This window comes from Meriones unguiculatus, chromosome 10 (genome assembly GCF_030254825.1).
Source record: "Meriones unguiculatus strain TT.TT164.6M chromosome 10, Bangor_MerUng_6.1, whole genome shotgun sequence".
NCBI classification, from domain to species: Eukaryota; Metazoa; Chordata; class Mammalia; order Rodentia; family Muridae; genus Meriones; species Meriones unguiculatus.
In genome coordinates, this window is record NC_083358.1 from 115,836,354 (window position 1) to 115,908,442 (window position 72,089).

The following is a 72,089-nucleotide window of genomic DNA, read 5'->3' on the forward strand; positions in this document are numbered from 1 at the left end:
AAATGTCACGTTAATAAGTGCTGTTTACTTAGGAGATTTTGCTCAAGATAATCATAAGGATAAATAAAACAAAACTTTTCATAGAAGTTATATTCTTTCTAAAAGGGACAGTATCAACATTTATTTTTAATTCTTCTATTCATTGGGATTTAATCCAGAAAGTGTATCAATTCTGACTGAGGTGAAAGTGTGAATTTATTGCAAGGATTAGATCACAAAAAGTTTGATTTTGGCAAAGAAACCTATGGAAAACTGTGAGGGAACTGCTGCACTGAACTTGCAGCAGGTCATCCAGACAGGAAGGAAGAAAAGCTGGGTGTAAAACAGGAAGTGGCAGGGATCAACTAGAACCTCACAGAGGAATTGGAGCTCACTTAGCTGTCTCCAATGATTTCATGATTTTATGTGACCTATAAATAAAAATGAGGCCCTTTCTCAATGACCTACACACACTTAGTTTAGGACTTGTAGCATCTGGAAATCTACAAGATGAACTTCTGGTCTACCTTTGCATGGTACTGTCCTCTAGGTTAGATGCCTGAAGCTCTACATGGTCTCTCAATGTGTTATGACCATTGCTTTCTTGAACTTTGCAAATCTTATCAAAATTGTCTGGCATTCATTTCTAATCAGGAACTGCATAAGGAAGGAGATTTTCAAAAATCCATTTTCAGCTCACATGACAATGATCAAAAGATGACAGCCTACTCATTATCATCTTAGTACCCTTTTTACACATTTTCAGTATATTTAATTTCTGGGCAAATATGTTAGAAAATGATACAGTTCTTACTGACAGAACTGAAAGGACACTAACTCTCTTAAGGAGTCACTGATTTAAAGATGGACCTTGAAATTAATCAATATCAACATCCTTTATACTGAATAGCAAAAACTGGAAAGGGGACAGAACTTTACACACACACACACATAAATACACATTTTTAAGGAAGGAATACAGCTTATATTAATGGTTTTGTTCATCTACTGTCCTTTCAATTTTTTTTTCTCCTTGCTGTCAGCAAGCACTTAAGTTTACCATTGATGCCATGCTTGCTGAAGTACCTTAGGCTTTATTTCAGAAGTGTCCTGGACATAAGAAGTCCTGACTTTACTAGTTATTATAATTTTCTCTTAGCTTTACTACAGGATAAAGGAATACTAAATAGTATGACTCTAGGTGACTTATATTTCAGAAATACCCATTCTTATACCCAACATATGGTAAAAACTCATTCTCTCCCTTTATTTTTAGCACCTTGGCCAGTGCAGGAGCTCAAATGTGCCTATTAGCTTTCAGACTTCATGATGTCTGAGGAGTAACATCAATTTCTAATTTAATTGAACCACTGCTGTGTCCCCCAATGGAAGCATTATTCTCTTAGAAAACAAGGTCCTTCTTAAGTCAATAGAAACCACAACCATTTCTTGATCATGCTATGTGAGAAATACTGCTATAACATGACAATTACTGATTTACAGTATGAAAAAAATGTTCAGAGAATGTGATCTTAGCTCTTTCTAAAAGACATCGCCACTCAGCTGAAGATGTAGCTATATCCTCTAAGGGCTTCTTATCCACCCTTTGTTAACTGTGAAATCAGTTCCTGGGTCAGAAATGAAGCTATGTAGAATGATTGTCATGAATAGACATGCACAAACGGTGGTATTAAAATACGTGCAGGGGAGACAAAACTGTGTGTCAAATTAGTCATTGTTCCAGCACGTACAATGTGATGTTCCCTTCATAATGAAAAAGATTTTTACTGAAATCAGCCTTCCAGGTGATAGATGGCTGATCTTTCTGGGAAATGATGTTGTCATAAAACTCTTATACATCTCCTGGTAAACTAGATACAAATATTGTCCATCACAAACATGAGTATATGAGAATTTTCCAAGGGTCATGCATACAGTTAACAAACAGTAAACCATGACTAGAGACATGGACCATATGCATTTGAAAAATTTTGACAACTTAAAGATTGTTTTACCTTCTTGCCAACATAAAACTGAAACTTAGCTACCGCTTTCACCTGATGGGTGAGTGATGCTGTGCATCTCTAGCTTCAGTGTTTAGTGGTCAGACAACCCCTCTTTCATGTTAGGTGACTCAGGGGCACATCAAACTGACGACCCATATCCTGACATTCCATCTTTACTAAAGGGATCAATAGATCAAAAACTGCTCATCAAAGGGATAATTAATACCTTCGGAGACAGATCTGACATTCCCAAATGAAATGGTCTGCACAATTACTTACTTTCAAAAGCATGGCGGTGCATCTTAACTTTGTCTTACTTACCACCAATACTTTAAAAACTATGGGATATCTGGTTCTATGGCCCAAGTGGTACAGTATTTGTGTGTGCGCGCATGTGTGTGTGTTTTATTTTTTATTCATTTATTTATTTATTTTAATCACCGTTGATCTGCTGAACACACATATGCTGTTCTAGGACTCATATAGATAGTTACCCTTCAATGCTTTAGAAAATAACTGTTAAATCAATCAATCAGTCAGTCAGTCAGTCAGTCAGTCAATCACACTCAGAATAAGTATATGGTATCCACAAAATTCAAATAAAAATTCCTAGACTGTGTCTTCCCTTATAGAAAATAAAGATAAATAAATGGTAACATTTGTCATTACATCAAACAGAAGAAACACTCTAAGCTTAGATACATCTAATGGTGAGAAGCCCTGATTTTTGCAGATTTTATTAGACATATTTGGAAAGCAACTGTCCTATCTTAGTGCTTATGATAATTGTGATTTCTGCTTGTCAAGTTCAATCACTACCATATACACAAGGCAATGGCCTAGCATGGAGTTTTTTGGAATGGCAAGGCAGTTAAGATACGTCTTGAGTAGATTAAGTAATAAGTCAAAGAGTCAGCATAGCCCTGAGGTAGAATGCCAAAGATGTATCACAGCCCTCTCAAACTGAGCAGGATGCAACTGTGATCTTTGCTAATAAGAACTGAAGAGAAAGTCCTTCCCAGAAAGAACAGATAAATAAATACCTGATAGTGATCTTTCTAGAATTCAACAGAATTGGAACAAGTGCCTGAAAAGATGTGATGTAACCCGCAGCATCCTGAGAGTCATAGTGAGCTGTCCTCTGCACTTGACAAAGAGGTAATTTGATTGGGAATAAAGCAAGGACCTCTATGCCTGTATATTTCAAGCCTCTGATAGCAGCAATGATTTTTATTAAAACCCTCCACAAAGCTGTCTTGTCTTTGGTTTCCTCTCATTGACAGTCACTTGGACTTACTTATATTAGTTAATATGGTCTTGGCTAGTTGAGCAGTTGTTGAGTGTGGTATTCAGTCTATGCATTCATAACTGGAGAATGACTGCAGCATAGGTTTGAAGCTATAGGGAACCCACCGTGAAGTAATTGCAAACCAAAACTACGTACCTGACCCCAAAGGCTTTTCTCAGACCTCTGGACTACAGTGATGCTTAGTGTTTTGGGAACTGCACCCAATTTAAAGCCAGTGACCTACAGTTCCCAAGGGTTTGGGCCATTTCCTCCTCTAAAATGCACACTCATTCTGACTTTTAACCTTTTGGTTAAAAACTGGAAAAGAACATTCACAGTGTAAAGTCTGGGTTCTGAGAAAGATCCTTCTGCGGCTGTGGCCTTATTTCTACTTCATTTAAGATCTCATGGTGAATCTTAGAGAGGTTCCTAGGATATCACGGTCCCAAGACACAAAAATATTATTTGAAATCCCAATATAGAATTTTCTCTTTTCCTCTCTCTTTTCTCTTCTTCCCTCTATTTATCCTTCATTCTCTTCTATTCTGTAAAGAACATTAACAAGCCTGTGGTACCCTTGATGATGAATCACCTGGCCCAGGAGCTAGGTGTCTTCACAAGATCAATCAGTATGACCAGAAGAGCTGAAAACATCCCTGATACCCAAGCCTGCTGAAGAGCCAGAAGACTGCCAAAAATCCATATACTCTGCAGTAGCCTTGAGCCCGACAGACATTTAGGGTCCAGTGGCCACTCTGCCTTCCCAAACCCCATGTGCATTTTCTTTGCAGCAAATACTAAACCAAATACACACAGAAAGATATTTAGGGATAAAAAGTTCTGGCTTAAGAGAGTTCACAAAGTGAGGAAAAAATACATGTCTGTAAGAGTATATATTGATACACTTAAACAATATTATGTTTTCCTCTATTTATTATCATTTATTTATTTTCTTTTATATAATTAATTTATTTTTATTAATTATAGTTTATTCACTTTGTATCCCAACTGTAGCCCCAATCCCACCCTCCCTACCTCTTCTCCTCCCATTCCCCTTCCCTGATAGGGGAGGTCCTCCTCCCCTTCCATCTGACCTAGTCTATCAGGTCTTATCAGGGATGGCTATATTGTCTTCCTCTGTGGCCTGGTAAGGCTGCACCCCCATCAGGGGGAGGTGATCAAAGAACAGGCTACTGAGTTCATGTCAGAAACATTCCCTGTTCCCCTTACTAGGGTACCCACTTGGACACTGAGCTGCCATGGGCTACATCTGTGCAGCTGTTCTAGGTTATCTCCATGAATGGTCCTTGGTTGAAGTATCAGTCTCAAAAAAGACCCCTTGGCCCAGATATTTTGGTTCTGTTGCTCTCCTTGTAGAGCTCCTTCCTCTCCAGGTCTTACCATCTCCCCCTTCTTTCATAAGATTCCCTGAACTTTGCTCAAAATTTGGCTGAGTCTTAGCATCTGCTTTGACTGCAGGGTAGAGTATTTCAGAGGCCCTCTGTGTTAGGTTCCTGTCCTGTTTCCTCTTTTCTCCCTCTTCTGATGTCCATCCCATTTGCATTTCTGAGCAAGGATTGATCATCTTACCCATGGTCCTCCTTCTTGCTTAGCTTCTTTAGGTTTACAGATTTTAGTATGACTATCCTGTACTCTATGTCTAATATCCACTTATAAGTGAGTATATACCTTCTGGGTCTTTCTGCTTCTGTTATAAAAGGATGATCTTTTCTAGATCCTACCATTGCCTGCAAATTTCATGATTTCCTTGTTTTTAATTGCTGAGTAGTAGTCTGTTGTGTAAATGTACCACAATTTCTGTATCAATTCCTCCATTGAGGGACATCTGTATTGTTTCCAGATTCTGGAAAACAAATAAAGCTGTTACAAACATGGTTGAGCAAATGTCCATGTTGTACAGTTGAGCATGTTTTGGATATATGCCTAGGAGTGGTATAGCTGGACCTTGAGGAAGCGCTATTCCTAATTTTCTAAGAAAGCACCAGATTGGTTTCAAAAGTGGTTGTACAAGTTTATATTCCCACCAGCAAAGGAGGAGGGTTCCCCTTTCTCCACATCCTCTCCAGCATGTGTTGTCACTTGAGTTTTTTTTTTTTTAACAACTTCAGAAAAATTTCTTTGGATAGACTTAAAGATCACAGTCATTTTAACAATCATTGACCACCTATTCTTTTTTTTAATAATTTTATACATTCACTTGTGTCCCAGCTGTAGCCCTCCCCTCTTTCCCTTCCAATTGTCCCCTCCCTCCCTCCCTCATCTCCTCCCTGCCCCCTTCTGAGTCCACTGAGAGGGGGTGTCCTCCTCTCCTTCCATCTGGCCCTAGCTTATCAGGTATCTTCAGGATGGTTGCAATGTCTTTATCTGTGGCCTAGAAAGGCTGCTCTTCCATCAGGGGGGAGGGGAAGTTGAATGAGCCAGATATTGAGTTCATGTCAGAAACAATTCCTGTCCCCCTTACTAGGGAACCCATTTGTATACTGAGCTACCATAGGCTGTGTCTGAGCAGGGGTTGTAGGTTATATCCATGCATGGTCCTTGGTTGGATAAACAGTCTCAGAAAAGACCCCTGTGCCCAGATATATTTGGACCTTGTGGGGCTCCCTATCCTCTCTAGGTTATATTAATTCCTCTTTCCTTCATATGATTCCCTAAACTCTGCCGATGGCTTGGTTATGGGTCTCAGCATCTGTTTTGATACACTGCTAGGTAGAGTTTTTCAGAAGCCTATTGTGGAAGGCTACTGTCCTGTTACTTGTTTTCCCCTACTTCCAATGTCCATCCCCTTTGTCTTTCTAGATGAAGATTGATCATCTTACTCCTGATCCTCTTTCTTGTTTATCTTCTTTAGGTATACATATTTAAGTATGTTTATCCTATCTTACAGGTCTAGTACCCACTTACAAGTGAGTATATACCATGTGTCTCTTCCTGCTCCTGGGATATCTCACTCAGGATATTTTTTTCTAGATCCCACCATTTGCCTGCAAAATTCATGATTTCCTTGTTTTTATTTTTTATTTTTTGGCCATTCTGATGGGTGTAAGGGGAAATCTCAGGGTCATTTTGATTTGCATTTCCCTAATGACCAGGGATGTTGAGCATTTCTTTAAGTTTTTCTCTGCCATTCGATATTCCTCTATTGAGAATTCTCTGTTTAGCTCTGTACCCCATTTTTAAATTGGATTACTTGATTTGTTGCTGTTTAACTTCCTGAGTTCTTTAGATATTCTGGATATTAGCCCACTGTAGATGTAGGGCTGGTGAAGATCCTTTCCCAACCTGTAGGCTGCTGTTTTGTTCTGATGACAGTGTCCTGTGCTTTACAGAAACTTTTCAGTTTCATGAGGTCCCATTTATTGATTGTTGCTCTTAGAGCCTGTGCTGTTGGTGTTTTTTTTAATTCTTTATTAATTATACTTTATTCACTTTGTATCCCCCTTGTGGTTCCCTCCCTCCTCCCCTCCCAACCCTTCCCTTCCTCCACCCTCTGCATGCATGCCCCTCCCCAAGTCCACTGATAGGGGAGGACTTCTTTTCCTTCCTTCTGATCCTAGTCAATTAGGTCTCATCAGGAGTAGCTGAAGTGTCTTCTTCTGTGGCCTGGTAATGCTGCTTCCCCCTCAGGGGGAGGTAATTAAAGAGCAGGTCAATCAGTTCATGTCAGAGACAGTCCCTGTTCCTATTACAATGGAACCCACTTGGACACTGAACTGCCATGGGCTACATCTGTGCAGGGGTCTTAGATTATCTCCATGCATAGTCTTTGGTTGGAGTATCAGTCTCAGGAAAGACTCCTGTGCTCAGATTTTTTGGTTCTGTTGCTCTCCTTGTGGAGCTCCTGTCCTCTCCAGATCTTACTGTTTCCCACTTCTTTCCTAAGATTCCCTGCACTCTGCCCAAAGGTTGCCCATAAGTCTCAGCATCTACATTGATAGTCTGCAGGGCAGAGCCTTTCAGAAGTCCTCTGTCTCAGGCTCCTGAATTTTTACCTTTTTTCTCCTTCTGATGTCCATCCTCTTTGCCCTTCTGGATAGGAATTGAGCATTTTAGCAAGAGTCCTCCCTCTTGATTAGTTTCCTTAGGTGTACAGATTTTAATAAGTTTATCCTATATTGTATGTCTGTATGAGTGAGTATATACCATGTGCATCTTTCTGCTTCTGGGATAGCTCACTCAGGATGATCTTCTCCAGATCCCACCATTTACCTGCAAATTTCATGATTTCCTTATTTTTTATTGCTGAGTAATATTCCATTCAACCCTATATTTGACAGAGAACTAATATCCAGTATATATAAAGAACTAAAGAAGTTAAATAGCAAAAAATCAAGTAATCCAATTAAAAAATGGAGTACAGAGCTAAACAGAGAATTCTCTGCAGAGGAATATCGAATGGCAGAGAAACACTTAAAGAAATGCTCAACCTCATTAGCCATCAGGGAAATGCAAATTAAAATGACCCTAAGATTTCACCTTACACCCATCAGAATGGCTAAGATCAAAAACTCAAGTGACAACACATGATGGAGAGGATGTGGAGAAAGGGGAACCCTCCTCCACTGCTGGTGGGAATGTAAACTTGTACAACCACTCTGGAAAGCAATCTGGCGCTTTCTCAGACAACTAGGAATAGTGTTTTCTCAAGATCCAGCTATACCTCTCCTAGGCATATACCCAAAAGAGTCTCAAGTACACAATAAGGACATTTGTTCAACCATGTTTGTAGCAGCCTTATTTGTAATAGTCCGAAGCTGGGAACAGCCCAAATGCCCCTCAGCTGAGGAATGGATGCACAAATTGTGGTATAGCTGTTGATGTTCTGTTCAGGAGTTGTCTCCTGTGCCAATGAGCTCAAGGCTCTTCCCCACTTTTTTTTTCTAAAAGGTTTAGTGTGTCCAGTTTTATATTGAGGTTTTTGATCCACTTGGATGTAAAAATACTCAACAAAATACTCACAAACTGAATCCAAGAACACATCAAAGATATCATCCACTATGACCAAGTAGGCTTCATCCCAGGTGTGCAGGGGTGGTTCAATATATAGAAATCCATCAATGTAATCCACCACATAAACAAACTGAAAGGAAAAAAACACATGATAATCTCCTTAGATGCTGAAAAAGCATTTGAAAAAAATCCAAAATTCGTTTATTTTTAAAGTCCTAGAGTTATCAGGGATACAAGGCACTTATCTAAACATAGTAAAGGCAATATACAACAAGCCTATAGCCAACATCAAACTAAATGGAGAGAAACTTAAATAAATTCCACTGAAATGAGGGACAAGACAAAGTTGCACACTCTCTCCATATCTTTTCAACATAATCCTTGAAGTCCTTAATAGAGGATTAAGTCAATTAAAGGAGATCCAGAGGATTCATTTCAGAAAGGGAGAAGTCAAATATCACTATTTGCAGATGATATGATAGTATACATGAGTGACCCCAAAAATTCTACCAGGGAATTCCTACAGCTGAAAAACTCCTTCAACAAAGTGGCTGGATACAAAATTAACTAAAAAAAAAACAGCAGCCCTTCTGCATAAAAAAGACAAATGGGCTTAGAAAGAATTAGGGAAACAACACTCTTCATAATAGCCACAAAGGACATAAAGTATTGTGGTGTAACCCAAACCAAGCAAGTCAAAGACTTGTATGAAGAAAACTTCCAGTCTCTGAAGATAGAAATAGAAGAAGCTATGGGAAGATAAAAGGATCTCCCATGCTCATGGCTTGGATGACCATCTTACCAAAAGCAATCTACAGATTCAATACAATTCCCATCATATTACCGACACAATTCTTTACAGACCTTGAAAGAAAAAATTTCAACTTCATATGGAATAACAAGAAATCCAGAATTGCTTAAATAATCCTCTGATAATAAAATATCTTCTGGAGATATCTCCATCCCTGATCTCAAGCTGTACTATAGGGCGACAGTAATAAAAACTGCATGATACTGGCATAGAAACCAGTTGGTGGATCAGTGAAATTGAATAGAAGACCCAGAAATAAACCCACACACTTATGGACACCTGATTTTTGACAAAGATGCCAAAACCATACAATGGAAAAAAAAAGCATCTTCAACAAATGGTGCTGGTCGAACTAGATGGATATAGATAAATGCAAATAGATTCATACTTATCACCCTGCACAAAACTAAAATCCAAGTGGATCATATACCTCATTATTATCATTTATTACAATATATTCAATTTGTATCCAGCTGTGTCCCTCTCTCTCATCTCCTCCCAATTCCACCCTCCCTTCCTCTTCTTCCCTTATGCCCTTCCTCTAGTCCACTGATAGGGGAGGACCTCCTTCCCTTCTATTTGACCTTAGCCTATCAGGTCCCATCAGGACTGGATGCATTGTCTTCCTCTGTGGTCCGGCATGGCTGTACTCCTCCTCCCAGGGGGAGGTGATCAGAGAGCTTGCCTCTGAATGCAGTATTATTTTTGAAATCCTTTTTTTACTTCTGTGATTTGAATATGATTCATTTGGACTGTCATGTTCAGGTTACTACTTTCTTCGTGTCACATTTCTTTTTTTCTGCCTGATTTTTGGATAGGGAAATTGTATAGTTGCAGATAAAATAATGCACATTTAAAGATTTTTTTTTTTTGGCCAGTACATGTTTTCCATATTAATATATATAGTCTCAATATTTTTAAATATTTTCATAATTCTCCATCAATTTTTGCATGAGGATTTAAAAACACATTTACATGCTGACATAATACACTGAGGAGAAAAAATTTCTCAGCTACACAATGCATATTTTAACAAGAGAGAGGATATCCCTTGTCACTTCAAGCACAGTTGATAAATTATCTTATGCTTTATTCAATTCAAACCAAATTTCAAATTGTGTTTAATATTTTCAGTCAAAGTATCAGAAAGTAGGACTTTTCTGAAGCTAATATTCAGCTCAGTCATCTTGGCAGGAGAAAGTTAATTGGGAAGAGCAGGTTTTCCAGAACTTCTAGTGAGAGTAGCTTAGTCAATATTGGAAGAAAAAAAATCAAGAAAAAGGAAATATAGAAGGATAGAAAGGATGGTACCCAGTTCCCCACCACAATCACGGAGATGTTGTCTTTTTGGTTTTGTTTTGTTTGTTTGTTTGTTTTGGCTTGCAGTTGTTTTGCCTTGAGATTCTTTGAAGTAGCTAAAGTCCCATTTTGTGAAGAACATTAATTTCTGCCGGATGGATGGCAGAAAGAGGCAAGATAAACCCACATCTAAATCTGTCACATGTCCTCATTATGTCATGAGTATATGGCCAGTGAAGAGGCTGAAAAGACAGATATTAGCAAGAAAGTGACCATGGCTGTCAGCCTTTTTCTTATCAGACATATATTCTTTGCACTGGGGAAACCAAGGTCTGTTTTCAGCTTCTTCGTCTCCTTAATAAAATAATTAAATAACACCCTGGAAAGAATGCTCAAGGACAATGTTACCAACTTCTGAGAGAAAGGTAAGAGTGTGGGCACCTTGGTGGAGAAAAAGCTACTCCTCTGGAGTTAGGTATATATATATATGAGCAAAAGAGTAAGAAATGACAAGATGCCAGAGGAAGAAAACATGCTTAGGGTTTTGGCCTGTGTTTGAAGAAATAAAGAAAAGATAAAAGAATGACATGCTTAGAGCCAACCCACTGATAAGACTGCTGGAGACACCTAGTGTCTGATGCCAGGGCAATGAAAAAAAAAAAAAAAAGCAATAGGAACATACACTTAGAAATAGTTTGTTAAGGCGCCTTCAAAGATGTTAGTGAGCTACTAAACGGAGGAAAATGCCCCTCAAGGCGCTGAGCTAGGGCACTAGTGGCCCTTGACCCTGTTCCTAAGAGAGAGACCTAACCAGCTGTGGCTCCCTGGGAGAGTGATTGCCAAGCACGTGCCAGGCCTTGGACATGACCCCTGAAGCTGGACCAAACTCACAAGACACCGGAGAGTTTGGATGGGACGGGGTCTCTATCCCTTGCTGCTGCCTGGTTACTTATGGCCTGTGATCTGGACACAGTCACACACTGAATATAAGTCACTAATTCCTAACAGTTGCATTTCTTCAGTAACACAAGAACTAATTTGTCTTCACTCCAAAATTTTATGAATAAAGGTAAATGCTAACTCAGGTGTGCTTATATCTACCTGTAGTCCAACGGGGTCCTTAAATGAAAATTCTTTTAAAATTCTATGCCTTTAAATTTTCCACATAAATATATAAATAGACAGATAAATAAATAAAGATTAAATAAATAAACAAATGGAAATTATGATTGCAGATTGCAATGTTAAGATTTTCAATTTGTTTTACATTTTTAAATCAAAATGTAATTATATCACTGCCCTTCATTATCTTTCCTTCCTCCAACATCTCCCATTCTCTCTCAAACTCCTGGTCTCCTGTCCTTTAATTTCTGTTGACAGTATGTGTGTGTTTGTATGTGGTCACCTGTGTACATATATATGCATATATGCAGGCACAACATGCTGACCCCATTCACTGTTGCATGTACATCACTTAAATCTACTATATGCTCCAGCTAAACTACTCCTTAACATCTGTCCAAAGGACTGTACATCTTATTCCACAGGTAATTGCTCAGCCACTTAACTACTTTCAGTGGAATTAAACAAATAGCTGAAGGCCTGAACTTAATGATATTTTCCTTCTTATCACTTTTATTTCAGTTACATAAGTAAATCTGTATTTTTCTAATAATTTTAGATTGTCTTTGAAAACATAACTGTATTTTGATATTTATGTAGGACTTTGCATATTTACGCAGCCACATCAGCTATGATAGAAAATAATTTATTCAAGAGGTGAGCCAATTCGTGCTGGAAAAATTTAGTTGTATCAGTAGCCTGGCTTAATTGACTATTTTATTGTATAGTGCATTAAGATTGATTGAATTATGCAGAGAAGGTATTTTGAAAAGTGGCCCAATGAGTAATAACAGACACTGTGTTGAAAGGATTATTCAAACTAACATCGCTTGCTATGCAGAAAGAGAAAGAGAGAGAAAAAATAAAGAGAACTAGAGACAGACAAAGACAGGGAGAGGGGGAACATTCAGTGATATTGATTTCATTATTGATTTCAGGGACTAAATGAGTAAGATATCTGGCAACACAAACCTGTGAAAAGAGTAAGAACTAATTGCTGATTTAACAGAGTCCAAGCCTAGTGAGCAAGAGGCCTCGGTTTCTACCCCAGCACCACATACATTGCCCATGATGGTACATGCCAGTAAACCTAATGCTAGTTAGCAGGAGCTGGTTATATTTCCAGTTAGCAAATAGCAGTCATACACACACACACACACACACACACACACACACACACGAATATCTAAGAAAATCTAACTCTCTTCCCTTACAGAATCTCACCCACTGCCAAAAAGACAGCAAAAGAGAAAAAGGAAAGAGTGGTTAGTAAGAAAGGGCCATTAAAAGTGGAGGCAGGGGGATCAGAAGTTCAAAGCTGTTTTCCTGTCCACAGTGAGCGTGAAGCCACACCATTTTACATGAGGCATTGTCTCAAGAAAACAAACAAGAGAAAGAGATGTACAGGTTGTCTTTCCTGTTACGGGGACCAGTGAGCATCATCTGGAGTCTTGTCTCATGGCACTTGGACAGCTATCCCTGCATTAACCTAATAGGGGGAAAGAAGGAATTACTGAGTCAGCTGGAAATGGGTGACATCTAAGGGAAATGTGAAAAAAATATTGATAATATGAGCCATAGCACCCCATGCTTCTAAGCTTATTCCTTTTTTTAAATTCTTTATTAATTACACTTTATTCACTTTGTATCCCCCCCTGTGATTCCCTCCCTCCTCCCATCCCAATCCCTCCCTTCCTCCACCCTCTGCATGCATGCCCCTCCCCAAGTCCACTGATAGGGGTGGTCTTCTTTTCCTTCCTTCTGATCCTAGTCAATTAGGTCTCAACAGGAGTGGCTGCAGTGTCTTCCTCTGTGGCCTGGTAATGCTGCTTCCCCCTCACGGGGAGGTAATTAAAGAGCAGGCCAATCAGTTCATGTCAGAGACAATCCCTGTTCCTATTACAATGGAACCCACTTGGATACTGAACTTCCATGGGCTACATCTGTGCAGGAGTCTTAGGTTATCTCCATGCATAGTCCTTGGTTGGAGTATCAGTCTCAGAAAAGACCCCTGTGCTCAGATTTTTTTTTTTTTTTGGTTCTGTTGCTCTCCTTGTGGAGCTCCTGTCCTCTCCAGATTTTACTGTTTCCCACTTCTTTCCTAAGATTCCATGGAAGAGGGAACAAATCAGGAGCCTCTGAAAGGCTCTGCCCTGCAGAAGCTTATTCCTTTTGAGAATTTTTGTAAGCTAAGTTACTTCAAGGGTATAAACTGCAAGCCTTTTAAAGGAATGATTTTTGCCCAAATGATATCTAAAAAACAACAACAAAAAAACAAAAACAAACAATGCTGTGAATGACAATACTTCATCGTTTTAGTAGCTCACTACTATTCTGTTTTTGGATATGTGCGACATTTTCTTTATTTATCTTCTTAAGAGCCACTATATTGGTTCCATACTTTAGCTATCATGTATACAGTGTACTTGAGCATTCTGTCTTCTATGTTGAAATGGCCCTTATCAAGTATTCACTTTGCCCAAATAAAGCCACTCGACTTAATTGTATTGCAAAAGTGGTTTGCTTCATACTTCAGAATTTGCTTCATGGATAAAAGATTTCCTTTAGTCTAACTTAACTGTCAAAAATATTTTTGCCCATTCCTACCAACATATTTCAGCACCTCATTTTTTTTTTCAGTTTGACTAATAACAATGTACTATGTCCCTTGAAAGTCCACTGTTGTTAGTTGTTTTTGATTTATAAAATCCTATGTGTATATTCTAACTGGAGAGGGATCAAGAAAAAAGATTGGCATGCATGCAGAAAGAATTGCATCAGATAGTATAAAGACAAGACATGCAGAAGAGGGAAAGAGAAAGGGCAGAGGATGGCTAGAGAAGGAGATGTGGCGACAAAGATTACACTCTGTTCCTTGCTTATGTCCTGGAATAAAGAACACATGTGATGCCGACGGGCAGAAGGATTCCAAGGCAGCCGTGGACCTGAATATCTAGAGGTTAAAGAGAAAGGCTGTGCACGTTGGGTACAGTGGGCCACACAACTCTTCTTTCAAAATGGAAGCATTGGAAGTAAAATGCTGCCATTAAAAGCATAGAACACAGGCTGGAAAGATGGTTCGGTGCTTAAGAGCACTGTCTGCTCTTCCAGAGGATCTGAGTTTAATTCTCAGAAACCACATGGTGAACACCATCATCTCCACTGGAAACTGATGCCCTCTTCTGGCATGCAAGTGACCTACAGATAGAGCACAGATATATGTATAATAAATAAATATTTTTTAAAAGCACAACACACAACCCTACTGAATGAATTATGTTCAGCAGTTGTCTTTAATGTTGCTAGATAATACCTGCCTTTATATACTCCTTGTCTAAAGAATTTTAAATTTCCCCGCTAACTTAAATTTAATTATTCTTGTTATAAATAGTTACAGAAAGTTTTATTACTTTTGTATATTTGCCTATTGTTTGTATGTCTTTTAGCAATTATGAAGAAGTTTCTAAGAACACAAAATTTAATTTGTTTCAGCATGCATTCATACCTCCAGATATATGTGCATATAGACACTCAAATCTTGTCAAATTGTTTTTAGTTTTCTTTCAGAGCAGAAAGGAAGTTGGAAGGAAAACTCCACGAACTCTATTAACTTGGATAGGTGCTTTTGTTCTAAGGACATTTGCTGAGATATTTGGAAAATCTTTTGTTTAATTAAGCACAATTTTAACACAGCAGAGATGGGCTTTATAAGAAAGCCCTAAGAAAATGTAAAGATAGATAGATAGGTAGATAGATAGATAGATAGATAGATAGATAGATAGATAACAGCAACATCAAAGCTGGTCTTCTAACCACCCCCATAGGCAATGGTAGTTCATTGGTTTTGGCCTTGTTGTTGTTCTGAGAAGCCAAAAAAACAAAAAACAAAAAACAAAACAAACAAACAAAAAAAAAAAACATGAGACACCCACAAGACAAATGATTCCTCCTTCGTTGTGTGTATTACCTTCACTTTTGCTTTTGAATGCTGAGTAAATAAGGTTCAATATTAAGGATAATTCAAACAATAACAGCATAAGCTGGGGTGTAGCAGGCGGCTATGTCAACTTGTCCTAAGTACCCAAACACAGCTGCACAATTTTAAAGCAAAAGATTCAGAGATTTCTCCTAAAATTTTTCCAAGTATTTTATAACTTCCTCTGTTGAATGATTTGACAAGATGGAGAAACATTTTCAGAGACATGAAATAAGGAACAAGAATAATATCTGATTATGACCTAACACTATATGGTGAGCATGCTATGTCAGAAACACAGATACATGTATCTGTGTTTTTTCAAATGTCAGAATTTATTGAATAACAGAAAATTCAGACGGTAAACTCTTAGATTACACACTGAATGGCAAATCTCTGTCTCTTCCCTGTCTCAGTCTCTCTGCGTGTGTGTGTGCATGTGTGCATATGCAGTCCGCAAAATGATTACAAAAGGTTAAAAGGCTACAGCAGAGTTCGAGAGGATTCCAAAGTCTTAAGAAGCTGGATAGAAGGTAAAATGCAGTCTGTGGGCTTGAGATAACCAACATAATGGGAATCATAAATGTGAAGCTAAGCAGCCTTCTGGCCTTCCAGTTGGGTGGTAGGGCCAGAGTTGCACTCTAGAATGGGAGCTCTTTGTAAAGGTGGCATGAAGAAAGGGCAGACAGATAAACAGCTAATCCATATGGGCAAACAGGAATATAAGAATTCTAGCGTGCTGCATCAATACTCTGGACTTGCTGAGCTAAACTATCAGGCTCCTTCTTTGACACATATAGTAGTCTATCAGATGACAGAAGCCATCAACAGTGTTAGGTACTCACTGCTTTATAGGGTCCTGCTGAGAGAGTTACATCCAGTTAAAGGGCTTGCATAAAACTGTTGGATGATCTTTGACATTTCTTATAATCTCAAATATTTTACTAAGTGGTTCTCAATAGCTAGACTAGGAGTCATTCTAGCTATGCAGGAGGCTGAGACAGGAAGATTAAGTTTAAGGCCAGCATAAACTAGAATGATTTGAAGGCCAGTCTGCTAAACTTAAAAGATATCCTATCTCAAAACAATTAGTGTTGTGGTTATAGTTATAGTTATATAGTTATAATTCAGTGGTATGGAATTTGCCTAGCATAGGCCCTAGGTTTAATCACTAAGGGATATCCATAATTGATTCTAACTACTTAGACTTGGGCAAATAAAAATTATGGAAACTATCAGTGAATAATTTTCTAATAGAGTAACAAAAACAATAGCACTCTGCTAGAGAAGGGGCAAAGAGAAAGTGGTCTTCATGTTGATTAGAATCTGTAGTCATGATCACTGTTTACAAGGAGAGACCATCCTGCAGGACAGCTAGGGACATAGCTTAGTGGGAGAACACTTGATTCCATGCACTAGGTGAGAGGCTCAATCCCCAGCATCATTTTCTCTCCTCCAGAAAATGAAATAAAAATTCTTCAGAAACATAAGTAGCCCTTTGAATTTTCCACCAAACCAGTTAATCTGGGGTCAGTGAATTTTTCCATTAGGGATTATGAGCCTAGTGCAAAGTGGACCCACCCAAAATGCATCTTTGAACTGCATTCTGCCTTTGAAGAGTTCTTTTACACCAGCATTAGAATTGCTGTGTATCCCATGCTGGTGTAATAGTTTGAGGGCAGAAAGCAATAGTGGAAGGTAGTGTCAAATAGGTGTATAAGGTGAGGGGACACCCCATTTCTGGTCCAGTGTTGAGTTGGCTTGATTGCATCAACTCTTGAAAGTTTGTTTTGATGTAGTTTAAAACTCAATTTGAAACTCTTTTTTTCTAATCATCTATAATTTCTGTTCTGAATATCCACAGTGCTGCTAAGGAATAATTTTAATTCTGAGAAGGGAGCAAGTGCCAATAATCATGTGTGATAGTTTGATGTTTAAAATCAGTAAGTCACTCAAGCCGAAATTAAACCTCTACGTGTCTATAAAGGACAACCCAACTAGGAATACATATGTGTGAACCCTAGCCCACAACTGGGACACTCCCACCCAGGTACCAGCAGGGGTAGCCTCACTAGACGGTCATCACCATGGGAGATATAGACTTGATGTTGATAGGGAGAAAAAAATGTCTTGATATTTTAATGTTGCACATTAGTTTCTCAATTCTACACAGCAAATTACCACAAGCTTGGTGATTTAAAACAACAGAAATTCATTTTCTGATAGATCTAGAAGCCAGATGTCCCAAAATCAAATTGTCATATGGGTTGATTTCACAATTATCTCCCAACTGCTGGTGACTGCCGGCAGCCCTCGGTCTCCCTTGACTAAGGGACAACTTTCACATCTCTGCTTTTTTCTTCACGGGGACTCCTTGCAGTCTATGGCTTGCCCAACACTGCCCAGGCTCATTTCACTTTGAGATACTTGTCTCAACCATATGTGCAAAGATTCTGTCTCAAGTGTGACTGAGTTCTGAGGTTAAGTGAACCACTCAGCTCCATGCAGTTGGCAACTTAAGGCCATACACAGTTATCGCGTCATGGTTACTGTGGATCTGGGATCCTCCTTGGATTAATTCAGTCTCTGTGTCTCATCAAGTTGTATTCATCATGTTGTTTGGTGACACACATTAATTTGAGGCTGTTGTCTGAGTTCTCTGGTTGTTGGTTCCATTTAGCTCAAGGATGACTGAGGTCCCCATATTGTTCTCAAGTTCTTGGAGGCTGCTTAATATTTTCCACCTTGAGGCTCTGTCAGTATCAGGGTACTTTGCTCTTTCCAATCTAATAGAAAAACAGTTGAAGCTTGAGTTTGTCTGACATCTTGTATTTCTTGTCTCTAGACTGAGATGATATATTCTTATCCAGTTCTCTAGCTCACGCAGAGAATCTCCCTGTTGAATTAATACAGTCAACTGATTGGGAATATTTGTTATACCTTTTCCACTTAACATAATTCAACCCCAAGAACCATATCTCATCATAAGCACACTCTTTCATCCTCTAGAGAAATGGAATGTATATTTATATCAACTAATGTGGACATGTTGAGGACATTCATTAGAATTCCACCTTCCTTAATGGGATTATTGTTTTAATGAAATATATATATATATATATATATATATATATATATATAACATGTATATATGTATATATATGTGTGTATGTATATATATATATATATGTATATGTATATGTATATATCTGAATTTATTTGGAGATCCCAAAGCAAATAGATTCACTTTTGTGGTAGCTCTGAAATCGAATTAAAGTGAAATGTGCACATGTACACATATGGAAGGTAGGTGTGAAGACAAAAGACAAGAATCAAAGTAAAGGGGTGGCTAAGTCTAATCAGGGACAGGAAAACAGAGGTGTTATGACAAGAAAACTAGTACTTAAATCTACACACCATGTGCTTTGATATCATTTCCAATATTTACAATGAAGAAAACTGGTTTTGTAAATTTAAAAGAAACGTTTTGCATCAGGTTTCTTTGTCTGTGAACCCTCCAGCTGCCGTGCCACAGGTGTAAAAGGAAGGGCAGAGAATAACAAGCAAGCAACCAGTGATGTCAAGAGGCTTCGGTGTTTCATCAACCCCTCTTCTCCCTATTTTTTTTTTTTTGCCAGATATTATACATCTTTGTTGAAGAGATATTTAGAGATTTAGTTTCATCCACTATCTAAGAAAGAGAATGGAGGAAAAAAAAAAAGAACAGAAGGAGAGGAGGGAAGAAAGAGAAAGGGAAGAAAAATGTTGATATTTAACTCACTGGGCATGGAATGCCCCGGAGACCAATACATTTATAATTACTCAATCCGCATGAAAACTCTCCAGTTATTGGAAACAAAGTTTTGCTTACCCACTAGCACCTACTGCAGAGGTAGCACACAGTCCTGATAACATAGAGTCTCAAATGTGAAAATGCTGAAGACTTTGAGATCCCAATGGATCTTTGAATGTTATTGGAATAGCAATGGCTTAAAATTTCAACTATTCACCAACATTTAATAGCTCACTGCAACCTCACTAATAACCAGCACAATATCCTGAGCAAAATCAAAGTTCTTTTACAAAGTAAAGAATTTAGGGTTAAAGCGAGCATTTAATAAGGGATAAACCTTAATGCCTTACATGAGACTATTGTTTCTTTTAAGCTAAATAGATGAGTTGACTGTGTTAACTTTCTTTCTCACACAGCAGATGTGGGAGAGCAACAGGTTGTACAAAGGGGAGATTGTCATTAGCATCTTTGTAGTCTCAGAGCTATGTCCTCACTCTCTTGCACATAAACAATAACCATGTGATTGTTTTTTCCTAGTTATTGGGATTATAGCACTAAGTAAGATAAAATGGGGCATCACTGTGCTGCACTCTGCTTCTTGAATTCTGTCTTCCTGCCTTCCCAGGAGGCTTGCTGGCCCCAGGAACTTCCAGGTTAGGCCAATCTCATTCCCCTGCCATATCCCTCTGGGGAACAGCCAGAATCAGCATTGGTAAGCTGTGCTCTGTCCCCTATGCTCAATCATCTGGCCCACAGTTCTGCCTGCTTTCTCTAGGAGGCCACCATCCAGGTAACAACGAGATGACTTAAAGACCAGCAAAAGAACACAATCAACAAGAGCCAGGGAAATATGGCGCCACCAGAGCCTAGCTAGTCTACTACAGCAAGCTCTCAATATTCTACCATAGTCTAAACACAAGGAGATGACCTTAAATCCAATCTTATAAAAATAAGAGAATTTTTAAAGAGGAAACAAACAAATCTCTTAAAGAAATCCAGGACAATAATCAAACAGGTGAAGGAAATAAAATTGTTCAAGACAAAAAAAAAATGAAAATAGAAGCAATAAAGAAAGCACAAACTGAGGGAATGCTAGAGGTGAAAAACTAGGGAAGAAAAATAGGAACTACAGATGCAAACATCACCAACAGAATGCAAGAGATGGAAGAGAGACTCTCAGGTGTAGAAGATATGATTGAAGAAAGAAACACATCGGTCAAAGAACATGTTAAATCTAAAAAGTTCTTGGTATAAAACATCCAAGAAAGCTGGGACATGATGAAAAGATCAAACTAAGAATAATAGAAAAAGGAGAAGATTCCCAGCTCCAAGGCTCAGAAAATATTTATATCAAAATCATAAAAGAAAATTTCTCCTAAAGATTTCACCTAAAGAAAGATGTGCCTAAACATGTAATAAGCTTTTAGAACACACAATAGATGGAACCAGAAAAGAAAATCCTTCTTCCACATAATAATCAAAACACTAAAAATACAGAACAAAGAAAACTATTAAAAGCTGCAAGGGGAAAAGGCCAAGTAACATATAATATCAGAATTACACCCCACTTATCAACAGAGACTCTAAAGCCAGAAGAGCCTGGGCAAATGTCTAATAGATCCTAAGAGATCATAGGTGTCATCCCAGACCTCTATATCCAGCAATCACCATAGGAGAAAACAAGATATTCCATGACCAAACCAAATGTGAACAATTTATATCCACAAATCCAGCCCTACAGAAGATATTAGAATGACAACAACATCAAAATAACAGGAATTAACAACCATTAATACCTCTCAAAACTCAATGGATTAAATTCCCCATAACAAACACAGACTACCAAAATGGATTTGAAAACAGGATCCATCATTCTATTGCATACAAGAAACATAGTTCAGCAACAAAGATTGACATTACCTCATAGTAAAGGGCTGGAAAAAGATTTTCCAAGCAAAAAGACACAAGAAACAAGCTGTAGTAGCTATTCTAATATCTAATAGACCTTCAACCATAATTAATCAAACAGATAGGGAAGGATATTTCATACTCATCAAAGAAAAAAATCCACCAAAATGACATCTGAGTTCTGAATATGTATGATGAAAATGCAAGGGCACCAACATTTGTAAAGAAAACATTATTAAAGGTTAAATTACACATTGAACCATACAAAATAATAGTAGGAGACTTAAATACCCCAATGTCACCAATGGATAGGTCATTCAGACAGAAATTAAACAGAGATATAGTGAAACTAACAGATGTTATTAATCAAATGGTCTCAACATATATCTACAAAACATTTCATTCAAATACAAAATAATATATCTTTTTCTCAGCACCTTACAGTGAAAGGGTTAGGCTAACTTTGTAACCTATATGTCCTCTAAAGCCTATAGTTTTGAGTTTTAGGTCCAGGTTAAGCTAAAGCCTCTTAGTACCTTTCCAGAGAGTGAAGGAATATGACCCTATCTGTGAGGACAGATATAAAAAAAAGGGGCAAGCAAGCAATGACCTTCACTCAGCAAAAGAATGACCAGACCCTTGTCCTTGAGATAGCGTTTCTTAGCAACAAACCTAGACTTCTTCTGAGTAGCTTTTGACCTCCAGCCAAGAGCCCGCAGCCCTAATCTTCAAGGATGAGCTAACCACCTCCACCTTAAAGTGCAGCTGCATCCACACTTGGCAGGACTGGCCAAGCTTGAGCACCTAAGACTAACCAATTATCTTACTTTATAGCTTCCTCATCCAATCCTAAATTGCCAAAACTAAAACTTCAAATTTCCTGCAATTTTTCTTTTAAAAACCTAAAGGCCTTTGTCTCCCGGTGCCACTCTTTGCTGACCAGCAAGGGTGACCCCGTTGTACAATGGTTAATAAACCTCTTACTTTTGCAACGAGTCTTGGTCTGGGAGAGTTTCTGGGAAGGGCGCGATTGAACTCCTGAGCTGTGAGACCCCAGGTCTTACAACAGCACCTTCTCCAAAACTGACCGAACACTTGGTCACAAAGCAAGCTTCAACAGATACAAGAAAGCTGAAACAACCACTTATATGATGTCAGACGAACATGGTAATCACAGCACTCTGGAAGGAAGAGACGGGACACAAAGTGAGTCCAGCACAGCCAAGGCTACACAGAGAAACCCTGTCTCAAACAAAGAAACAAACAAACAAACAAACAAAAAGAAATTGGAGAACTTTCATACTAGCAATTTAACAGCACACCTGAAAGATCTCGAACAAAAGAAGCAAACACACCCCAGAGGAATCGATGTCAGGAAATAATCAAACTCAGGGCTGAAATAAGAAAATTAGAAACAAAAAGAACAATACAAAAAATCAAGGAAAGCAAGAGTAGGTTCTCTGAGAAAATCAACAAGATTTGATTAGACAAACCCTTAGCCAAACTATCTAAAATGCAGAGAGACAGCACCCAAATTAATAAAACCAGTAATAATAACAGGAACATAACAACAGACACTGAGGATCTCCAAAGAATCCTTAAGTATTACTTCAAAATCTGTACTCCACAAAATTAGAAAACCTAAACGAAATGAATGATTTTCTTGCTAGATACCACTTACAAACTTAATCAAGATCCACCATATAAACAAACTAAAAAAAACCCCACATGATCATCTCATTAGATGCTGAAAAAGCCTTTGACAGAGTCCGATCACCTTCATGTTAAAACCCTTGGAGAGATCAGTAGTGCAAGGTGCAGGCCTAACACAATAAGGGCGATATGCAGAAACCAAATTGCCAACATCAAATTAAATGGAGAGAAGCTTAAAGTCACTCCACCAAAATCATGAACAAGGCTGCCCTTTCACTCCATATCTATTCAGTATAGTACTTGAAATTCTAACTAGAGCAATAAGACAACGAAAGGAAATGAGGTATTTACAAATCGGAAAGGAAGGAGTCAAAGCATTACTTTTCTCAGATGACAGGATAGCATACATGAGTGACCAAAATACTCTTCAGGGAACTCCTACAGCTGATAAACACCTTCAGCAAAGTGGCTAGATACCAAATTTACTAAAAAAAAAAATCAGTAACCTTCCTTTGTACAATTGATAAACTGGTTGAGAAAGAAATTAGGGAAATAACACCTTTTATAATAACCACAAATAATATAAACTGTCTTGGCGTAACTCTAAACAAGAAAGTGAAAGTTGAAATAATAAGACAAGAATTTCAAGTCTCTGAAGAAATCAATGGAAGAGGATATCAAAAGTTGAAAATATTTCCTATGCTCATGGATCGGTAAGATTAACATGATAAAAATGGCCATCTTACCAAAAGCAATCTACAGATTCAATTTTGATTTCCCATCAAAATTCCAACACACTTCTTTACAAACCTTGAAAGGGCAATTCTCAGCTTCTTATGGAAAAACAAAAAATCCAAGATAGTGAAAAAATTCCTATACAATAAAAGACCTTCTGGAGGTATCACCATTCCTGATTTCAAGTTGTACTAAAGAGCAATAATGATAAAAACTACATGGTTTTGACATAAAAACAGACAGGTTGATCAATGGAGTTAAATAGAAGATACTGAAATAAACCCACACACCTACGGATACTTGATTTTTTTTAATTTTTTATTTAACTTTTATTAATTACACTTTATTCATTTTGTATCCCCCCATAAGCTCCTCCCTCCTCCTCTCCCAGTGCCACCCTCCCTCCCCCTTTCTGCATGCATGCCCCTTCCCAAGTCCACTGATAGGGGAGGTCCTCCTCTCCTTCTTTCTGATCTTAGTCTATCAGTTCTCATCAGAAGTGGCTGCATTGTCAGGGTTCTAGGTTATCTCCATGAATAGTCCTTGGTTGGAGTATGAGTCTCTGGGAAGTTCCCTGTGTTCAAATTTTCTTGTTCTGTTGCTCTCCTTGAGGAGTTCCTCTCCTCTCCAGCTCTTACTATTTCCCACTTCTTACATAAAATTCCATTCACTCTGCCTGACACTTGGCCATCAGGCTCAGCATCTGCTTTGACAGATACTTGATTCTTGACAAAGAAGACAAAACCATGTTATGGAAGAATAGAAAGCATCTTCAATAAATGGTGCTGGTCTAACTGATGTCTGCATGCAGAAGGATACAAATAGATCCATATTTATCACCTTGCACAAAACTCAAGTGCAAGTGGATCAAAACCTCAACATAAAACCTGACACACTAAATTTAATAGACTAGAAAGTGAGGAATATCTTTGAAGGCATTGCTACAGGAGACAACTTTCTGAATACCAACAGCTCAGGCACTTAGATCAATAATCAACAAATGAGGCATCATGAAACCGAAATGCTTTTGTAAGGCAAAGAACACCATCAATAAGACAAAATGTCAGTCTACAGAATCGGAAAAGATCTTCACCAACCCTAAATTGACAAAGGGCTAATATCCAAAATACATAAATAACTCAGGAAATTAAACACCAACAAACCAAGTAATCCAATTAAAAAATAGGGTACAGAGCTAAACGGAGATTCTCAACAGAGAAGTCTCTAATGGATGAGAAGCACTTAAAGAAATGTTCAAAGTCCTTAATCATCAGGGAAATGCAAGTCAAAATGACTGAGATTTCATCTTACATCCATCAGAATTGCTAAGATCAAAAACTCAAGTGACAGCACATGCTTACAAGGATGTAGAGAAAAGGGAACACTCCTCCATTGCTGGTGGGAGTGCAAAGTTGTACAAGCACTGTGGAAATCAATATGGAGGTTTCTCAGAAATTTGGGAATAGGTCTACCTCAAGACCCAGCTATACCACTCCTGGGCAAATACCTAACAATGCCCCATCATGCCACAAGGACACTTGTTCAACTATGTTCATAGCAGCTTTACTCCTAATAGCCAGAAACTGGAAACAGATGTCTGTCAATGAAAGAATGAATAAAGAAATCGTGTTACATTTACACAATGGAATACTATTTAGCTATTAAAAACAAGAAAATTGTGAACTTTGCAGGCAAATGGATGGAACTAGAAGAAACCATGCTGAGTGAGGGAACGTAGATCTAGAAAGACAGGCAAGGTGTGTGCTCACTGGTAAGTGGACATTAGCCATAGAGTGTGGAATAAAGACGCTACAGGGCACAGAAAGTCGTGCAAGGTGTGGACTCACTGGTAAGTGGATACTAGCCATAGAGTGTGGAATAAAGATGCTACAGGGCACAGACCCAAAGAAGCTACATAACAAGGAGGGTCCAAATGAGGATGCTTAAATCTCACTCAGAAGGGGAAATAAAGTAGACATAGGTAGATAGAGGAAGGGAACTTGGGAGGAGAGGGTGTGAGAGTGGGAACTTTGGTGGGGATCAGGTGGAGGGGAGCAGGCAGGAGGGCTGAGAGAAGGAAAGTTGTTGGGGGATTATCTCTGGGAAGAACAGGAGACCTGGGATTGGGAGGCTTCTGGACGTCTATGGGGTGACCCTAGCTGAGAGCTTGAGCATCAGGGGATACAGAGGCTGAAGTGCCACTTTCAGGAGTCAGACAGGATCTCAGTGGATAGAGTAGGACACCTGCTCACCCACAAACCCTTGACCCTGAATTTGTCCTGCCTACAAGATGTGCAGGGATAAAATGAGGTTGAGAGAATGGCCAACTGATGACTGGCCCAACTTGAGATTCTGACAAACAGGAACCTAGCATAACTGTCTTCTGAGAGGCCTCATCCAAAAGCTAATGGTTTCCATCAGAGACCCAAAGCCAAACAATAGGCAGGTGTTCTGGAATCTTCTGGAAGAGTGGGAGAAAGAATTGAGGAAGCTGGAAAGGTCAAGGACACCACAAGAAAAGCTACAAAGAAACTAACCTAGACCCATGGTGGGGGGGGTGCTCACAGACACTGAACCAGCAACCAAAGAGCATGCATGGGCTGGATCTAGATCCCCTAAACATATGTAGCAGATGTGCAGCTTGGTCATCATGTGGGTTTCCTAACAATTGAAGCATGGGTTGTCTCTGACTCTCTTACCTTCTTTTGGAACCTTTTCAACCAGATGTATTGTCTTGTCTAGCCTCAGTGGGAGAGGATGCACCAAGTCCTGTTCCAACTTCTTGTGCTGGGGAGGGCTGGTAATCACAGGAGTCCTTCACTTCTCAGAGGAGAAGGGGAAGGGGGATAAAGAACGGGGTGCGAGGGTAGGACTGGGAGGAGAAGAAGGGGGCTGCAATCGAGATGGAAAGTGAATAAATAAATTAATTAATGGAAAAGGAGATTAAAATGGGGGAAATAACTGCCTTCAAAAACTTCATGGTCTAGTGAAGAAGACAAACAGTTGGTGACATGTGTGGTGTCATAGGGGTAGGGAGCTGAGATCAACTTCCCACATGTCTATATGGATGTGTGCTCACAGAGAAGTCTTCCCAGAGCCGTGCTGTCAGTAACCGTGTTCCAGAATCTGCCATGATTACTAAACCTAACTGCCAACCCCAGGGCCTCCCATGAGAGCTTATTATACTCCAGGTTTTGTGACTTTTTAAAGTATTCAGGCATTTGTTAAACGCAACACATTCTTAGGATGCTGTTGGTATTCCAACCTCAGTGCCATGTGGCTCACTTACTCAGGTTCTTGTGTTTCTACAATATCCACAGCAATCTAAAAACCAGGAAGTAGGGGACTTATGTATCAGAGGAGAGGCTGCCTAAGCCATCTACTCTCTCACTAACCTATTGATAAGACATCTGCAAAAACAAAACAAAACAAAAACAAAAACTCACCTAAAGATCATTTCTGGAATCCCATGGGCAGTTTATTAGCTTGCTCCCTTTCTCAGGAATCTGTAAGTTGAGCAACACATAGCAAATGTAGTAACAGCGCTGGGAAGGGGTTGGCAGGAAAAACGGTCTAGAAATAACCAAGGGGTGTCGATACACGAGAATTGTCTAAATGTAAGACAATTAGTAACAGAGTTTGCTCACTGACAGGCTTAATTTTGTGAGTATGTTGGGCAATTCTAACTTAATATTATTAATATAATATAAATACTTAATGAATATTATTAATAATTTCTTTAGAGAAGAGAAGAATGGGACAGGATCTCCCTGGCTTGTGTGATCTCTTTCTTTAATTTTACCAGATTGCTCCTTACCAGGCACACGGGTTTTCATAAAGGCAAGATGTCATTTACATGGAAAAATGCAGTGGAGCTGACCCATGGAATGACTGTTTAGTCCTTTGATGTTCTCTTTTGACACGGGAAGTAATACATTTGTGTTGTGTGCACCTGGGAACTTCTGGATGAACTGAGAGATCATTTTTCTTAAATTCACTATTATAATTGCAAGCCTCTCCATTATGTTAATCATGCTATTTTCTGAGCAGCTAAGTCTTAAAAGCATTCAAGGGGAGGGAAACAAGTTTGCCATGTCCATATTGTGTATGGGCAAATAATTCTTTCATTTGACAAAAGACAAGAAATTATAATATTTATGTTCAGAACTTAATCATATCCATGTTACGTGAGGTGAACGTTTTTAATCAATGGGAAATCCCAGAGAAAACAAGGTTCTGTTGGGAACATATTTAGTTTTTCTACTTCAAAAATAGACAAGGTGTCCTGTTGAATTTGTCTGTAGGCTGAAAGAGTTGCTTCATGCTTTTCAATCAGTATTTAGCTAAAAGTTCTATAGAAAACCTGAGGCCCTTAGTAAGTAACATAGGTTAAAAATGATAGGTCATTTAATCAGTTTATTTTGTATACTCTATTCTGTTATCAGGACCATCTTTAGTATAGTTCACTACAGTTTGTTTCTATCCTTTGTCAAAACCATTAAATACGGTCTTATCATGTATAGACACTTGTAAAAATGTTAAAAATATCATGGGAGATCATTTCTTGTCTGGCCCTGCCCTCCATAGTGTGTCAGGTGTGGTGCTGTTAGACTATGGTTGAGAATGTCTTCACACATACACATAGATGTAAATAATTGACATATTTTGGTTTTTAAGAGACATTATCTTATTATATAATTCAGGCCGAAACTAAAACTTTCTATCTCACTCAGGCCGACAAAATCAGTTCAGCACGCAGCCGTAGCTGGACTCAGTGGTTAAAATTAAAGGAAGAGAAAGCATGTTGAGAGGGTTGGGAGGGGAAAATAGAAGGCACGTATAACCAAGGCACATTGCCTGCATTATGAAATTATCAAAGAGTAACTACAAATCATTCTATTGAAAATAGTGCAACAGAATGCAAAGGGCAATACTTTTGGTAAGAGACACGAAATGGTCGGAGAAAAGAGCCGTTAGTGGAAAACTGGGTTGGAAAAGATGACAACGTGGGGACAACTATTTACAGTGAGAAGGCACTGGAGCAGTTCACCAAGGCCCTCTGTATTTTGACACAGGTGACTGAGGCAATGCTCTGATTCCCTGCTCTGATTCGCCGCCCACGAAGAGGCGGAGTCAGAGCGCCTGCTGGACAAGAATGAGGCTGCTTCCTGGAAGCAGCAGAGTTCTGAAGAGGGATGCTGCAGCTTGCCATCTAGTCCATCACGGGTCTGGGACTTCTCCCGAGGCTCTGGTTTCCGGGAAAACCATTCACGGTGCTGTGACGGAGCCCTGTTACCTGTTTGTAGAGATAATGTTGAAGGACGCTGAGACCTTCAGCTTCAGCCAGCACCACCACAGGAAGGGAGGGAACATGCTTTCTGACGCCCAGTGCCTCCTCAAGACTTGCCTGCTGAAGCTAGGGCACCAGGAGCAAAGCCAAACTGTCCTCATGATTTTGTTTCAGTTTCTGAGCCACAGAATTTACGAGCAAGAAGGGAAAAGTTTGCCTTACACAACAAACTCTAGAATACTTTGTTTTAACACCAGATAAGAAATGAATAATAGCAGTGGAGATGACAAAAGTCAGATTAATGATGTGTTTTTCAAATTAGTATCTAAAAACTTTGCTGAACAAACAGATGCGAGAGTGAAGAATAGAGAGAAAGAGACGACACGTCTTTAGCTTCAGCGTTGTATAGAATAATGGCTCCATTTGCTGAGATCAAGAAGATAGGAGGAAGTGCAGATGACAGATGTGAAAGGGAAAACCTGATCTCTGTATACTAGATTTTAAGCTCTTTGAGAGCAGGGAAGGGGTTTATCTATTTCTTTCAGACTAAAATAAATTTTAAATAAAAAGTGTATTGAATGTCTCCTACACTTAACTATGAAGAATCTATTGCCCACGATTGCCCTGGTGAGATCATCTCTTTGGAAAGCATTTATCTATGATACATATATACGAATATAAATGAGGATTCATTTTAACATTTGCATAAAAGAAATTGACATATTATATCAATTAATCATACTTGGCAGGGGAAACAAACATAAATTAGCTTACAGTTGTTCAGGCATTGTCTGTACACAGCAAAGTGATATAAGGAGGTAGAAAATGTATGGTTAATTTGGCTCATAGAGAGATGCATATATTAAAATCAGTCATATCAGTTACCAAAAAAGAGGAATTACTGTTCTGCATTGTGTTCTATAAACAAAAGTGTCATGCATCTTCTCCTATGGCTAATTCCAGCATGCATTCCAGTGTGAAAAGAAAAGCCTTGGCCTTTTCTTTTCAGGGTCATTGTTTCATGCTGTATTGGCTATGAGTACTTTACGAATGGCCTAATTTTTATTCATTACAGTTTCGGGGGGGGGGCGAAATTTGTATAGCCTGAATCAGGACTAATATAGCTGAAGTGGGGAAAGGCTCCTCACAGACAGCCTTCCAGAAGACATCTTTGGTACCTGATTTCTGTCAGTTTTGTAGCATTTCATGGTAAAGTCATTACTGAAAGAAACATATAATGTCAATTTCAGACCTCCATTTGTAAACCCATGCATGCAAGCAAACACCCAGACATACACACATTAAACACACCCACAAATACAACAGAAATTGGAAAGTTATCATGAGGTGATGTGAAATGTCTCCCATGATCCACCAAGTGCAAAGGAACTATGCAACATTTGGTTGATCTGTTCCTACAACTGTATCAACACCAGAGGCCACACTACATGTTGGTACAATGTTCTTTTGAAATGTATACACCTTACCCTAGTTCATTCAAATGCTGATCTCCCCCCCTCCCCCCCCCTTTCAATCTGGATATTGCATTTTGATACTCATTCTAAACATCCTGTCTCAACTCTTGTGTAAACAGGACAAAAAGGACAAAATAAAGTGACTAGATACAATGTTGAGCAGGGAGGAGCCAGAAGGCAGGAAATGAGTGGGAGGAGAAGGGACTAGAGAAGAGTTAGGAGAGAGAGCTGGAGGAGAGATGGGGAACGACATGGAGAGATGGACTGGACCTAAGATTTCACAAAAAGCAATTATAATGTGAGAAATATAAATATTAGGAAACTATGAGGGCTTGGAGGTTTAGGATGGAGTAAATAGGGCCCAGCATTGTGTTCTAGGTTAACTAAATAAACCCAGTGTCTGTGTGTTGATTTGGTTATATAGCTGTTTAGGATTAACAGCAAGCATTAATAAAAGATAATTATTAGTAAATATTAATCCACGCCTACAACATGTACATTTATATTTGTTCATGTTACACGAAGAAGCTGAGTTAATGCACAAGAAAATAATAGCTGGGAGAAGAGATTGGAAATTGCTTAAAAGAAAAATGATGGTGAAAGGAGGAAATCCTGCAGTTTATGAAATATGCATGCACTGGGCTGGAAGATGACTGAGTGGAAAGAAGCGCTGGCTGTGCAAGCCTGGTGACCTGAGTTCAAGCCCTGGAACACACACACACACACACACACACACACACACTCAAGCACACATTATAAACAATAAATTAGCAAATATTTTTAAAGTGTGTTAGTCAACATGGATAAATATCAAATGCACAGTATTAGTTGTAATTTGGGTACTGTATCTTACTTCTCTTTCCCCCCCAAACCAGTATTCTAATAATTTCTTTTCTGCATGACCAAATTTCCCAATTGCAGTTAATATTCCCATGAACATACATGTTACTGCACTATATCCAGCCATTTATTTACTCTATCTCAAACTTTTACTGGCAGAACACTGACTGAGAGAATTAACATTTGCGTCTATACAAACTCTTCTCCCATTACCATCTCTAAACTTACTCTCTTTGATAGTAGACTTTCAGAGCATTATACACAAATGTTGTCTATGATTCTCCGTTATTTTAATATTTTAAATAGGTAGTATTCTCACATTTCAGAAATTTTAATAAGTGAATATTCTTTTAAACATTAAGTGTGAGAGGGTGTGCGCAGCACCTAAGCACTAGCACCGTGGTGGGTGGACATGTGACAATTAGAAGGCAATTTTGTGGATCAGTTCTTTTTCCATTTTATTCTTGAGGTTGTTTCTGGCTGGCTATGATTGTGCTTCTCCTTGGTGTTCACTCACAGGGCCATGTATAAGTCTCTTAGATGAATGCTCCTTGCACTAATGCTACTCAGAGAGTACTCCTCTCTTGCAGGACACTTGGGCTGCCTCCAGTTATTTACCGTTATGAGCAGTATTTTTAGAATTATCTGGTCCACGCATTTCAGGTCCTTTGTGAAAATTTCTCGAGGTTTTAATATCTTAAGGGTACAAGTGCTTTATTATCTCATACAACCATCCTCAGTGTTTTTGATAGTGCCAAATTCTTGGTTGCAACCGTTCATACGCTCGCAGATCATGGGCTAGTGTCTGTTGTTCCACAACAGAGCAGAAAATCCCTCCACCCTGTGGGCATGAAGAACATCCCTTTACAGTTTTAACTTGTATTTATTTGATTGGTCATTTGTATTTACTGGGTTGGTTACCATTTCTAATGTTTCAGAGCCATTTGTATGTCTTTGAATGCTAAACCAAAAATTTTCAATTGTTTTCGATTTGTCTATCTTTTATAACGTTTCTGTCTATATTTATAATTATATGAAATAATACAGACACTTCATGAGTCCTTATGATACTCTGTAAAAAAAATTTACCATCTTCAAGGAAAGGGAGCGTTCTAATCCCTGTCATTACAAAATGAGCATTAGCTGAAAGATGAGACTTGTTATCAGTCGTATTTTTCTAGAGGATCGTTCTGTGACAGAAGTTTGGGTATATCAGTCTCGTAGCCTATTCAGTCACTCATATTAAATTGTATATTGTCTAATTAGATGACCATCACAATGTTTTATGAATATTTTTTCTTTTTAGATTTTCGTATTGCATAAAGTCTTCCTTAATGAAGACTTACTGTTTGCTGAAAACTTCTCAGATATTCACTAAATATTTCTATTTGTATTCTGTTTTATGAAGCATTTTATCATTAATTTGTCTTAAACTTCCAAAGATTACTCAGTTGTTCTGCTTATATACTTTTCTCTTTGAAGGAATACTTGGTATTTCCCAACGTATTTAATATACTTTGAAATTTACTACTTTTTAAAGACTGCACATTTTCATTTATGTTTTTAATTATTGTTTCATAGTTTTCTTACACTGTCCTTATCTACAATATCCTCATCCAATTAAGGTCATATTGGTGCTCTCCAATTTCCGGAGGCAGTTAATTAAAACTGGGCACTGCTCTTCCAGGAGCATCTAAAAATTCATTTATTTACAAAGTATATTCATAGCAGCAGTGTGTTCTTAATTATACATTTAGCTATTGTCTGATTTGTTTCTTCTCTTAGATTTGCTCATTAGTAATGCCAGCAGAAACAGTAAAAGTGGAGATTTATTAAGTGCTTAGCATTTCCCTGGTTATACTTGATGCATGTTATCATAATTAGTTAACATTTATATAAATTCAATGAAGGGAATATATATTATACACATCTGATCTAGCCAGAGCTAAGGACAGGTTTTCTTTGTGGCTTTCAGACATGAGGTTGCCATCCCAAAGAGCAGCTGAGATAAGCCATCAAATATGTTACATGATTATAAAAACAAAACAAAACAAAACAAAACAATAAAAAACTCTTTACTGTCTTATTTCTGGGTGTCCAGAGAAGACAAAAGGGAGAATGATAATTTCAAATTCAGTAACACGGATACAACAGATGATCTCTGAATGAAAAAAAAAATAAGTAAAGTAACAGATATCCTTTTAGGGGGTGCTCTGTATTTATTACTAAGAACATATGAATAAGTTGGGAAAGCCTACACACCTATTGCCCAGTAATGGGTATATTTAAGCAGGTACACACACCAAGAAAAAAGCTCTTTGAAGGAGCATGTAGTTACCTGTAATGGACTGAGTGTCTACACTGTGAGAGCTTTAGTGCTGTAGATAGCCTGGGGTACACAGAGGCTTCGAGCAGTCCAGGGTTACCTGCATTACTGATTGCAAATGATTGCAATAACGCTCTTCTCAGAGCAGCATCTAAATGCAGTGTACGGCCCCAGGCAGAAAACTACTGGACCATAAGAGAAGTAGGTTTGCATGCAGCATTTCATAGGTCTATGGCAATTATTTAAAATGCAGTGATATTCTACAATACTCAACTGCAGTAGAAATACTCAACTGCTTATCTATGGCCCTTTTGTTAAAATTATTGATGAATATTAGTTGTATGTATAATGGGTTACATTGTGCTGTTTCTATACCTACATATATCTCCAGATTCTTTTCGGTGTACACATGCATACGGGCACGGATATACACATGCATTCATAATACACAGACACAATCAGCTTAGTCTTCAATTTAGAAACATAAAGAGCTATAATTACAACCAATAATATGTATCATTTATATTTTAGTATATTTACCTCTGCTTATTTTAAGAATATAAAATATTGGATATTATATATTCACTTAATGTTAGATCATTTAGATCTCATTTAGTTGCAACATAAAATAAGTAAATCTTGTGTGAATAAAAATAAGGGGCTTTAATCTAGGACATGCTATAATTTTCTCAATCATATTCTTTCTAGGGGTGAGCAACTATGCTTTTGTCATAGTGCTTTTAGTGCTATTTGGGTAAGAAGATATTAGAGAACAAACGTATTCATTTCTGCAAAATTATAAGAAGAAGAGGAAATAGAAAAAATAATCTAGAAAAAGTCTGCTATTATACTTGATCAAAACATTTAGAAAAGTAAACGACTTTGCTTTGAGATATAAGATGTCAGTCCAGATGTAAACTGGTACAACCACTTTGGAAGTCAATCTGGCGCTTTCTCAGACAATTAGGAATAGTGCTTTCTCAAGACCCAGCTATACCACTGCTAGGCATATACCCAAAATTTGCTCAAGTACACAATAAGGACATTTGCTCAACCATGTTTGTAGCAGCTTTATTTGTAATAGCCAGAACCTGGAAGCAACCCAGATGTCCATCAACGGAGGAATGGGTACAGAAATTGTGGTATTTTTACACAATGGAATACTACTCAGCAATCAAAAAGGAGGAAATCATGAAATTTGCAGGCAAATGGTGGGATCTAGAAAAGATCATTCTGAGTGAAGTATCCCAGAAGGAGAAAGACAAACATGGAATATACTCGCTTATATAGACCTAAAAGATAGGATAAACATAATGAAATCTATACACCTAAAGAAGATAATCAAGAAAGCAGACATGGGTATGATGATCTATCCTCATTTAGAAAGACAAATGGGATATGCATTGAACGTATGACAGGAGTCTACCGCAGAAAGCATCTGAAAGACTCTACCTAGCAGTGCTCCAAAGTAGATACTAAGACTCATAACCAAACCTTCGGCAGAGTGCAGGGAATCATGAAAGAAGGGGAGTTTGATGTGGAAAGGATGGGAGCTCCACAAGGACCAAACGTATCTAGGCACAGGGTCTTTTCTGAGATGGACACTCAACCAAAGACCATGAGAGGATATACCCTAGAACCTCTGCTCGGATGTGACCTATGATAGCTCAGTAATCAATTGGTTTCCCATAGTAAGGGGAACAAGGACTATTTCTAACAGGAACTCAATGACTGGCTCTTTGACCTCCCCACCTCCCAAGGGAGGAGCAGTACTGTTAGGCCACAGAGGAGGACTTTGCAGCCAGTCCGGAAAATACCTGACAAAAGGGAGTCATATGAAAGGGGAGGAGGTCCTCCCCTATCAGTGGACTTGGAAAGGGGCAGGGAGGAGATGAGGGAGGGAGGGTGGGATTGGGGAGGGAATGAGGGATACAGCTGGGATACAGAATTAACAAAATGTAACTAATGAGAAAAATAAAATTATATATATATATAAAGATGTCAGTCCAGGGCAAAGTTAGAAGGGAGATATCAAAATTAAGGAGTCTAAAGAGTGATGCAAAAGGAAGAGGAAGCTTATTCTTTGGCTGGAATAATTTTGAAAATAAAAATTATTTGGAAAACAAACCATGTGGTCCTCAAAGGAGAGTGCTGAATCTGGGGAGGGAAATTAGAGGGTGACAATCTGACCACTAAGGAGGACCTTCCTTGTTAGGAATTTCTATCTCAGGCTGTAGCCCTTTCATCACCCTCTTACATTATCCTAGAAGTCTGTGGACCAGACAGGTTTGGCCACAGTGGCAGAGACTGGTAAGAATCTAGCAAAGTGTTTTGCAGGAGTTTAGAGCAATCAAAGCCATGTAAACAAGTTTTGTCTTGATCTCATCTGTGTATTCAGGGACATTTCGGAGTCGCATGGACTCTGCAGTTAGTGCAGTTGGTGCAGATAGCGTGGTATATTTAACTCAGCTATTAAGATAAAAGATACATTTTTGCACAGTCTAATGATTTTGTTTAGTTAATGATGTACAACATGCATAATTATGATTCTATAGCATGTCACCTAGTAGCAGTGTTGCTGTGTTATATGTTTATGTTTAATAAAATTCACACAAGGGAATAATATCAGGAGACATTTCTCTGGCTGTGCTTTCACTGTTAAGCAATACATGACTGATGTTGGGGTGTCTGGGACCCCCAGGTTACATTTAAAAACCCACAATTGTCTATTCACCTTTCTTTGTTTTACACTTTTAATGTTCTCTATGCAGAGCAAAGACTGATTCAACACTTATGGATTTCGTATTCTCATAATATGTTTTTCAGCTATTTCCAAAGTGCTTAAGCTGATTTGTTATTCTTCAGTCATTTTTCCAGAATACTTAAAAAATTCCACAGTATATTGTAGCTGAAATATGAAATAATGGTGTTGTCAGGGATGATTTCAAGATTTAGTCCAGAGATTTTTTAGGTGTTTATATTCTCACAGTTGATGGCAATAATGTGCTAAGCCAGACATTAAGAAAATACAGTTATTTATTTGTCTAGGGCATTAATATCATTAATATCTCATGAAAAGGCCAAGTACTCATCACCAAGAGTTGATAGTGATAAGAGCAAAATAAATCTCTGTAGACTCATTCTGAGCTAGTAATGTTTTTAGTTTACTATATTCTGTAATTCTAATGTTGAGGCAGAAGTAAGTGAAGAAAATATAATTTGCAATTCATGTTCTTTGTGATAACTGCTGTATCTTCCCTTTTTACCCCAGATTCTGTATTCACAAAAAAAAATCTAGAAGCTTACTACACTTAAGAAAGCATAAGAAAAAGGTAAATAAAACACATATACTTTGAGTCAAAAATTTCCATATGAGAATTCCTTTCAAAAGTGATATATTTTCCTGTTGCTGTAAACATCTGTAAATTGACATTCTGTACATTGTTTATGAAGACATTCCTGGAAGAAAGGAAAATGTAGGTCCCCAAGTTCCCAGTTGTTTGTAACCAGTGGTCTGCCTTTCGTCAGCCCTGAACCCACATATTCTGAGCTTTCGTCGATGTAGAGGGCACCTGTTCCGTGAGCCTGGTGACAGGGGTGCAGGTCTCTGCCTAAAAGACACTTTGCTAATGTTCTCCTGAGAAGATCCTCTTTCCCCAGGATATGACAGCTTTTAGAGAAAAGAGTCCACGGGAAGTTATTGATTTATGCAATGTCTAAGGAGAGAGAGAATAAATAACAATATAACCAGATTTTCTTTGGCAAAGATATTTTGGTTAGAATCTTTATAGCAGTGTACTATGGTGTAGACAGTTGCTTCGCCAGAACAATTGTCAAAAGTTTAGTAGTTTTGATCATTCATAATCATTTCATTTCCCTGAGGCTTTTGTAAGTATTGATTGTTCAAAGATAAGAAAGACCTGGCTGAGCTCTAGAGACATTTGGTATTTTGTATTTTGTTTTGTATCTGAGTGAGAGATGTGTGAACATGGGTGGTGTCTACCCATCCTTAATCTTGCATTTGGACATATGAATAGGATTTAACAAACTGTCTCACCCATAATGGGCACATTCCCATCCAGACATCTAGTTTTCCAGTGTGTCACCTCATGGTTGCCCCTTCGTCCACCTCTAAGGACAGAGAAGTTGAAAATATCCATGAAAGAAGCAGTAGGCATTTCTTTGTCCTCTGAGTCAATTTAGGGTATTTTTAACATCAAAAGAAGTGGTCCAATAATTTATATTACCTATGGATAATATAATTTTTTTTACTACATAGCATATCACCTCTTTTTACTCAACTTTTCCAAGTATTATCTACCATCTTTATTTTTCTTTTTATATTTCAACCTTTTGTACACAGAAACAAAAACAAAGCCTGTCTTAAACTTTATTAATCTATTTAAGGGAAGGGGGAGATGGAATCTCCAAGTTTGTGGTTTTACAAACTATTGCATACTCTCACTGTAAATCAGGAAAGTAACGTAATATCCAGAATTCATCTGTACAGAGATGTTTTTTGCTTACAGGTTTTATAGCTTAATAAAGATAATTACTCTCATATTTAGCCTTCCAATACATCAAAGTTAACTTTTTGAATTTTTTATGACACTGCATCCATTCATCTATCCATCATTGTCTTTTTGTCAATCGAGTTTTATGATCTGTAACTGGAAAATGAGGACATCCACATTTCCATTGCCATGAGACTTATACCAAGAAGATCAAGCACTAGTATAGTTACGAATAGTTGCTACATTTTCCTCCACGGTAGTTCAGCCACAAAATACCTTAGTCATTCTCATGGTACTGTTGCATCAGCTTCAGCGTTTTACATCTTGTGCGCCAGTCCATTTTGATACACTAAAGGGCCAAAAGAGTAAATAAAACCAGAAGGGCAGTTCTTCTAAGTTTCTCTGACTCTTTTGTTTTGGTAAAAAAAAAAAAAAAAAAAAAAAAAGAATGATGGCTTCCCAAGGGTTAAAAGCTTTAGTGTAGAAAGAAAGGGTATTTAGATGAGTCTGCCAGCTTTGGTAATGTGAGTGTTTGTGCCAGTACAGCAAATGTGTTCAGTTCCAAGTTCCTCATATTACCTGTCATTCTGTCTGATGATCTTCCACACAATAGTAGAAGTGCCAAGAAAATATTAAAACAGCCATGGATGAAGGGCAACACCCAGCAGCCAGAGTCAATGATGCCTGAATGATTAGGGCTTTAAGAAATAGACCTCCGTGTCAGGAGTGCCCAGCTGGAAGTTCAAGGCTATAAACAATGGTTTCCCAGCAAAAACAACTCCTGATCTCATGATTTGACCTTGAATTAATAGAAGAAATCTTCTATATAAAGTTGCAACAAGTAAAAGAACACAGTGACATCACCTTCAGATGGTATCCCAGGACTGATGTCATACACACAAACCTTTGCGTTATTGGAGTTTTGAGGCTTCCAAGAGCTGCTCATCTGAAGATGAGGGAGGCTTTACCCACACCCTGGATCATCCGAGGGTCACCACAGAACAGACAAACCAGGGCTTGCGCTGCCTCTGCTCTTCTGAAGGCAGAGTTATCATAAAGTTAGACGGCTCAAAAACCAGTGGCTTGTTCCAGTCAGGGAAGTCTAAGTGTGGATACCTCATCTCTCTCTCCCATGTTCAGGAGTGCGTGTGCTTGCGTGCACACACATGTATGCGCATACACACACACATACACACACACAGTGCTAGGATGATAGGCATGCAGGAATCACCTCGCTGGGTTCTATGCAAGACTTCAGAAGGAGACCAGGACTTCGAATAGATAGGCAGTAGTTTAAGGTACTTCTCTATGCCGCAACACTACTTTTTCAAGTAACCATATACACATTGTTTTTATTTTTACACTTCCTTATCAAGAATTGTGAAAATCACCTTTTGTCAATTTCCCATCTTTCCAATGGTTTTGAGACTGAGTGTTATGGTGATGGTGTTTACACATATTGACATAAGTAGTGGCAAACCAGTTTGCATCCTTAAGGCAAGCATTGCTTGGGTATGAGCCCCTGCGAAACAACCTTCCTGGCGTGTTTATTTCTGTGATACCTAGACCCCTCAACTGAATGGCTACTGAAAGCCAAGAGCCTGCTTTTAATCTGCAAGACATTTTCATTTTCTTTCTTTTTATTTAAATGTGCTTAATCAGTTGACTTGAACATACTATTAATTATATAAAAGCCGAAATTCCTTTCACCCAGAGCTTGCTAATTAATTTTTCACTGCTCACAGGGAGAAAAACAGAAACTATGAAGTATTGTTGTGTGAGCTCACACAGACTTGTGGGGTTTTGTCTGTTTAAGAAGCAGCATGAGCAGAACATTTCAGCACAGCATCGAAGTTAAATCAAGTCTGGACCCTGCGCCTGTCAGATCTTTCAAGAATGAGAAATATTGAGAACCGGTAGGAAATAGTTTTACCAGTTTTACTTCAGATGAAAACAAAAACAAAACAAAGCCAAACCCTAAGCATTATAATCTTGTTACACTCTACCTTCCCAACAAATCACACAACTTTAAATTTCAAGAGAGTAATGATAGCATATACAAAAAGAAACCCTAAGATTACTGAGATACAACAGCAAAGTTCTCCCCTCAGTAAAATAAACCATATTCAGTTGCTCTCCAGTGCTATTCAGTGAAGCTGGAACTATGTTTCTCTGGAAAAAGGAATCAAAATTACAGAAATTCAGATTTCCAACAGACCTCAGAGTACAGGGGCTCCTCCCTCTCCCACAAACAGACAGTGCAGCCTGCGCTTGACCTCTGTCCCTGCCTCATCATCCAGGACACTCTCCAAGGCGCCTTTACAGCCTGTACTTATATTTAGTAGTGTGTCTTGCTTTCTACCGAATGCCAGTATCCCTTCTTTATCTCTTGGTTCTACCTCCCATTATGAAATACCACAAAGCCTTCTTGTAGGATATTTTTAGCTTATTGAAGCATAGTCCTAGTTTGGTTCATTCACTCTAAATCTGAGCATAGTCATGATTGTCTCTTCCTTACTTTAATGTAGGACTTCTCCCCTGGCAAATGCCCACCAAAGCAATGAGTTCCAAGTGTTGAGGAAAGAAAACCTGCCATCTTCTCTGCTTTCTTTCTTCGGGCCATTCTTTGGGGTTCTTTCATGTCTTTTAGCTTATTGGAGCTTCCACCGCAGGCATAAAGCTCTGTCCACCTGACACTACCTAACATGATTATCCAATAAAGAAGTCCACAGAATGCAAACAGCTCGTAAGGATACATTAAAAGAACACCTTTTAAAAATTTTTTTTCCTTTTTTTTCTTCAGGGTCTCGTGTAACTCTGGCTGCCCTTGACTTTGTTACATAGCCTGAGAGGATAATCTGGAACTTTTGACCCTCCAGGCCCCGCCCCCACAGTGTTAGGATGATAGGCATGGAAGAATCACCTCGCTGGGTTCTATGCAAGGCTTCAGAAGGAGACCAGGACTTCGAATAGATAGGCAGTAGTTTAAGATACTTCTCCATGCCGCGACACTACTTTTTCAAGTAACCAAAATATTTTGTAGTTCCTACTACTTTCTCATTAATTCTGATTAGTCTCTGTTACAGACGAATACAACAGCTCTCATTGTGTTTGTAAAATGTCAATAAAGAAATAGCATTTGAGAACTCGAAATTTTCAAAGCTGACCAAATATGAAAAATAAATGTTGACACAGTCATATAAACACATAAAGCAAGAAATATTTATTTATAGCCCGTGATTTTTGCATTGCTCTTCTAAAATTTGCCTTTTGAAACAGTAGAAAAATCTTTGATACCGCCTTTGGTCTTCAAAACCTTTTCACTATTCGTTTTCATCTTTTACTTCCCCTGGTAAATCCTTTTGCTGTCATTTAGCTCATTTCTGTCTTCCTGACTATCAGTTCCTCCCACTCTGCTTTCCATACAGGTCTATACAGAAAAGCTTTCTCTCTGTCTCATGGCCCTCTGTTAGCTCTGCTGTCAGAGCAACGCTCCAGGCATCCAGACAAGAAAGCTGAGACGGCTTCTGAATAGCATCCCCCACACAGTGACATTCTCAACCCTGACAGGGTCAGACAGTTACCAGGAAATGCTTCCCATCAGTTCTTCTCACTTCCCTCGGTTCGTCCTGATGTCGTTTTGTAGACAAGCCAGATTTTTAGCTTTAAAAACATGTGTGACCCAAAGATAAATTGGGCTGGCATTCAACTGAATATTCCACTGTTTCCCTGATCTCGCTTCTCTCCTGGCAGCCTAACAACCATCATTATTGCTCTTTCCAAATGATCATTTTTACCCATTAGCAAGCCAACCAAGGTCTGGTCAGCTGGTCCCTCACAGACCCTGTCCCTGACCTTAACAAAAAGGACAGGATTATATAGTCAGCTCTTCTTCCCTTCACTGTGAGGTATACTCCCATGCTAACCAGACTTGGGAACATCTTTGGCCAACACCAAAGCAGAGACACCATCTATAAAAGCACCTTACAGACTGCTTCAGGAACCCAGGTCATCCCCAAGCACATCCCTTCAGCTCCTATAAGCTGATACACAGTGGCCTGGTTTGAGCTTTTTTGTTTCTCTGTGCGTTTAGTGTTTGAAAAGCAGTGAACAAAAGAGGGGACAGGGTCAGAATGTTAGGTCTGCCAAGGGATGCAGACCCTGCACCGCTTAGGATTTCTTAATAAGGATAAATTAATGAAAGCAATTCACTGAGCGTTTTCTGTGTGTCACCACTGATGGGGTTTATGGGTGTGATATCATAATTTGGCTGTCTTTGACCTGCCCCTCTCGGCCATTCTACATTCTGCAGACGTTATGGAGATATTTTGCCAGCTTAGAGAGCCATGCCAAAATGCTGCTTTATTTGGGCAGAAATCAAAAGGCCTTATGGGCTTAAGCAAAGGCAAGCGTACTTTCCCCAACTCACACTGCTTAGCTGTGGCGAGAATGTGTAAATATAGCGAGAGGTTGACCTAATCTCCCCCATGCCCCAAATATAAATGAATTTCTAGTCATCTTTGCATTTACAAATTTGTAACATTATATACTTCATGCTACCTTGTTCCCCATTAAGTTAATTGGAGTCAGATTAGGCCAACCATCCGTAGTCAAATAGATTAGACAAGCCAATGGACGAAATGACCAGAAGCCCTTCCTGTCGGCACCTGCACATGGAAAGTATCACTTCACACCAGTGTTTGTTCTCTTGCATTCTTTTGACCTTAGGGATATCCATAAATGATATCAGGTCCTTAGGAATTATGACTAAATCTAAGGAAGGGTCAGACTGCATGCAGTTCATTAATAAATGTGAAGAAAACAAAAATATGTTTAACCTACTTCACCAAGTTTTAAAGAACTATTGACATGAATCAAAAAGGAACTCATTCAGCTTAAAATAATTTGGCATCCACTTTTGTATTTTCTTTTACCTCCACTACACAGGACAAAGAAAATCTTTAGGGATTTGCCAAAATTGTTGGTGGCTGAATCCAAACAACACAACTTTTTAAAGAGTAGTTGCTTTGTGTTTTCATTGTCCCGACTCTGTCCCTGTACACTAATGCCAACACTGAAAGAATGGCTCTGCAGCACCACTCACCCCAGACTGGAAGAGGCATCACCAATTCTGGAAGGTGGGGTGTTAAAGCATGCTGTGCCCACAACTTCTCAGGTTTCACAAGCTATTTATTTGGCTTCTCCACCTCATCTTGTGTTCTTTCCTTTCATATTGTAGGCAAGCCTGTCGGGTTAGGTAAGGTGGTGTTTATTTTATTTTGACCTTTTCCCCACAGTTCCAATCTCTAAATGATCTATCCTCTGGTCAGTTAAGTCTACTAACAAAATACTAAATTGCTCCTAAGTCCACTAAAGAGGATGCTGTGGGATTTCAGATAAAAATTATATTTCAGGTAGGTATGCTGGTAGTTAAGAGACTGAAGCAAGATGACCACAAGTTCAAGGTCAGTCTATACTGCACAACGCTTCCCTATTCAGCCTAGGATACATAATCAGACTGTGTCACACACACACACACACACACACACACACACACACACACACACAAATATCAACCAACAATCTTCTCAACCAGTAATTCATTCTCCTTTGTGGCTAGCCTTATTTCTTAACTTATTTCTGCTCTGTCCTCCTTTCTGCATAAGTTGTTCTAGAACTCACTCTGTAGACCACACTAGCCTTGAACTCATACCTCTGCCCACCAAGTACTGGGATTACAGCCATGACCCACCACACCTAACATCCACTTTCTTTTCTAAACCTGTTCTGAAAGGGTAGCTTGTTGTTTTTCTCACTTGTTTTCAGATTATGAGATCTTTTTAGTGGCAGTAAAAGTCAGGAAATACAGAAGAGAGGGAGCAGAAAAATAAGTGGTTGAGATTTTATAGCCTCAAAGAAGATTATTTTTAAACTAGTTGCTTAGGTCCTGGATAGTTCAACTCAATAGTCATAGTTAAAGTCCCAAATCTAAGTGAAGCCCCAGTGGCAATTTCAACCTTTCTGCTTCAGAGAAGCTGCAAGGGCCCTGGGCAGTTCCTGGGGACTGAGGTGTTTTGCAAAGCTCCAAGGCTGTTTCTGAGAAGACACTCACCACAGAAGCTTTATTCTCTTACAAAAGTTAAGGACTGAACCCGTGCCCATTCTTTCTGTGTCCAGACCAAGAAAGTATTCCCAGGCAGTTTTTTCCAGGCATATTTGGCAGGACAAGTTTGGAGGAAAGCTCCCCTTCCCTTCCCAGCATTGGCTCCTCAGTGAAAACAGCTGAAGTTGACAAAAAAAGAATCTCTGAATCTCCAAAATTAATTCTGAAGGTTCCTTGGATCTTGATAGGTACTTAAATGTCTCAGCAGTGGACTCCTCCAGCAGAGCATAGAAAAGATGAGGATAGACTGTGATAGAAGAGGAGTGGTGATGAGCAGGTCATTCAGAACTTGGAGGGTCCAACTTAATAGTCAAGTTCTGTTTAAATGACTCATGGGATCTTAGAGAAAGCATCAGTCACCAACTTTTGGCTCAGATACTTCTCTTTGTATCACTGGAAGTTTCCATGAACTTGATTTATGAAACCATGTAGTCTTCATCTGTAATGACGGTTCATACCTCAGCTCCTTGTTTGTAGGATGCAGATTTAAATTGCTACATTTGAAGAAGAGTAATACTCTTCTGCTACTTGCCAATTAGGTGATCTCATAGGATTAAGTTAACCTTTGTATATTAAGAACTTTTCTTGCCACCTGTGACCAAATGCCTGATGGAAGCAAACCTAAGGGTGGGAAGATTTTCTTTTGGCTCGTAGATTATAGTGTCCAGTATACTATCGTGGGGAAGGCATGACAACGGGACCACTTCCTGTCTGTGATTGCAGCAGCACACAGCACACAGCAGCTTCTTCTCATTTTATTTATTCAGAAAACAGAGAAATTGTTCCAGACTAGAACTAGCTATACCCTAGTGATCTACATATGTCCTCCATAGACCCTTTTCATCAAAGGATCCATGATGTTCCCAAATAACACTGCTAGCTGGAGACTGAGTGTTTAAGGATATGAACCTGTAGGAGACATTTTTTTTTTTTTTCAATGCAGTTTATTCAGGAACATTGAACAATCCTCGGACCACGGGGAAAGCCAGCCCACAGCTTAAATAGCCTCTGGGTAGCCAACCCAGGCGTGCCACGGGGGCAATGCAGATAGGTCCACATACATGGAAGCAAGGTGTAGGAGACATTTTATATTCAGACTATGGCACTTAAATTCTGTAAAGGTGAGCTAATCATAAAGTGTACCTCTCATGACTGTTGAAGGAAGAAGCAAAGAGGCGTGTGTACAGTGCTGAGCACTGTGTCTGGAACACAGTGTATGTCCATATGTACTGACAATCATTTGAAAGCTTTGAAGATCAATAAGCCGTTTTAGAAAGCTTGAGGCAGCGCTGTCTTCATGGGTGTGTGGCTTTCACAGACATACAAACACTCAGCCAGTGAGAGGTATGCGTGGAGTTGTAGGTAAGAAGGGTTTGGCTTGATACTATATGTCACAGACTCAGGATTCTCCTGATTAAATCTTTGAAGTAGAGTATAGATGGGAAGTCTGATATGAGAGTGAAGCATATTTTTATTCCCTGTAGTCTCAATGTATGATCTTCCCTATAAAACTTTTCTACAGACTGCCCATGTACAAGAACTCAAAAAGACTAGAAGAAAGGACTAAACAAGCTTCCAAAGTTAGATAGAATGCTCACTCACCTAGGAGGCCACACCTTGGCTTTTGTCTGAACTAGAACTTGCCTTCCATGCCAAAGATAATCACATTCTAAGAAATGCACATGACTCTTCAACCTTTTTAAGTTTCTCTAGTTGATGCTGCTTCTCTGTGTTATCTAAAAATAATTTGTGTGGACCAAAGGTAACATTACAAGAAAGGGAAATATAATTCATAGTTCCGTTTCATTTCAGAATGAAATGAGAACTTCCTTACTCATAACTAATCCAAAGATATACTATTGGTAGAATGTGTATGAAAAAATTACATCAGTTGAGTTAGTCTGGGGCAACTTCCACTGTTTAATTAAGTATACAATATATATAACAATTAAACATAACATTTAACAATATTATATACATCTGTGTATATAAAACAACTGTAATTTCAGTGATTCTGTTTAACAATTCAATATTCCCATATTTTCCTTGAAATCATCATCATGCAATGAAAAGATAATATACAGTGTTTATTTGTCTTTGCCTAGAGTGATGTTAAGGATCACATAAAAAACACCATGACAACTTGAGACAGATAGTGTGAAACAAGCAATCAAACAAACAATAAAAGCTTTATATTTAGAACCTTAAATGTAGTGTTTTATTTTACTGCTTTTGAACAATGGGCCACCATGTAGAACTCATTCCAAAATTAAGCACCAAGCACAAGATAGTTATATAGAGACCCTACCACTGTAAAAAACTCAGAGGAGTTCAGTACAAGAAGACTTAAGATACCAATTAATCAGTGCATTTCTAGAATGGTTGAAAGGAAATTTGATGCCATATCAAGAAAAGTAGAAACAACAAAGCAATCAACTCACCTAATTAGACAACTGACAGGTGTGAGAAGCAGAATTAAAAACCCAAAGAAAATATGCAGCATTCTACACGTGCTGATGGCCTCTGCAGTAAAGGGGGGTGGTCCAAGATGCTTAGCAGCCCGAGGAATACCTTGTGATAAACTGTCAGAGTTAATGTATGAGAAGCAGAATTTAGATGCAGTGCTCTTTACAGCTCTGTAAAAGAGGTGGTTACATGTAAGGTACATGCCTTTAGAACGACCATCTTCCATACCTGAGAAATTTTGTTTCATCACACCCATGACTCTTCCAAAATTTCCTCATTAATTTTTCACACACATTTTGTGTGTGTGTGAAAATTAAATGACATAATTTCTTGTAAAGAAAAACTAAAGACTCTTACAGTCTTTTAGCACGAGGAAGTAACAGCTTCCTCTCAGTTAATGACTCCCCTTTCATGCCAACCTTCTGAGGCTTATGATTCAAATATTTTTTTTGTGAACATACCAGTGTTAATTTGAATTATCAGTTTATGTATTTAAGATCTGACTCCCAGTTGGCAGTATTGTATGAAATATAGATCAGTGGTTCTCAACCCTCCTAATGCTGCGCCCTTTATAAATTTCTTATGTTGTGGTGACCCCTAACCATAAAATTATTTTGTTGCTACTTCGTGACTGCAATTTTCCTACTGTTATAAATTGTAATGGAAATATCTGATAGGCACCCTCAAAGGTTGAGAACCACTGTTCCAGAAGCTTCTGGAAGTCAGGATTTAGACAGGAAGAATGCCACTCAGAGAAGAGTGAAGCTCTCTGACAGGCCCTGGCATGACGAACATGACCCTGGAAGGTTTTGCCCCTTTCCCTTCTTTCTCCTTCACTACACCATTACATTACATTTCTAAAGCTGGCCCCCAAGATTTATTCCCAATGATTCATTCCTAAGATTAAACACCAAAGTCCAAACAATTAAAATTCATATTTTGGCTACATTGGCTAACAGGTCCAATCAGGACTTACTAACTCATTCTAGCACAGACTTTAACTTTTTCCTCCTTAAAATCTCACTTCTACAAACACCGGCTGTCTACCTTTGTTCAGTCTAGAGGCAGCCTTCCTTCTGCCCTACTTGTCCATCCAGGGTAATAAATGCCCCTTGTACTGACTCTGAGAGCCTTCCTTACACATAGTTTGAGGGTTTGTGCCTTCACCCCACTTCCTGTTAGTTCACCTTATTTCTGCTTTCTATGTATGGATACAATATGATCTCTCAGATTTATGCTCTTGCTTCATGCCTTTTTGGCCATTATAGACTCCACCCAAGGCCCAAATAAAGTCTACTTAATTTGCTTTTGGTCATGGAGTTTCATCACAACCACAAAAATGCAGCATAAATATCTACACAAAGCCCAAGTATAAGGATGCTTGCTCTAAGACTGCAGTAAATGAATAAATATCTCAGTAGATAACTAAACAGCTAATGTATTCAATAGAATTCTAAATTATTTGTAAATAGAACTATTGCAGAACTTTAGTGATTTCAAAAGATTCTATTCTATGCTAAGCACATATGATAAATTATCCAAAATTACTTATAGTATGAGCCCACTGTTCTTAAATATACTTTCATTAAAAACAAAAACCACAGAAAAGCAGAGAATACTTTTTTTTCTAAATTGTGTAACACAAACAAGCTTTTGTTTTGGATATCGTCCCAAAGGAAAGCAAATGTACAGCAGTGCACATGTCTCCCAGCAATTGTGGAGGTGGAGGCAGGATAATCAGGAGTACAAGCTCATCCTTGGCAACGTAGTGAGCTAATTGCTAGCCTGTCTAAGACTGTCTCAGAGACAGGGTGTTTGGGGGAAAGAGGAGAAGGAGGAGAAGGAGGAGGAGGAGGAAGAAGAAGGTTAATTTTTTTAATTATTGGAAAAACTTAACAGTAGGCTGGAGGGACAATTCAGTAGCTAAAAGCCCTTGTTGCTCTTGCAGAGGATTTGGTTTTGGTTCCAACCACGTGGTTTTTCACAACCATCCCTAACTGGCTGACCATGCCTAACTATGTCTACAGAATACAGATTTTCCCAGACTCATCTTTATGCTCTTTCTCTCTTCATACTTGCAGTCAACCAGCTGCAAAGGCTTCCTAGTGAGTTTTCCTGGGACGTGAGCAAACTAAGTGTGCTTAGACATCTTGAAGTCTAGACGGCCCTAGAAGACCTTGAATAATAACCTCTGCCTTTCCCTTGTAGCAAAAGTTCCAGGAACTCTTTGGTGGTGCTGTTCAGATTTACTTAGTTTACTTCCTGAGACTGCCACCAGCTCTTGATGCTTGAGATGACAGAAGACTTCAAAATACCTACCTGGAGCTTCTAGGTGGGAGGAGACAAGGAGGTTTCACAGCCGGTCCTTCGGTCCTGAGATTGTCCTCACTGCTGTGTCTAGCTGCACGTTCATTTCTGGTAGCACAGAGATTCCCAGTAACACCAACTCCAGTCTTCATGGCTGCATGTTTTCTATTGCAAAATCCCTTATGACTACGACTGCTAGCCTCCTTACTTCTTTCTAGGTTTAGAAGAACTCAGAGAAGAAACTTTGATTACTAATTCTATTTGTCCTACAGTAAGAAGTGACCTATTGTTGGGCTGTGGTGGCACACACCTTTAATCCCTGCACTCTGGAAGGCCGAGGCAGGTGGATCCCTGAATCAAGGCCAGCCTGGTCTCCAAGTCAAGTTCTGGAACAGTTAGGGCTACACAGAGAAACCCTGTCTCAAAAACAAACAAATAAACAAACAAAAAAGAAGTGATCTACTCCTAATGAAGTCCATTTTAGGAATAACCCATTAGAAAAACATTACTTTTAAAGGTAAAAGTCACTACACTTTTACTGTAAAAGATACGATCGTTTATATTTTGGCTTTGAAAAACTTACTTTACTTCCTGATAAGTTACCCAACTCTGCCATTTAGCAAAAGATGACCTGTCCAGTCCCTAGAGGAGCTGACTGCTGCACACAGCTTTAGTTATGGAATGGGCGGCCCTGCCAACGTGGCTTGCCTTTGTCCTTCTTATCCTAACATTTCCAGGTAAATAGTTAATGCATTTATTCATATTATTCCTTACATAAGTGGCTGTAAAATATTGTGGTAGCTTCTCCTCCAGATTCATGATTTTGTGTCACAATTTTAAGCAGTTTTATAATTCTATTCTCCATTCTCCTTTGAGTAACAGCTTAATAGAATGTTTAAATTTCTATATAGACGGGCCTATTTGGTTTCATTGTTTTGTTAATGATCAGCTTTCTTCTGCTATAATTTAGAATATTAATATGATTTCTAGTTTTTGCCCTTCATCAAATTCTTTTTCTATATGTCAATAACGTTAGATTTCAAAAATGGACAATATGTGCCTCAGCGCCAAAATCTTCTGTATTGTTGACACATATAATATTGCACTTTTCTATATACTTAACAAAGAGATTGTTCCCTTGACTTTGCTGTGATTTAGAGACAGCTATTAGAATCTTCTCTTACATATGTGGTTGCTACTTTATGAAAACTTTTGCTGATTATTGTATGAATTGTATCCACTGACACTACCAAGTGTCATTATTTTTCTCTTAATTCATTTACTTAGTTCTCTTTTATTACATCTAGAATTCAGTATATTTTTAATTTTATTAATCAGTCTGAATATTTTTCCTGTTTTAATGTATAATATGTGATTATCTAAATCCATTATGTGATAAATATGTTGACACATTTGCCTTAGCTTTTACACAGACCCAGGAACAACACAGTACTGCGGTGGGATAGTGTCTCAAATTTTGGGTATCCTGACACATAAGAGCATGGGAAAAAGACAGCTTCGAGGTGGAGGTGGGGCAGTGTCCCAATGGAAGGGACACACCCAATACATACAGACACACACACACACACACACACACACGAAAAAAAACTATGCACACAATACATACACATGAAAACTTTCAAGCATATTATTTTGGCACATACTCTGTTTCTTTGGTTTTTCATGTAAAGCTTCCTAGCACACATACTTGCTCTCTTTCAAATGGGCCTCCAGCTTTATCATTTTCTTTTGAAGGCTTTTCAATCCCCTTCCTGTTTTATTCTTTTTTTAATAATTTTAGCTTCTTTTTTATTTTTTTATTAATTACACTTTATTCATTTTGTATCCCCCCATAAGCCCCTCCCTTCTCCCCTCCTGATCCCACCCTCCCTCCCCTTTCTGCATGCATGCCCCTCCCCAAGTCCACTGATAGGGGAGGTTCTCCTCTCCTTTCTGATCTTAGTCTATCAGTTCACATCAAAAGTGGCTGCATTGTCCTCTTCTGTGGCCTGGTAAGGCTGCTCCCCCCCAAGGGGAGGTGATCAAAGAGCAGGCCAATCAGTTTATGTCAGAGGCAGTCCCTCTTCACATTACAATGTAACCCAATTGGACTCTGAACTGCCCTGGGCTACATCTGTGCAGGGGTTCTAGGTTATCTCTATGAATAGTCCTTGGTTGGAGTATGAGTCTCTGGGAAGTTCCCTGTGTTCAAATTTCCTCGTTCTGTTGCTCTCCTTGTGGAGACCCTGTCCTCTCCAGCTCTTACTATTTCCCACTTCTTACATAAAATTCCATTCACTCTGCCCAACAGGTGACCATCAGACTCAGCATCTGCTTTGATATTCTGTAGGGCAGAGGCTTTCAGAAGCCCTCTGTGGTAGGTTCCTAGTTTGTTTCCTGTTTTCTTCTTCTGGCTTTCAGAAGCCCTCTGTAGAAGGTTCCTAGGTTGTTTCCTGTTTTCTTCTTCTTCTGGTGTCCATCCTCTTTGCCTTTCAGGATGGGGATTGACCGTTTTAGTTAGGGTCCTCTCTCTTGCTTAGTTTCTTTAGATGCACAGATTTTAGTGGGTTTGTCCTATGTTGTATGTCTATATGAATGAGTATATACCGTGTGTGTCTTTTTGCTTCTGGGACAACTCACTCAGGATGATCCTTTCCAGGTCCCACCATTTACCTGCAAATTTCATGATTTCCTTATTTTTCATTGCTGAGTAATACTCCATTGTATAGATGTACCACAGTTTCTGCATCCATTCTTCAGTTGAGGGGAATCTGGGCTGTTTCCAGCTTCTGGCTATTACAAATAAAGCTGCTACAAACATGGTTGAGCAAATGTCCTTTTTGTGTACTTGAGCCTCTTTTGGATATATGCCCAGGAGTGGTATGGCTGGATCTTGGGGAAGCGCTATTCCTCGTTGTCTGAGAAAGTACCAGATTGCTTTCCAGAGTGGTTGTACAAGTTTACATTCCCACCAGCAGTGGAGGAGGGTTCCCCTTTCTCCACAACCTCTCCAGCATGTGTTGTCACTTGAGTTTTTGATCTTGGCCATTCTCATGATTTCACCATTTCAAGGTGAAATCTCAGGGTTGTTTTGATTTGCATTTCCCTAATGGCTAATGAGGTTGAACATTTCTTTAAGTGCTTCTCTGCCATTCGATATTCCTCTCCAGAAAATTCTCTGCTTAGCTCTGTTCCCCATTTTTTAAGTGGATTACTTGGTTTGCTGCTTTTCAGCTTCCTTAGTTCTTTATATATACTGGATATGAGTCCTCTATCAGATAAAGGGTTGGTGAAGATTCTTTCTCAATCTGTAGGCAGTCGCTTTGTTTTGATGACTGTGTCCTTTGCTTTGCAGAAGCTTTTCAGTTTCATGAGGTCCAATTTATTGATTGTTGCTCTTAGAGCCTGTGCTGTTGGTGTTCTGTTCAGGAAGTTTTCTCCTGCACCAATGAGTTCTAGGGTATTCCCCACTTTTTTTTCTAGCCGATTTAATGTGTCTGGTTTTATGTTGAGGTCTTTGATCCACTTGGACTTCAGTTTTGTGCAGGGTGATAAGTATGGATCTATTTTCATTTTTCTACATGTGACATCCAGTTGGACCAGCACCATTTGTTGAAGATGCTATCTTTTTTCCATTGAATGATTTTGGCGTCTTTGTCAAAGATCAGGTGTCCATAAGTGTGTGGGTTTATTTCTGGGTCCTCTGTTCGATTTTGTCCTCATTTCTCTGAAGGTATTACTAGGGGCCTTATTCATTCTTACATCCCCTATATTTTCTTGTTTCCACAATATTTTTTTCTTTTGTGAGTTGTTACAATTTTTTTCATTGTGGCTTTGCACAGCTTTTCTCAGATGAGTCCACCGCTCCTTATTCTCATGACTAACAGACACCCTTATGATTACCCCTTCTCCACCCACACAATTAATACCAGTATTGTAATTTGTGGTGATTTCTCATCACTTGTGGATTATGGAGGTGCTTTTCATATAATTTCATGTGTGAATCTTGAGTTTTGTTTATTTTGCTGGAGAGATAAAAAAAAAAATGCTAGAGTCATTTCCCGAAGTTTTTTCTCTGCCCTTTCAAGGGGGCAGCTCCCAAACCTAGTACATTTACCACAAGCTCTTCCTAAATAGTTCAGTACAGCATTGCAGTGTCTGGGGTTTGGATGGGAATAGACTCAGCATTTCATCTTGTTTCAAAAGCTTTAAGGGAAATAGGAGATTAATGATTACCCTATTGAGACAAACAGTTTAACAAGAAGGACACTTACCTGTGCGGTAATCCATCTTTCTTATCATACCCCTCAAATCTCCTTATTATAAGATTTGTTCCCTGCTATTCCTTGGCCTCCTCAGTAGTTGGAAGATACATTGCTGGCAGCACATACAAACCCTGGTCTTCGTCTGCCTCAGAAAAGGAGAAAGGATAGCTTCACTGAGTGGAATGTGCTCACAAATGAGATAGATGCTTGCCCCACTGCCAAGGGCTGTCTGTTCGATGCCTATCAGCATAGGGTTAAGTCCAGTGTGCTGGCAAGGAAGAAAAGCCAAAAATAATCATATGAATTACACTATTTTAGAAAAGGAAATGATGGCATAATGTGGGCTTTTACTGAGAAAAAAAAAATGCCCAGAAGACATTTTGAAAGTTAATAGCCATGAAGAAGCCTGGAGGCTATTAAAGAACAGCTCATTGGAAACTCTAGCTTACTCCAAAAAGAATGGGCACCTAAAAATGAATACTAAGTAACCAAATGGCAAAAAAAAGAGGCTATTTTGTGGCAGAAAAGGAATCTTCTTATGCTGGTAATAGTTTCCCAGAAAGTAGTGAAGGAATACTGGGAAATGTTGCAGGTGAAATGCAGTTGAAGCTCCGAACTAAACTGGATGACAGCTCCTTAGTTCCCAGAGACCCTTGCAAAGGCATCCAAAATCAAACAAAAAACTTCCAAATAAGGAACTATCAATAGAACTACTCAAGGTTGGTGATGCTGGGGTGAGGGAAGTGGGAGTGGTACTTAAGCACCACTCGTAATAGTAAAATAAATTTAAAAGGAAGTTTACTATTATGCGTGTATTGTTTGTGTGTGTACAGAAGGATGAATATTCTCATATGCATTCATGTGTGTGTGCATGCTATATGTAAAGGCCAGAGTATAGCATGTCCTTTCTCAGATGCCAGCCACCATTTTTTATTTGTTTTGTTTTGTTTAGACAAGGTCTGTCACTGTCCTGAAACTAGCCAAGGAGGCAAGATGTCATGACTGGCTAGCAAACCTCAGGAATTTACTTGCTTCTGTCTCTCCACCCTACTGGGTCTGAGATTATAGCTATGCCTCTTTGCACACAGGTTGTTTTTTTTTTTTTATCATGATCTTGGGAGATTAAGCATATGTCCTCATGATTGCAAATTATAATAAACTCCCCAGGCTTTGGAAATATCTTAGTCTGGGAATTTATTATAATTTGCTTATTAATCTACCCTTCGCAGTGCAGTGCAGAGGATCCAGTCCAGGGCATTATGGATACTAGGCAATTTCTCTCTCACAAATCAATATGCCCAGCCCCTTGTAACGGTATTTTATTTTTTAAAGACTGTTATGGAGACATACAATTTTTACATTGTATTTCAGAAGAGGGCCTCTCTCAGTTAGTATTTGGTGCATGATAAACCATTTCAAAACTTAATGGACAGAAATAGCATTGTCTGTATTTGAGTCAGGAGATGGCAGTTTAAGCAGAGGTCAAGTGCACCTTCCTTCAGTTCACGTGTCTCTCACTAACAAGGCTTCAGTGAATCTGCTGTAGCAGCTGGAGCTGATGGTGAAGCTGAATTCTTTAATGCCCTCATGCTTCAATACAATCTTTCCCTGGTAGCCGTTTCCTCTGGCCCCATCAGGCCCACCCACATCCTAGCAGATGACACATGCATTAACACTAAATACTTCCAGCGTGTACAGGCCTCATATGCACTGGCTTCTATCACAGTTCCTCATTTCCTATGAGCTAAATCCAGTTATCGGGCTAACCCAGGACTGAGAAATGAAGAGCTGAACTCTGCCTCTGGAAGGGAAGGGTGGTGAAGTTATATCACAAAAGGATGTACATACAAAACGGAACGATCATGGAGGTTTGTGCATACAACCCTGAAATGTTTGTTCTCCAGTCATCAAACAGACTTTCCTCACACATGTGAAATACAGGTTTAAAACTTGAGAGAAGTCAGCCCAATGATGGCGATACACTTGAAACGTCTACATCACAGTGAGCTCCCAATCAGATGTTCGTCAACAGCTCTTCAGTTGTGACTCTTAAGTTAAAGGTTTGTGCACTAAAGTTATTGAGCTCCTGCCAACCCATTCCACATACACTAGTGAGAAGATACTAGTGATGGTAATAGACAGTCCCACTCAGAAAGAGAAGGACAGAATTGCATAGCTCCTGGGAAACCCTGTCAGGCCAGTAACAATGACCTAGTCTTTTTGAGCAGACACCATCCTTAGTTAGGATCCAAGTTTAGCCCCAGAAGTGGATTTCCAGTTAATATCATTCTTGTACTCTTACCATACCCTCTTAAAGCCTGAGGTTTGCCCATAGAATGTAGGGGCTCACTAATGTTCTTTGGTGGCAAGCAGTTTCAGCTCTTAATAACAGAAGCAGACATCACCATGACAACAATTTTTGAATGCCCTAATAAAGCAAAATCAAGCATCCTCCTTATTCCCCAAATCTACACTACAAGGTTCTGTGAAAATAAGCACCTCTGCTAGTTAGGTATCATGTTAGTCAGACAGAGACAATGTCCTTAGAACTATTAAAGCCTCACCTAATTGAAAGAGTCTACTAGGCACCATCTTAAATCTACCAGATGGTTTTAAAATGAACCTTATAGACATTGGGCCACCCTCCCTTGTATAATTCTCCCTGAAGACATGTCCTATTTTGAGCACCTTATGCTTGGCTGGAGAGATCGGAGATGAAGCAGTTTTGTTTTCCAATCCAGGAAAGTTGTAATCTCAATATATCTCTGAATTCAGCTTGCCAAACACTTCCTTCTTTAGCCCATCTTTCTCTCAAGTGTAGCTAGCCAGAAGCCAATCGACACTTTCACCATTTGGTCATAAAATCTTAGGCCCGTCTGTGAGTTTACGAGGGACGGTTTTGTGTTTTTTGACAGTTTCCTCAATTGTTTGCAACTATATAACAGAAATTACCATCTTCCCAGCTTGAGATTACTGTCTCCTTGCCACTTCATCACCTCTAACAGATTCTTTGCCTCTTTTATTCCAATTTAGGCCAGAAGTTTCTTCTGTTTCCAGCCACTTCTTCTCTTTTCCTAAAGCCATCTTCATCTTTTAGAGTTTTGTAATGGCAGCCTTCCTCTTGTGATAGCACCTCCTAAAACTGCTAAACCATGCTACATAATAAAGCATCCCATGATAGGAGAAACTGGCTGGAAATGACCTCAGCATTTGGTTGTGTTTCTCATTTTTTAATTTTAATTTTTTATATTAATTATGTTTATTTACTTCGTATCCCAGCTGTAGCTCTCTCCCTCATGCCCTCCCAGTTCCACCTCCCTTCCCTCATCTTCTCCCATAACCCTCTTCAAGTCCACTGATAGGGGAGGTCCTCTTCCCCTTTCACCTGACCCTAGGCTATCAGGTCTCATCAGGACTGGCTACATTGTCTTCCTCTGTGGCCTGGTAAGGCTGCTCCCCATCAGTGGGAGGTGATCAAAGAGCCAGCCACTAAGATCATGTCAGAGACAGCCCCTGTTCCCCTTACTAGGGAGCCCACTTGGATATTGAGGTGATATGAGCTACATCTGTGCAGGGGTTCTAGATTATCATGCATGGTCCTTGGTTGGAGAATCAGTCTTAAAAAGACCCCTGGGCCCAGATTTCTTGGTTCTGCTACTCTCCTTGTGGAGCTCCTGTCCCTTCCAGGTCTTATTATCTTCCCTTTCTTTCATAAAATTCCCTGCATTCTGCTCAAAATTTTGCCATGAGTCTCGGCATCTGCTTTGATATCCTATTGGGTAAAGTCTTTCAGAGGCCCTCTGTGGTAGGCTCCTTCCCTGTTGCCTGTTTTCTCCCTCTTCCAATGTCCATCCCCTTGGCCTATCTAAGTGAGGATTGATCATCTTACACAGGGTCCTCCTTCTTGATTAGCTTCCTTAGGTGTACAGATTTTAGTATGCTTATTATATGTTATATGTGTAATATCCACTTATAAGTGAGTATATACCATGTGTGTCTTTCTGCTTCTGGGACACCTCACTCAAGATGATCTTTTCTGGTTCCCACCATTTGCCTGCAAATCTCATGATTTCCTTGTTTTTCATATAAATGTATCACAATTTCTGTATTCATTCCTCAGTTGAGGGGCATCTGGGTTGTTTCCAGATTCTGGTCATTACAAATAAAGCTGCTTCAAACATGGTTGAGCAAATGTCCTTGTTGTGTACTTGAACATGTTTCAGATATATGCCTAGGAATGGTATAGCTGGATCTTGAGGAAGCGCTATTCCTAGTTTTTTGAGAAAGCTCCAGATGGATTTCCAAAGCGGTTGTACAAGTTTACATTCCCACCAGAAAAGAAGGAGGGTTCTCCTTTCTCCACAACCTCTCCAGCATGTGTTGTCACTTGAGTTTTTGATCTTAGCCATTCATATATGGGTGTAAGGTGAAATCTCAGGGTCATTTTGATTTGCATTTCACTGATGACTCAGGACATTGAGCATTTCTTTAAGTGTTTTTAGCCATTTGATATTCCTCAATTGAGAATCCTCTGTTTAGCTATGTACCCCATTTAAAAAAATTGGATTACTTGATTTGTTTCTTTTTAACTTTTTGAGTTCTTTATATATTCTGGATATTAGCCCTCTGTCAGAGATAGGGTTGGTGAAGATCCTTTCCCATTCTGTAGGCTGTCGTTTTGTTCTGACAACAGTGTCCTTTGCCTTACATAATCTTTTCAGTTTCATGAGGTCCAAGTTATTGATTGTTGATCTTAAAGACTGTGCTGTTGGTGTTCTGTTCAGGAAGTTGTCTCCTATGCCAATGAGTTCCAAGCTTTTACCCACTATTTCTTCTAACAGGTTTATTGTATCTGGTTTTATGTTGAGGTTTTTGATCCACTTGGAATTTAGGTTTGTGCAGGGTGATAAATATGAATATATAATGCATTTCTAATTTTTAACCATGATGTTGGGAGTTTGCTCAACAGTTGTCTGAATCAGGTAAGATTGATGGCTACTGTCAAGGATGGCTTCCATTAGAAATCTGAAGCATAGGTTTCCTGGGACAATGATGCCTCTCTTCAGATTAGTCCTTGCCTCCAAATAAGCAAGTGCTTCTTGGTTACAAGAACAGCAGCATCCAAGCTCAGGTAGAGTGTTGAGGACCAATACTCAACACTTCTCTAGGATCTATTTGAGTCACTTTTGCTCCTGTCCTGTTGATCAGGCGATTTACATACTCTAGCCCATCTGTGAGAGGTGAAGAGTAAAAGTGCATCTTGTTGAGAGCATCAGCCAAGTCACACTGTAAAGAGGTGTGCTCATAAAAAGAGGAATTTTGGTCTCTGTCTTAGAAAAGAGTTTACCACCAGAAAATATACTCCGGCTGAAAAACTATATTAACATGATCCCTTTCGTGCTGATAAGTCAGAAAGAATCTTTAGCCTGTAGGTAGGTAGAGGTGCGTACAGGGTTTTAGGCTCTCTTCATTAATAATCAGCATTCCAGATTCCATGTGGATATCTCTAGAGAATGTCCTACAGAGATGAGGCTGAGCAGAGAGATAAACTTGAAGGGATGGAGCCCTCTATGAGGCCTGATAGAACCAATGAAGTGTGTGTCGTAGGGTCCTGTTCTACAAACATTACATGTAACCAAGTGAATCAAACCTAAGAGCAATGTCAAGGTTCCCTTGAAAGAAAAATGAGGCAGTATTTCACAAAATGGCAACCTAAAACTTTAAAAATACAACTGAGAAAACGAATATAAACTAATTTAAAGGAAATTTGAAAACCCTGTAGTTTCCTTTGATGTACTTAACACATCAAAATTATACCAGCTTGATATAACTTTAGCAGTATCTCAGGTAATTTAAGCCCCTATTTCCTATGACACGTTTTTCTAGTTATATTCTTGAAATTTCAGCAATGTGTTCTTTATATATTATGGGAATCTCCAAGATGTAAACTTGGGAGAGAGGATCTAAGTAGCTAGAAGCCAAACACAGACCCATAATGAGATAATAGATAAGAATAACTTTTGTTATTACTTTCTTCTTAAATGCTACAAGAACACATGTGTTGTGATGGTTTTTCCTCTCATTCCCTGGCTCCTGGAATAATGACTCATGATACACAAAATACAGTTATAAATACTTAGGCTTATAGCTAGGCTCTTCTGTGACTAATAATTGAAAGTAACCCATCTATGATAATCTATATTTTGCCACATGGCTAGTTGCCTGTGCTCAGGTACCATGCATCTGTCTTCCTCACATATTCTAGGAAGACGCTCACGCATGGCTCTGTCCCCAAATACTTTCCGTTTGCCATATGTCCTGCCTCTTATTTCCCACCTCAGCTGTAGGCCATTAGGCTTTTACCAATCGGTGATGTTTCTGGACAGACACAGAAGTTCCTTCTAAACACATGTGGCCTTTGTTTTCATTTGCATAATTGCTATATAAAAATCTAAAAGAAACCATTAATAATAATAGTTATCTTTGTCATTTGGATTCTCATGTTTCAATGTTGTTAAATTTTTATGTTTAATACAAATTTTGTTATAAAATTAAAGCAGATTTTTTTCATGAAAATGACAATTACTAAAATATCAATGAATTCACTATCTAGTAATAATTTGTTTCATGTATCTTGTTCCAAAGACAAGCTGCACAACATGCACAGTCATTCTGGGATTATTCTTTGTGTGGTTTAAGTACATGCTCTCTCTGACTAGATGTGTTTTTTGTTTTGTTTTGTAATGTTTTTGCCTGATACTTTTCTAATATGTTAAGCATATACAAAGACATTTTCAGGGTTGCAGATGGCTATGGAAAGTTTACTGAGTAGAAATAACAAAATGATGGAAAGAACTTCCAGAATGATAGCACAAGCAATGACTCCTCAAGAAAAGTGACTAATAGGTTTCAGAATGAGCAAAGTTACAGTGTGTTGGCACTTAAGAGCTAATGTGGTTGCAGTCCTCGAAGAATTCTCAAATCTAGATAGGAGAAGGCAAGTGGCACTGATTAAATCTTGAGCTTGCATTGCATTTGATCTCACTATATGAATACATAAGCAAACTGGGTAGGAATATATTTGTTGGGAACAGATAAGAGTCTCAGCTCTTTTCACATTTTCTGGAGAATTTTAATTTTGGCTTAAAACAAATTTTTACATAAATTTAAAATCAAATACCCTCCCTACTCTATTTCCTGCTTAACTCATGCTTTCCAAAAGGGAAAATGAGGTAGAGAATAGATGAGTCACACAGCATTTTTTTTTAGTTTGTATGTGCTAATGTGCTATTAGCTGTTTCTTTGTAGCTCTCTAAAATCCATGAGCTACATTGCCAAACTCATGTGAATATTTCTACGTTGGCAAATAGACTAAAAACCATTTTAAGTGAACTCAGTTGAAAGATTTACTAAATTTCACCAATTCTACATCAAAGTAAAGAAGCAGACACATACCTCATGTATCAACAGCTAAAAATAGCTTACATGGATATCATAGTCTATTACTCTCCTACTCATATTTTTGTTTTATCTGCTTTGTTCAATCTATCTAATGAATCCTTGGGAAAATTGATAGGAATTGTAATGCTAATTTATGTGCTCGCCTCCCCGGCTGAGAAGAGGTAGTTCCAGCCTCCCATGGAACCAACTCTCAGGTTGTGTTACAAAACGTTACGGCTTAAGTTTAAGTCCATGTAACCTCTATACTTCTAAACTGTCGATGAGGCCACCTGGGCAAAGGTCGCTCGACACCCTTAGTAGGAGACTTTCCACGCTTGTTATTTACCTTGGCTAGTTCCCATTGTTTATTGTTGACTCACACTTTAGCCATAGACTGGATCTTCCTTCCTAATCAATTGTTCAAACAACAATAGGGCATGGCCCCTGCCTCTGGCATGAGTGGTCTCAGAATGACAGTGCTGTGCAGCCGATGCCAGACATTGATGTTACCGTTAACCATTATTTACCATGTCTTTGTTTTGAAGAAACTTGTAATTTAGCTACTATGTTTTTCACACGTGTTTACACCTAACTTCCCAGTTCCTAACTAGGTTCCTATCTCTGCACTTTTATAGTAGTGTGAAGTGAATGCAAGATGATAATCATCTTCCTGCTCCAGATGCTGGTAGACAAGGCTATACACATTCGTCTACAGTGAAAGACCTTACATCTCATGGTCTAGTCACTTGTTGTACAGAAGAAAGTAGTGACAGCAGCCTTTTGGCCTCTGAGTAGTAGCTATGGTTGTGTGTCCTCAAAACAATCACCCAATAGATGTCTCATGCCTTTCTCTTCCTTATCCTATGTATCTAACACTGCTGGAAACCAATAGTATTCTCATACTGTACTAACAGAACACAACTCATATAGCCACGTGGAATAATATAGAGAGAATAGAATAAGCCATTAAAAAGAGATCAGGTGACTTCCATGAGGATAAGGAGTAATTAGAAATGCAATGATGGGAAGGTAATTAGTTAATAGAGAACTAGGTGAGGGACAAAACATTATGTAACTCTAACAAACATATAAAAGTCGTGGATGCATATATTGAAGATATGCTACAGGGACTAGCTTTACTTCAAAATGGAGGATGAAGAGACTCACGGAGGGAAAGGGACAGACTTTACGTAAAGAGCAGAAAAAGTGATTCTGCTGAGCAGCAGATCTAGGGCAAAACCAGATTTTCTGACATAGAATCCAGGGGTCACTAAGCTTGAAAGAAGCCTGTGAGTTTTATTAACCAAAGGAGGGTATACAGAAGAACATGCAGGCATTTCACTTCTCATTTAAATAAGCACTACAAATGGCTAAATGGTGATGTTACTATGAATATAAAATACTTCTTCAATAGTTATGAATAGAAAAATACTTTGAGAAATATATTGAAATGTCAGATGGGAATCATTTTCTTCTAACCAGTAAATAACTCCCTGAACCCATTGCATTACTTATTTTCAGCTAAATGTACTGGGCACCTCTGTTCTCCAACAAATCTCTCATCAACCTCTGTAATTTCAAGAGAATGATCTTCACAAAAAGCACAGTTTGTGGAAGACAAAATGTGTGTCTGTGGACTCTGTCCAGTTCCTGAAAAGGTGTCTGTAGTGAAACAGCATATCTCCTTAGGTAAACAAAGGAAAGTATCATCTTTAACACCTCAGCCCCATACAAACACAAAACTGGAAGTCATAATGCATAAGTAAAGAACCTGCAGGATAAACAGAGAGAGTGACATATATATACACATACACATATAATATATATACATATAATATATACAATATATACATATAAATATAATATACATACATATACATATACATATACATATACATATACATATACATATACATATACATATACATATACACAATGTATAATAAAAACAGGCTAAAATTAAAAATAAAAAGCCGAGTCAGCAAACACCAAGGATGCCATTGAATTCATCTTCTGGTGGCTGATACTTCACTTAAAGAGTTTGCTTTCCATGAGATTCTGTTGGAGAAAACGGAATATTTGTTTTTAAAAGTTTAATTATATTTAATTAATTACAGTTTATCCACTTTGTATCCCAGCTGTAGCCCCCTCCCTCGTTCCCTCCCAATCCCACCTCCCTTCCCTCATTTTATCCCATGCCCCTCTCCAAGTCCACTGGTAGAGGAGGACCCTCTTCCCTTCCCTCTGACCCCAGCCTATCAGGTGTTATCAGGACTGGCTGCATTTTCTTCCTCTGTGGCATGGCAAGATTGCTACCCCCTCAGGAGGAAGTGATCAAAGAGAAGACCACTGAGTTCATGTTAGAGACATTTGCTGTTCCCATTACTAGGGTGCCCACATGGAGAGTGAGCTGCCATGGGCTACACCTGGGCAGGGGTTCTAGGCTATATCTATGCATGGTACTTAGGTGGCATATCAGTCCCAGAAAAGACCACTGTGCCCAGAATTTTTGGTTCTTTTGCTCTCCTTGTCCTGTCTCCTGTCCCCTCCAGGTCTTTCTATCTCCCCCTTCTTTCATAAGATTCCCTGCACTCTGCCCAAAGCTTGGCTATAAGTCTCAACATCCACTTTGATGCCCTATTGTGTGGAGCCTTTCTGAGGCCCTCAGTAGTAGGTTCCTGTCCTGTTCCCTGTTTTCTCCCTCTTCCAATGTCATTCCGGTTTGCCTTTCTGAGTGAGGATTGGTCATCTTACCCAGGGTCCTCCTTCTTGATTAGCTTCTTTAGATATACAGATTTTAATATGTTCATCCTATATTATATATCTAATATCCACTTATAAGTGAGTATATACCATGTGCGTCTTTCTGCTTCTGGGACACCTCACTCAGGATGATCTTTTCTGGTTCCTACCATTTGCCTGTAAATTTCATGAATTCCTTGTTTTTCATCACTGAGTAGTATTCCATTGTGTAAATGTACCACAATTTCTGTATCCATTCCTCTGTTGCCGGACATCTGGGTTGTTTCCTGATTCTGGTCATTACAAATAAAGCTGCTACAAACATGGTTGAGCAAATGTCCCTGTTGTATACTTGAGCATAATTTGGTACATGCCTAGGATGGGATAGCTGGATTTTGAGGTAGCACTATTCCTAGTTGTTTGAGAAAGCACCAGATGGATTTCCAAAGTGGTTGTACAAGTTTACATTCCCACCAGAAAAGGAGGAGGGTTCCTCTTTCTCCATATCCTCTTCAGTATGTATTGTCACTTGAGTTTTTGATCTTAGCCATTCTGATGAGTGTTAGGTGAAATGCCACAGTCATTTTGATTTGCATTTCCCTGATGACTAAGGATGTTGAGCATTTCTTTAAGTGTTCCTCTGCTATTTGATATTCTTGTTACAGAGAATTCTCTGTTTAGCTCTGTAACCCATTGTTTTACTTGTATCACTTGCTTTGTTTGTGTTAAATTACTTGAGTTCTTTATATATTCTGGATATTAGTCCTCTGTCAGATATAGGGTTGGTGAAGATCCTTTCCCATTCTGTAGGTTGTCATTTTATTCTGATGACAGTGTCCTTTGGTTTACAAAATCTTTTCAGTTTCATGAGGTCCCATTTACTGATTGTTGCTTTTAGAGCCTGTGCTGTTGGTGTTCTGTTCAGAAAGTTGTCTCCTGTGCCAATGAGGTCAAGGCTCTTACCCAGTTTTTCTTCTAACAGATTTTAGTGTATCTGGTTTTATGTTGAGGTTTTTCATCCACGTGGACTTTAGTTTTGTGCAGCATGATGAATATGGATCTATTTGCATATTTCTACATATAAATAGATATCCCGTTAGACCAGCACCATTTGTTGAAGATGCTGTCTTTTTTTGTTTGTTTGTTTGTTTAGTTTTGGCTTTTTTGTCAAAAATCAAGTATCTACAAGGGTATGAGTTTATTTCTGGATCTTCTATTTGATTCCATTGATCCACCATTCTGTTTCTATGCCAGTACCATGCAGTTTTTATTACTACTTCTCTGTATTATAGCTTGAAATCAGGGATTGGAGATACCTCCAGATGATGTGTTGTTGTTCAGGATAGTTTTAGCAATTCTGGGTTTTTTGTTTTTGTTTTTCCATATGAAATTGAGAATTGTTCTTTAAAGTTCTGTAAAGAATTGTGTTGGTATTTTGATGGGAATTGCATTGAATCTATAGGTTTCTTTTGGCAGGATGACCATTTTCACTGTTAATCCTACCTATCCATCAGCATGGGAGATCTTTCCATCTTCTGTTATCTTCTTCAATTTCTTTCTTCAGAGAGTTGAAGTTTTTTCAAACAGATCTTTCATTTGCTTGGCTAGAGTCACACCAAGGTACTTTACGTTATTTGTGGCTATTGTGAAGGATGTAGTTTCCCTAATTTCTTTCTCAGCCCTTTGTCTTTCGTATACAGGAGGAATACTGATTTTTTGAGTTAATTTTGTATCCAGGCACTGTGCTGAAGGTGTTTATCAGCTGAAAGGAGTTCTCTGGTTGAATTTTTGGGATCACTCACATATACTGTAATATTATCTACTTTGACTTCTTCCTTTCCAATACGTATCCCATTGACTTCCTTTAGTTGTCTTATTGCTTTAGCTAGGACTTCAAGTACTATGTTGAAAAGATAAGGAGAGAATGGGCAGCCTTGCCTTGTCCCTGGTTTCAGTGGCATTAAGTTTCTCTCCATTTAGTTTGATGTTGGCTATCGCCTTGTTGTATATTGTCTTTATTTAGGAATGTGCCCTGTATCCCTGCTCTCTCCAAGACTCTAAACATAAATGGGTTTTGGGTTTTGTCAAATACTTTTTCAGCATCTAAGGAGATGATCATGTGGTTTTCCTCCTTCAGTTTGTTTATATGGTGGATTGCATTGATGGATTTCTGTATATTGAACCACCCCTGCATACCTGGGATGAATCCTACTTGGTCATGGTGGATTCATTTTGCAAGTATTGTATTGAGTATTTTTGCATCAGTGTTCATCAGAGAGATAGGTCTGAATTTCACATTTTTTGGGGGGGGATCTTTGTGTGCTTTGTGGTTTATGTATCAAGGTGACTGTGGCTTCATACAATGAGTTTGGCAATGTTTCTTCTGTTTCTATTTTGTGAAATAGTTTGAAGAGAATTGGAGTTAACACTTCTCTGAAGCTCTAGTAGAATTCTGCACTGAAACCAAAGGGAAATTTTGATGACTGCTTCTATTTCCTTGGGGGATATAAGACTATTTAATCTATTTAACTGATCTTGATTTAATTTTGGTAAGTGGAACCCAAGAAAATTGTCCATTTCATTTAGATTTTCAAATTTTGGTGCATATAGGTTTTTGTAGTAAGACCTAATGATTGGATTTCCGCACCGTCTGTCATCATGTCTTCATTTTCGTTTTTATTTTGCTGATTTGGATAGGTTTTCTCTGTCTTTTAGTTAGTTTGGCTAAGCGTTTGTCTATCTTGTTGATTTTCTCAAAGAAACAGCTCTTGGTTTCATTGATTTTGTGAAATTTTTCTTTGCTTCTAATTCATTGATTTCAGCTCTGAGTTTGATTATTTCTAATCGTCTACTCCTTTTCAGTGTTTCTGCTTCTTCCTTCCTCCCCTAGGGCTTTTAAGTGTACTGTTAGGTTGCTTGTATGAGATGTCTCCAACTTCTTTCTGGAGGCCCTTAGTGCTATGAACTTTCCCCTCAGCACTGCTTTCATTGTGTTCCGTAAGTTTGGGTAAATTGTGCCTTCAGTGTCATTCAGTTTTAGGAAATCTCTAATTTCTTTTTTTTTTTTTTTCATTTCTTCCCTGACTAAGCTGTCATTGAGTAGAGAGTAGTTTAGTTTCCATGTGTATGTAGTCTTTTTGTTATTTCTGTTGTTTTTGAGGTCTAGTTTTAGGTGTTCTGATAGGATACAAGGGACTTTTTTCATCTTCCTGTATCTGTTGAGACTTGCTTTGGTCAATATTTGAGAAGGTTCCATGAGGTGCTGAAAAGGTATACTCTTTTGAATTTGGGTGAAAATTCACCCAATTTGGGTGGACATCTCTTAGGTTGATTTGATTTAAGACATCTTTATGTGTCATTATTTCCCTATTTACCTTCTGTCTAGATGACCTGCCCCTTGGTGAGAGTGGAGTGTTGACATGTCCCACTATTAAGGTGTTGGGATCTAAGTGTGATTTAAGCTTTAATAATATTTCATTTACAAATGCAGGTTCTCTTGTATTTGAGGCATAGATGTTCAGGATTGTGATGTCCTCCTGGTGGATTTTTCCTTTTATGAGAATGAAGTTCCTCTCCTCATCTTTTTAGACTAATTTTGGTTGAAACTCTATTTTTTTTTTAAGATATTGGGATAGCTTAGGCAGCTATTTTTCTTGGTCCATTTGTTTGAAAAACATTTTTTCCAGCCCTTTACTCTGAGGTAGTGTTTATCTTTTTTGCAAAGGTATGTTTCTTAGATTCAGCAGAATGTTGGATACTGTTTCCACAACCATTCTATTATTCTGTGTCTTTTTATTGGAGACTAGAGTCTGTTGATGTTGACAGATAGTAGTGACCAATTAATGTTACTTCCTTTTATTGTGGACTTGGTGGTATTACTGTGTTTCTATGCTTCTTTTATTTTAAGTTTTTGTTGTGAAGTTATCTATATCCTGTGTTTCCTTGGGTGTAATTGATTTTGTTGGATTGGCGTTTTCCTTCTAGTATCTTCTGTAGGGCTGGGTCGCTGTTTAGATATTGTTCAAGTTCAGTTTTCTCATTGAATATTTTGTTTTCTCCATCTATTTTGATTGAAATATTTGCTGGCTGTAGTAGCCTCGGTTGGCATCTGTGGTTTCTTAGAGTCTGCATGACATTTGCCCAGACCCTTCTGACTTTAATAGTTTCTGCTGAGAAATCTAGTGTGATTCTGATCAGTCTACCTTTATATATTACTTGGCATTTTTCCCTTGCTGCTTTTAATATTTTTCTTTGTTCTCTAGATTTAATGTTTTGACTATTATGTAGCATAAGGAGTTTCTTCTCTGGTCTAGTCTATATGGTGTTCTGTAGGTCTCTTGTATGTTTATGGACATCTCTTTCTTTAAATTGGAAAAAAATTTCTTCTATCACTTTTTTGAAAATATTTTCTGGACCTTGGAGCCTGAAATCTACTTTTTCTATTCCTATTATTCTTAGGAATATTCTTAGGAATATCCAACTTTTCATGGTGTCCTTGATTTCTTGGATGTTTTGTTTTTGGAACTTTTCTTATTTTATTTTTTCTTTGAGAGATGTATCAATTTTTGCAATTGTATCTTTAGTGCCTGAGATTCTCTCTTCCATCTCTTGTATTCTGTTGGTGATGCTTACCTATGTGGTTTCTGATCTTTTCTCTAAGTTCTCCAGCTCCAGGGTTCTCTCTGTTTGTGTTTTCTTTATTGATTCTAAATCTTTTTTCATGTCTTGGACCATTTCCTTCATATATTTGAACATGGATTCCTGTCTTTCTGTGATGGCCTCTATGTTTTTGTTCATTTCCTCTCTATATGCCATTACTTGTGCCTCTACATGTGCCTCTATTTGTTTGTTCATATTTGCTTGTATTTTTTTTTTGAGAGCTGTTACTGTCTTTTTTTTCCAATGGTGTATTTCTTCCCTTTTTTTAAAAAATAAAAAAATCAGGTATCCATATGTGTATGGATTTATGTCTGGGTTTTCAAGTTTGATTCCATTGAATGATGTGTCTGTTTGGGTTTTGTTTTCTTTGTTTTGGTTGACTTTTGTGTAATATGTGTACCAATTCCATGCTTTTTTTAAAAATCACTGTAGTTCTGTAGTAGTATTTGAGGTGAGGGATGGTGATACCTTCCATGGTTCTTTTATTATTCAGGATTGTTTTAGCTATCCTGGGAATTTTGTGTTTCCAGATAAAGGTGAAGTTTGTCCTTTCAAGATCTGTGAAGAATTGTGTTGAAATTTTAATGGGGACTGCATTGAATCTGTAGATTGCTTTTGGCAGGATGGCCATTTTTTCTATTCAATCATAATGATCAATGAGCATAGGAAATCTTACCATCTTCTGATATCTTCTTCAATTTCTTTCTTCAAAGATTTAAAGTTTTTATCATACAAGGCTGACTTGCTTGGTTAGAGTTACCCTAAGATACTTCATATCATTTGAGGCTATTGTGAAAGATGTCTCCCTGGTTTCTTTCTCAAAGCATTTATTATCTGTATATAGGAAGGATACCCACTTTTGTGAATTCGTTTTGTATCCAGCTACTTGCTGAAAGTGTTTATCAGCTGTAGGTGTTTCCCAGTGGAATTTTTAGGGTTTCTTACATACACTAACATACCATCTGCAAATACAGATACTTTGACTCCTTCCTTTCCAGTTTGTATCCCCTTGATCTTCTTCAATTGTCTCATTCCTCCAGCTAAGACCTCAAGTACTATCATGAATAGGAATGGAGAGAGTGGACAGGGTTTTGTGATTCCTGATTTTAGTGGAATTCCTTTGAGTTTTGCTATATTTAAGTTGATATTGACTATGGGCTTGGCTGTAAATTGCTTTTATTATGTTAGTCCCTTGAATCAATAATCTCTCTAGGACTCCTATGATGAGGAGGTGTTAGATTTTGAGATGATCATGTGGTTTTATTTTTCTTTCAGTTTGTTTATATGGTGAATTACACTGACAGTTTTTAATATGTTGAACCATATCTTCATCTCTGGGATAAAGCCTTCTTGACCATGATGTATGATTTTTGTAATGTGTTCTTATATTTGGTTTGCAAGTGTTTTATGAATAATTTTTGCATCATTGTTTAGAAGGGAATTTGGTTGGTAACTCTCCTTGTTGAGTCTGTATATGGTTTTGATATCATGGTTATAGAGGCTGAGAAAACAAATTGGGAATTAATTTTTTTTGTTTCTATTTTACCAAATAATTTGAGGAGTATTGGCTTTAAATCTCATTGAAAGTCTTGTTTAATTCTGTGCTTAAACCCTCTGGTCCTGGGATTTTCTGTTTGTCTGTCTGTCTGTCTGTCTCTCTCTCTCTCTCTTTTGGTTGGGAGACTTTTAATGTTTGTCTTTATTACTCTAGGTGCTACAGGCTTGCCTAAATTTCCTAACTGATCTTGAATTAGGTTTGGTAAATGGTAGGTATCAAAAATAATATCCATTTCTTTGAGGTTTTTTTTTTTTTCATTTGATGGAACATATGTTTTAAAGTATGTTCTTATGATTCTCTCAATGTCACTTGCTATGTTCTCCCTTTTAATCTGTAGTTTGTTAATTTGGATATTCTCTTCCCAATTCTTAAATAATTTTGATGAATGATTGTTAATTTTATTCATTTTTCTCAAAGAAGGAAATAATTGTTTCATTGATTGTTTGTGTGTGCAGTTTTTTTCTATTTTAGTGATTTCAGTCTCATCTGCTCCTTTCTTCTTTTTTGTTCTATAGCTTTCATGTGTGCTGTTAAATTTCTAGTATGAGATATCTCCATTTTTTAAAAAAATTGAAATTTTTAAAATCCATTTTCCTTCAGTATTGAGTTGTTCAATTTCCATGAGTCTGTAAGCTTTCTATAAGCTATCCAGTTTTAATTCATGATGGTCAGATGGGATACAGGCTCTTATTTAAGTTTTCTTGTATTTGTTGAGACTTGTTTTATATCCAAGAACATGGTCACTTTTCAAGAAAGCGTCATGTGGTGCAGAGAGGAAGGTGTATTCTTATGTGTTTGGGTTAAAAGTTCTGTAAATATCTGTTAGGTTAATTTGGTTTATAATGTCAGATAATTTCTGTGTTTAGTTTTGGTCTAGATGACCTGTCTATTGGCAAAAGGTGGGCATTGAAGTACTCACTTTGCAGTGTGTAAGTGTCAATATGTGATTTAAGTAGTGTCTGTGTTTCTTTGTGATTTTGGTGGCCTTTATGTTTGTTGCATAGACGGTTTTTTTTGTTGTTGTTGTTCTTTTATGAGTATTTAGTTCCCATCCCTATATATTCTGGTTAGTTTTAGTTTAAAGTCTAGCTTAGTTCGTTTTAGTTTTGTCATATTTTAAAATGGCTAAACCTACTTACTTTTTAAGTCCATTTGCTTGAAATATTATTTTCTATCCTTTTACCGTGAGGTAATGTCTATTCTTGATGTTAAGGTGTGTTTCTTTGCTGCATCTGAAGAATAGATCCTGTTTTCATATCCATTCTGTTAGTCTGTATCTTTTATTGAGTAATTGAGACCATTGATGCTGAGAGGAGTTATCAATGAACAGTGTTTGTTGATGATTCCTTTTATTTTATTGATGTTATGGTGTGTGTGTGTTTCTCCTCTTTTAATATGCTAGTTTTGAATTTTTTTTCCTTCATTTCTTAGGTTTGAGTTTTTCTTCTAGCACCTTCTATAAGGCTAGATTTGTAGATAGATGTGATATCGATTATTTTTTTTTTAGTCATGAAATATTTTATTTTCTTCATCTACTGTGATTTAAACTGTTGCTGGGTGTAATAGTCTGGCAGGCCTCTGTGATATCTTAGAGGCTAGAGTCCATGCCCTTCTGGCTTCTAGAGTCTCTATTGGGAAGGTAAATATTCTAACAGGTCTACCTGATTGTGCTACTTGTCTCTCTTGCTTGCAGCGTTTAATGTATTTTTGTTTTGTACATACAATGTTTTAATTACTCTGTGCCTATAGAATTTCTTTTCTTGTACCTTGATAGACATCTCCTTTAGGTTAGGGAAAAAATTTTTAATGATTTTGTTGAAAATAATTTTGTGCCTTTAACCTGGGATTCTTTTCCTTCTTATATTTCTATCATTCTTAGATTTCATCTCTTCATAGTGTTCCAAATTTCCTAGATGTTTTGTGCTAGGATTTGTTTGTTTGTTGTTTTAGATTGAACATTTTCTTTGACCAAAGTATCCATCCTTTATTATTATTATTATTATTTTGCTGAGGCTTGCCTCTGAGCTTCCTGTCTGAGTCCCTAAATTGTACTTTCAGGTTGTGATCTGTTTTATTCATTTTTTCCATTCTTTGTATTTTCTATGATATCTTTATTCGTTTCCTCCTTAAAGACTTCTATCAGATTCCTAATGGCTATTTTAATATTAGTGTTGGGCATTAGCTAGATTGCAATTCTCATGTCCTACTGTGGTAAGATTGCTGAGCTCTACTGGAGACACTGTCCCGTATGTTAGTAATTGTCTTTTTACACTAGCATCGAGGCATTTGGGTTTGGGATTACTGCAATTCTAAGTGCTAATATTTGGTCTTATCTTTGTTGGGTAGGTACTATGTTTCTTGTTTTCTGTTGACTTACTCTCTTTGGTTCTAAGAAATGTATGGTAGCTTTGTGATGCCGTCATAGGTGTGGCCACTGGGGTGTATGAATAAATGCATTCATAAGGATTAGGAGCTGACACTTAGTAATGGGGATGGAATGATA